Source organism: Felis catus, chromosome A1 (assembly GCF_018350175.1).
Source record: "Felis catus isolate Fca126 chromosome A1, F.catus_Fca126_mat1.0, whole genome shotgun sequence".
NCBI classification, from domain to species: Eukaryota; Metazoa; Chordata; class Mammalia; order Carnivora; family Felidae; genus Felis; species Felis catus.
In genome coordinates this window covers 119268906-119340994 of record NC_058368.1, presented here as the reverse complement: position 1 = coordinate 119340994, position 72089 = coordinate 119268906, and the positions used below count along the sequence as shown (strand labels likewise).

The 72089-nt window shown below is 39.4% G+C and overlaps 2 non-coding genes across 2 annotated transcripts; both read left to right on the top strand.

Moving 5' to 3' along the window:
• Window positions 1–12192: 12192 nt before the first annotated feature.
• LOC111556916 lies at window positions 12193–12295 on the top strand. The gene has a single exon (XR_002736621.1). It is a non-coding gene; the product is annotated as a U6 spliceosomal RNA (small nuclear RNA).
• A 29176-nt stretch (window positions 12296–41471) lies between these two features.
• Window positions 41472–41579, top strand: LOC111556769. Its single transcript, XR_002736502.1, has one exon. It is a non-coding gene; the product is annotated as a U6 spliceosomal RNA (small nuclear RNA).
• The last annotated feature ends 30510 nt before the right edge of the window (window positions 41580–72089 follow it).

Genomic DNA, 72089 nt, shown 5'->3' with positions numbered 1-72089 from the left:
AGCAAATATTTACTTCCTGCAGAAGGTAGCACTCAGGGTAGCTTGAGCTTTACAGGCTAAGTAGGGTTTCAGGAAGAGAATGGGTCTAGCGAGGCCTCACACCATAACACTGCAGAGCACAGACTTGGTCTGAATTCCAGCCCCACCGCTCCCTAGTGGTCAACAGGGAACATGATACTTCCCACGCTCAACTCCATTTTTCCTTCTATAAAATAGGGTAATAAGAATGCATCCTCACAGTGATATCCTGAGGCTTAAGTAAATATTGAATGTAAAATACCCCGCTCAGTGCCTGGAGCATAGTAATAAGAAACTGCCACTCAGAACCTAGTTTGAAAATAGCCACGGGAGTAACAGAGTGTATGCCACTATGTTATGAGGGGCAGCCGGGGTGGCGGGGGGGTGGGGCGTGGGGTTGGAAGGGAATCACAGCCTTGTAGAAAATCTTCCATTCTGCACATGGGACAAACGTGGTTGTCCCTTACAGGGACATGTTTCTCCATCTACTGGGTGCCTGAACTCCCATTCCCTCCTTTCACCCCCTGTTGGGAACCACTGTCTGTGAGGTCTCAGCTCGCATTTTACTAGTGACAAAACGAACTTCCTAATTACTTGAATCACTACTACTATAACTTGCATTTTTTTTCAAATATGTATCATTCTGCAGAGACCACTAATTTTCTCTTCATAAAATAAAATCTTTAAATAACCTATTTGTCCTTTCTCTCCCCTTAGGCTCTGCCAAAAAGAAAGGGGAACATGTACTTTTGAAATCACCTCATGTCTCCTTGATTTCCTCATTCACCAGCAGAAAATTCAATATAAGCCCAGTACAATTCACAGGGAGGAAAGAAAGTTTCCAGTACCAGTCCTAGGGGAAGAGACTTGAGGCTCATTGCTGAGCGAAAATTTAATAGCTGCCTGAGATTCTCAAGTAAAGGGGGCCTGAGCTGTTCAAACAGTTGTGTGCTTACCAAATGGGTGATTGTGTTATCCCTCCTAAAAAAGGATAAGGGAGCAGGGTTTTCACCCTTGTGTGCGACATATGGGAGACTGTTAAGACCGTACAGATCACAGACATAGAAGGATCTGCTTCTGCCTGAAGGCAAAAAATAATTTACTGCTTGGTGATAATAGAGATTGTGTGATTATGGCTGGTGGACAGAATTAGCTTTTTTTTTTTTTAACGTTTATTTATGTTTGATACAGAGAGAGACAGAGCATGAACAGGGGAGGGGCAGAGAGAGGGACAGAGAGAGGGAGACACAGAATCGGAAGCAGGCTCCAGGTTCTGAGCCGTCAGCCAGAGCCCGACGCGGGGCTCAAACTCACGGACCGCGAGATCGTGACCTGAGCTGAAGTCGGACGCTTAACCGACTGAGCCACCCAGGCGCCCTGGACAGAATTAGCTTTAAGTTTGATGGCTGTGGGTAGTGAGACATCTGTAATGTAGATAGGTCTTACATGTCACTAGAAATTATCCTAAATCCTATGGAAATATCCATATTTGTGAGCATGTAATTTCCTCCATTAAATTCAGGTAATTTCGGATTCTCAGTGATTCTTTGCATGAAAGATGTTATTTCTGAAACTGCTTTTCTCTGTCTGGCTCAGAACAGATAACTCCACTAACTGTGTAGCATAATTCATTTAACTCATCTAATGTTGCAATAACCCTTAAAGGAGCTACTCTTAAGATTCCTCTTTTACTGATGAATGCCACCTAGTTGGGAAGTGGTGCACATAGCAGTCAAACCCGGGTCTTCAATGCCTCACCTTTTCCCACCACAGTACTGCCCTCCCAACATTCACAGCATTTCAGGAAGCACAAAGGTTTTTGATGTCCAAAAGTTTCTACCATTTTCCAAAGATCCATCTAAAAACTTAAAAAGGTATATCTGTGAGTGTAATTAAAACCTGGTATTTCCACACTGAATTTTGGGTTTATGTATTTGTCATACTATTTAATCCTCAACAACCTGTGAGGTAAATGGTACTTTACTCATTCTGTAGATGGAAAACTGAGTCTGAGGAGGGCTCAGCATACCTGCCTAGGTCCCAGGGCTGGTAAGTGATAATCGGCCCTAGATTCAAACCCAGGTTCTCTCTGTCTCCACAACGTTCCTTACCATCCATACTCAGCTTCATTGTGTTCTCTGCCTTTCCTGTCCTGCCACATGGTCTTTGTGTTCTTTTGTACCTCCTGATGCAAGGTCCAAGAACAAGTAGGCAAATGCTTGATGCTACAAGCCTTTGATTCTGGACAGTCTGATGTAATCATCTTTCTGACCGTACCCTCAAGGAATAAATCACAGGAGAGCAAGCTGCGGGCTTTTCTTGTTTTGTTTTAAACAGTAATAGATGTTCGAGTTGCTATCAGTGTTTGAGGCTTCTAATCAGCCAAAATTGTCCGCTCTGTAATATAGGCTGACCTTCCAGGCTGATAAACCTGCATCATTACTGACTTCTGCAGAGGTTGGTGTTTGCGTGTTATGTGGGGGATAGAGTTCTGACAGCAGCAAGAACAGCAAATATGACCAATCATTACAGGGCAGGCTGCCTGTGAGGACGGCACAGTCATTTGTGCCCAGGCGGGGCCAAGCACATGAGTTTATATCAAGGCCAGAAGTAAATTTAGGTTTTCTCTACACACTGAGTCTCTAGATTGAGCCAGAACAGCAATTTTTGTTTCCATCAGTTAGAGGAACCATTGTCTAAGGGGTCATAGGTGCTTTATTTGCCACGTCTGTGACAGCAACTGTGCCAACAGAAGCTGATGTACGTCACTCATTTAAACGAGAGTATACAGTCCTGGTTTTATTGGGTGAGACCTGTCGTCAAACTAAAAAGTTAAAAAGCAATCAACTCTCTCTTTTTGGATGTCATGGCAAGCCAAATAGCTCCCTCAAGTTTTCCTGAATTATTTCACCTGTGAATTGACCGTTACCTAGCATGGTGTCTGATACCAGTTCATTCAAGAATATTTACGGAGCATCTACTATATGGAAAGCGCTACTTATATGGAATAAACATCATAAAAAAGATAGGCTATCTCAGGTAGCCACTGCATATTCCCTTCTTTTTTCCTGGAAGCCCCCATGAAATCTGGGCATCTTGAGATCAGGATGTCTATGATCCTTGACATCCCTAAACTCTAATAAACTTAAGCTTGGTAGCTATCTTGAGCCAAGACTCTTCAGCCGGGTGTTGATTAATACATCACAATACCCAGTATTACCTGGATCTTATTGATAAGCTTGGTCATTCTTCTTCCAAATTTCTATCTTTTCTCACCACCGTCATATTATTTGTCATATCTCTTTATTACCTTTATTATTATTTACTAAATATTTTTCTTAAATTTGACCTTACCTTTTCACATTTCAACTGACTTACTTAAAAAGGGAAAATTACATTACCTGTTACCAATGGAAAATCAGTATCAGTGACCATAAACGGAAGGTAGCCATAAAAATAAACATAAGGAGACAAAATAATATTACAATTCTAGCTGTACACTTCCGTTCCCAGCCAAGATGGAGTGATAGGGACCATGTCTACCCTCCTGCCTCGAACAACTGCAATGGACACTGAACATCAGACAATAAAGGACAGTGGTCTCTGAGAAAGGGAACAAGTGAAGTGAGCCCAACAATTGCCCCAGCTTACCGTCTAGAGTACCCAAGCAACAGTACAGGGATAGGATCCCAGGAATCTCCCTGAATGGGAGAGATGTTGCTGAGAGTGCAGGGGGAACAGGCTAGGAGTTAGAAGACACTGAGTAGAGAAGGGAGAGCTGCACTGCAAGTGTCCCAGAAATGTGCACAAGTCCCCTTGGGCCTCAGCAGGGCACTGCCCAGCAATGAATAGGAGGAATCTACGAAGATGGAGAAATAACCACCCAAATGATTAGAGGAAATAGTACTTGGGACTCTCACAGGGCCAAGTGTAGTGCGTGCTCCTGTTAGGCAGATTGGAAAACATCGTGATTCACATGTAGACAACCCAGAAGATCTTGCCTTAGAAGTGGTGAATAATTATCCTTAGAATGACTACTGCTCTGGTATTCTTTAACAAATATTTTTTAATGTTTATTCATTTATTTTTGAGAGAGAGAGAAAGAGAGAGAGTGAGAGCATGTGCAAGTGGGGGGAGGGACAGAGAAGCAGACAGAAAATCCCAAGCGGGCTCCATGTTGCCAGCGCAAAGCCCACCACACGGCTCAAAGCCATGAACCGTGAGATCATGACCTGAGCCGAAACTAGCTAGGAGTCCAGCGCTCAGCTGACTTAGCCACCCAGGTGCCACTCATTTAACAAATCTTAAAAGCAAACCCCCAAAGGATCAAACTGTTTCCACATAACTTAATTGTGACTCAGAACAGAATTCAATTTTGCTTACAGGAATACAGAAATATTCAGCTCCCAACAAGCTAGAATTCAGTGTTTGGCCATGAATCTAAAAAAATTACTAGACATGATAAGAAGCAGGAAAACATTATCTATGAGGAGGAAAAAAATCGGTCCGTTAAAACCAACTTGGAATTGGCATTGAGGTTACAATTAGCAGAGAAGGACATTAAAATAGTTACTATAACTACATTCCATATTTTTAAAAAGTTAAGTAGATACAAAGAAGATATTAAAAATACTACATCACACCATTTAAGAGAAATTAAAAGTGAGCTTTTACAAATGAAAATCACAGTGCTAAAGATGAGGACTATGCCAAAGGGATTAATGACAGGTTAGACATTGAACAAGAAAAGATCCATGGATTTAAAGGCATCACAATGGGAACAATGCAAAGTGAAACACAGTAAAGAGATTTTTTTAAAAAACAAAAAGAGCATGTGTTAGCTATGGCACAACTTTAAGCAGCCTAATATATTTGTATTTGGAGTTCATCAAGAAGAGACAAAAGAGGACAGAAAAAAATATTTGAAGAATATTGGCCAAAATTGTCCCAAATTTATTTTTTTTATTTTTATTTTTTGACGTTTATTTATTTTTGAGACAGAGAGAGACAGAGCATGAACGGGGGAGGGGCAGAGAGAGAGAAAGAGAGACAGAATCAGAAGCAGGCTCCAGGATCTGAGCCATCAGCGCAGAGCCGGGCGCGGGGCTCGAACTCACTGACCCCGAGATCGTGACCTGAGCTGAAGTCGGACGCTTAACAGACTGAGCCACCCAGGCGCCCCCAAAATTGTCCCAAATTTGATAAAAACTATAAACTCACAGATCTAAGAAAGTCAATGAAAACAACACTAGGGAACATCATAATCAAACTGCTAAGGGGTGCGTGGGTGGCTCGGTTGGTTAAGGATCCGACTCTTGGTCTGGAGATGTGCTGTGCTGATGATGCGGAGCCTGCTTGGGATCTTCTCTCTCTCTTTCTCTCTGCCCCTCCCCCACTTGTTCTCTCTCTCCCTCTCTCTTTCTCTCTTTGTCTCTCTCTCTCTTCAAATAAATTAAAAATTTTTTAATGTTTATTTATTTTTGAGAGAGGAGGAGCCATTGTCTAAGGGGTCACAGGTGTGACCATGAATTTGGTATGATAACCTAAACAAATTGAGAAAGATGGTGTTAATGGGTTGAAAAGCTTAATGTTGTTAAGAAGTTAGTTCTCAAATTTATCTGTATATTCAGTGCAGTCCAAACAACATCCCAACAGTTCTTTTGATTAAAGTTGACAAGATGATCCTAAAATTTTTATGGAAATACAAAGGACCTCTAGAATAGCCAATACAAAGCTATGGCAAATAAGACAGTGTAGTAGTGGGATAAAGATGAACATATAGATCATCAAAGTAGAACAGAGTCTAGAAATAGACCCACACATATACAAACAATGGATTTTTGACGTAAGTGCAAGGGTCATTCAAGGGAGAAAGTATAATCTTTTCAATCATGGTATTGGGTCAATTGAGTATCATATAAAAAATTCAATTCATACCTTCTAAGCAAAAATTAACTCAAAATGAATCATAGACTTAAAGATAAAATCTAAACCTATAAATCTGCCAGAAGAAAAAACAGAAGGAAATTGTTGTGACCTTGGCTTAGGCAGATATTTCTTAAGATATGAAAAGTACAACATCTAAAAGAAAAAAAATGATAAATCGAACAAATTTAATTTGTCAAAATTAGAGACTTTTGCTCTTATAGAACACTGTTAAGAGTATGAGAAGGCAAGCCACAGACTGGGAAAAAAAATTTGCAAATTGAATACCTAACAAAGTACTTATATCCAAGATAAAGAACTCTGAAATTCAATAATGAGACAACCAAAATTTTTAAATTAGCAAATGTTTTAAAAAGGCACCTCACCGAATAAGATAAACAGATGGCAAACATAGCATAATGAAATATGTTCAACATCATTATTCATTAGGGAGATGCAATTTAAAACCACAGTGTGAAATGACTATATACCTACCAGAATAGCTAAAATTGAAAAGACCTGCTCAAGAATGTTCACAGTAGCTTTATTTGCAATAACCTAAAACTGGAAACACTCAAATGACCATCAGCACATGAATGGATAAACAAATTGTGGTATATTCATATAGTAGAATACTACCCAGTTATAAAAAGGAATGGACTATTGAATCAGATCGCCATGTTGGAAGAATCTCAAAATAATTATATTAAGTGAAAGCCATGAGACTAAAATAAAGAGTACACACTGTATTATTCAATTTTTATAGAGCTTTCATAAAACGGAAACTACAGTAGCAGAAAGAAGGTCAGTTGTTACCTGGGAAGGGATAGAATTGGTGAGGTGTGGGAGGGAAGGATCACAGTGGGTCACAAGAAAAATTTTGGGGGTGTTAGAAATATTTATTAATTTGATTGTGGTAGTGGTCTCAGGGTATATACTGATATCCAATCATTTCAAATTACACCTTTAAATAGACAGTTTGCTTTATGTCAATTATACCTCAATATATGTGTTAAAAATATTCTGTTGGAATAGCACTGCTAGGAATTTACCCAAGGGAAAATGCATAGGGGCACTTGTACCCCAATGTCTATAGCAGCACTTTTAACAATAGCCAAATTATGGAAAGAGCCTAAATGTCCATCAACTGATGAATGGATAAAGAAATTGTGGTTTATATACACAATGGAATACTACGTGGCAATGAGAAAGAATGAAATATGGCCTTTTGTAGCAACGTGGATGGAACTGGAGAGTGTTATGCTAAGTGAAATAAGTCATACAAAGAAAGACAGATACCATATGTTTTCCCTCTTATGTGGATCCTGAGAAACTTAACAGAAGACCATGGGGGAGGGGAAGGAAAAAAAAAGTTAGGGAGGGTGCCAAACCATAAGAGACTCTTAAAAACTGAGAACAAACTGAGGGTTGATAGGGGGTGGGAGGGAGGGAAGGGTGGGTGATGGGTATTGAGGAGGGCACCTTTTGGGATGAGCACTGGGTGTTGTATGGAAACCAATTTGACAATAAATTTCATATTAAAAAAAATTCTGTTGCTTGGCTGAGGCTTGCTCTTCCTTCAGCAAAAGGCATATCAGCTCAGTGTGGAAAGCTGTTAAAGGCACACCAGCACAGTGGCTTTCACCTTGAAGCCCAAAGAGAGATTGGAAGACCATTTAAAAGAGAATAATGTTTGGCTTCTGTGATTTAGTGTTATTAAATGCTCTGTCCATGAACCACTTTAAACAACCTCATATTTCAGCAGGTGGGACATGTATTCAGCACATAGTTTGGGAAACAGTGAACCAAGAAAAACCTTGTAAGAATGTAGCAAATATTGTGAGGTGACTTTATGTGATAAATCTTCACTTGCAACTAGAATTCTACAGCCTTGCTTAATCTTGGAACAACATTGACTCAAGACCAACCCTGCTTAAGTGAGGAATGCAGATCACCCTTTGAGATTCCTACTAAGCCACAGAGTGACTGTGGCTTCTCAGAGTTTCTTTATAGCCCCCCAAATTCTGCTTATTTTAACAGGCCCTTGGTTTTCTGGCCTCTTTCTCCAAATAAGGCAGTAGTGAGGACTGCTTTCAATGTAAAGTCACAGTATGTGGGAAAGTGTGCAAGTACGGATTTCCAGAAGTGGTGGGTGAGTGAGATAGCCGCTCCTATCTCATATGTCCATCTTGGGGCAAGAGGAGAAAATGGGCCTTTTCACGGTGTCCTACTGAAAAGGCAAGAATATCAGGCAGTGGAGAGGGCTCCTGATGGGGAGAGTTCAAATTTTAACTAAAAAATCATAAAGGAAATGAGTGTTTGGAGCTTAGAAAGGAAAAGAGGAAAAAAGACTGGCTTCATGTGCAGACTTTTTTGCGATCGTTTGTCTCCTTGATTTTTGGATGAAAATAGCAAGATTAAGAGGCAGTCTTATGGCTGATCTAAGGATGGATTCAGGCCAAGTTTGTTCACAGCTCTTTGCTGAAAACCCAGCCTCTTCCCAGTATGGCTGCTTCCTCTAACTCATTAATGAAATATCACGGACCCCTTATTCCTTAGCATTTATTTAACCCAGCTGTGGGTCTGTGAAAATGTATGTCCCCTCTGGATGTGATCGAGCTTTCAGCTGTCATCATTGTCTCTACAATTGTCTCTTTCTCTCTTTTTATATGACCTGTTTCATTTTTACCAGCTCCAGCCTTCGGGGAGGAAGGGTTACCAGTATTTTGTATTCTAGAACACAACTTGTGTCACATTTACTAGCTAGTGGAGTCAATATGACATCAAAAGCCAATGAGCAGTCTTCCTCTCCTACCCAGAATTTGTAAGCTGAAGTAGATTTTCTTTAGAGCCTCACATCCTGAAATTAGTCTATGTCACAAGGCTACTGGGAATGTAGCAAGAACTGGGCTACTTGAGGGGCGCCTGTGTGGCTCAGTCGGTTAAGTGTCTGACCTCGGCTCAGGTCATGATCTCATGGTTTGTGAGTTCAAGCCCCACCTCAGGTTCTGTGCTGACAGCCCAGAGCCTGGAGCCTGCTTCAGATTCTGTGTCTCCTTCTCTCTCTGACCCTTCCCCACTCACACTCTGTCTCTGTCTCTCAAAAATAAATAAACATTCAAAAAATTAAAAAAAAAAGAACTGGGCCACTTGTAGTTGCTCACATGTAACTCTGCCCTTCCCAGTCCCTGTCTTTGAAACTCATCTAAGAAGTCAACTCTGAGCACACACACACACACACACACACACACACACACACACACACACACACTGCTGAACCCCTTCTCAGCGAGACCTTAGACAAGGGGTAAGTTCCTGAACTCATCTAGGGTTTAGTTTCCTCACCTGTAACACTGACATACTGTGACGTGTATCTCATGGGATTGTCATGAGGATTAAATTAGTTTATATCCAAAAGGTGATTAAATCAGTTCCTAACATATAACAAGAGTTCAGTGAATTTTTTTTTTTTTAATGTTAGGTGCTCTTCCCTTTTGCTTAATTCCCTTCTCTGTCACTCTGCTGACACATTTTCTGTGTCATTATCTTAGTCATTATCTGCTTAAGCATCTCTATCCTCCATGAGGCTATAGTTTCCTTGAGGACAGAAACTGTTGTGTCTGTTCTTTTAATCCCTACCAGTGAGCACAGTTTCTGACACACAGGCATACAATGAATGTTGAGTCAATAAATAAGTCACTGGGTGAAAAATTTAGTATTGGAACAAACTAAGTGTAGCATTTTTTTTTTTTTTTTTGCTATAGGAAAAAAAAAAAAAAAAAAGAATGAGAGAAAATCTACCAGATCATTAAGAGTGCTTAGCCCTGGACGGTGAAACATGTAACATGTATTTTCTTCATTTTGCTCTTCTATTTTTCCCTCTAATGCGAGTGTGGTTAGGGGCAGAGTGGTTACACAACATTGCATGCAAATGACTGAGCTCTGCTCTAACCAGAGAGCTTTGAGGATTATATTAGTGATGATGACATGAGCTGCATTAACAAATGAACTTGGAAATTTTGGCATCTTAACATAATGGCAATTTATTTCTTGCTCGCACGTTGAAGGTGTATACACAACTTTGTATGTACTCCATGAAGTCATTCAGGGACCCAGCCCCATGGAGGCTCCTCCATTTACACATGGTTGCAGGTCCCCCTGGTGTCCACACATTTGGCTGGCAGACTGGGGAAGAAAGGGCATGAGTAGGTTCATATGGGACATGTACCTCACGTCTGCCCACATTCCTCTGCTCCAAATTGAGCAACACTGCCCTGCCTGGCCAGAAGATTGGGAAATGTAGTCTAGCCATATGTCCTAACAGAAAGGAAGTGATTTGGTAGAGAAGCAGAGGATGAGTTAGCTTTCCACCCCTGCATTCTGTCCAGCCTAGCCCCCTGATTCAACCTCCTGACTAGGCTCCCCTCCTCTTCTCTCTCCTTTTCAACCTGTCTTCCACGTGGCTGCCAAAGTGACTTTTCTAAAATAAATATTTGACTTACCACTTGCCTTACTTAGCTCCCTATCATCAACTAAATAAAGTTCAAACCTCTGTAAGCTAAATCTCTCAACCCATACGCTCAAGAGCACAAGTAATATTTCTTTCTGCGACTGGATTTAATTTTGGTGTTAAGCTCCCATCCTGCCAGGTAGTAGATTTTTCTCCCCTTTATATAGGTTCTGAGTTCTTGGGAGTATCACAGTACAAAGCCTGGAGTGGGCCTACGATCCTCAGTGGTCACCTCAGGGGGGTTTTCTAAAAGAAACCAAAGGCATTTCTTACCCTCAGAACACTGCAGGAAACCGTCCTGAGAATCTCATTCAAATTGTCAGTGAAAGGAAGCAAACCAAACCTGGAGTACCGAAAAAGAAAACAAGCAAACAAAAGAAATAGAGTAAGAAAATGAGTCATTGGGAGTTGGCAGGGGGGCATTAAGAAAGAATTCAAGGCAGAAGCAGATACCTCTTGTGTACATATCTTTATAAAAGATTAGAAAAGCAACACAAATAAGAAGTCTAGTATATTAGCCAGCGTGTATCTTAATGCTGCTTAATGTGCTACCTCTAAGCACATTTACATCATAGACAGTTCCACTGAAACCTGTAACATTTACTGGCATGTAAAATAATTCCAACAAATAATATAGAAATATATCTGCTTTGCTAAATTATATTTAAATGTATAAAGAAAGGGGATGTGTCCAGATATAGAAATGACAAAGCATCACATCTGGAAGCGTCTTTCAGCTTGTGTATGGAGAATCTGGGGTATTTAGAAGCAGCGGCTCACCTAAGATCAGGCAGCTATTAAGTGACAAACTGGGGCCTGGATCCAGACTTCCACACCTACTCTCAGCTGGAACAATGTGGGTGGTTGAGGAAATTGGCACATTCCCCTCAGAGCTTCAGAAGGTAGAAGCCTTGAGAAGCTGCTGGGAAAATGCATGTCAAAGCATAAAGCAACAGTCAGCAGCTATAGGTTTTCTTTTACTCTGAACACTTTCTACCTTCTTCTAGACAGAATCCAGACTCATTTCTAGGGCACTAAATCTTCTCCTGGCTAATGTGGTTTCTTGCCCAAACTTACAGATCACTATGCACATTCCCCCTCCTCTGTTTACAGCCCCTTCCTTGGGTTGTCTCTGGAGAATGATCCCTCCCTAGTGCATGTAGTCTTGGTGGAGGATCCTTTGTAGGGTCTGCTCTTCCCTGGTTGAGGAGAGTCTGTATGATACAGAAGCCAATCAGAGTCCTTCTCATAGACATTCAGATCCTCATCAGAGTGACACAAATATGAAAAACATTGGAGCCAACTCATCCAGTGATAGACCTGTAGAAGACTATCCATTAGTGCCTGCTCCCAAGATAGCCAGTTCTTCCCTAGTTCCCATCCTACTGAGAACCTGGCTGTTCAGCTTTACTTCAACTTGTTGTGTCTTCTTAGATCTGTCCAATAACTTTCCTTCTTTGCCTATGTTTGTCAATTTTATTTGGGTTCTTTGCAGATAAATTGATAAAATGTACAGTGGGCAGTCCTATTGATCCCCTCCACTTAACTGACTTTTTATTAAACAAATGGGTTAACTAGTGCCTCAGCATGCGGATGACTAGTATCTAGTATGCTTTACTCTAGTGCATCCATGCACTCCATTTGAGTTCTGAACTTACCAAACACTTTCGTGTTGGTTCCCAAACCTGGTCACACACACACATTACAGTTTCATAATGTAAATAAATATTAACTAATAAGTGCTCTCTTCAGCAACACATTTACTAAAATTAGAATGATAGAAGATTCACACAGCCCGTGCATAAGGATGGCATGCAGATTTTTGAAGCGTTCCAGATTTTTCCAAAACCCACAAGATACTGGGAATACAGTAAAAGATTTATACTCTGAAAACTGTAAAATACTGAGGAAAGAAATTGAAGATGACACAAAGAAGTGGAAAAACATTCCATGCTCATGAATTAGAAGAACAAATATCAATGTCTCTATTACTCAAAGTAATCCACACATTTAATGCAACCCCTATCCAAATACAACCAGAATTTTTCACAGAGCTAGAGCAAACAATCCTAATATTTGTATGGAACCAGAAAAGACCCTGCATAGTGAAATCAACCTTGAAAAAGAAAAGCAAAGCTGGAGGCTTCAAACTTCTGGACTTCAAGTTATATTACAAAGCTGTAATAATCAAAACAGTATGCATCAAATCAGTACAAAACAGCACAATCAAAACAGCACAAAAATAGATGCATAGATCAATGGAACAGAATAGAAAACCCAGAAATGAAGCCACAACTGTATGGCCAGTTAACCGTTGACAAAGCAGGGAAGAATATCCAATGGAAAGAAAAACAGTCTCTTCAACAAATAGTGTTAGGAAAACTCTACAGCAACATGAAAAAGAATGAAGCTGGACTACTTTCTTACACCATACACAAAAATAAATGCAAAATGGATGAAAGACCTAAATGTGAGGTAGAAAACCATTAAAATTCTAGAGGAGAACACAGGTGGTAACCTCTTTGACATTGGCTATAGCAAGTTCTTGCTAGATATGTCTCCTGAGGCAAGGGAAACAACAGCAAAAATAAACTATTGGGACTACATCAAAATAAAAAGCTTCTGTGAATCAAAGGAAATAATCAACAAAACTAAAAGGCAACCTACTGAATGGGAGAAGATATTTGTAAAAGACATATCTAGTAAAGAGTTAGTATCCAATATATATAAAGAACTTATCAAACTCAGCATCCAAAAAACAAATAATCCACTTTTAAAAATTTGGCAGAAGATATGAATAGACATTTATCTAAAGAAGACATACATATGGCCAACAGACACATGAAAAGCTGCTCAACATCACTCATCATCAAGGAAATACAAATCAAAGCTATGATGAGATAGCACCTCATACCCATCAGAATGGCTAAAATCAACAACTCCGGGGGGAATGACAGGTGTTGGTGAGGATGTAGGAAAAGGAGAACACTCTTAAAGTATTGGTGGAAATGCAAACTGGTGCAGCCACTCTGGAGAACAGTATGGTGTTTCCTCAAAAAGTTGAAAATAGAACTATCCTATGATCCAGCATTTACATTACTGGGTATTTACCTAAAGGATACAAAAATACTGATTTGAAGGGATGCATGCACCCCAATGCATTATCAACAATAGCCAAATTACAAAAAGAGCCCAAAATGTCCATCGACTGATGAATGGGTAAAGATGTGATGTGTATATTTATGTGTCTGTGTGTATATGTGTGTGTGTGTGTATATATATATATATGTATATATATGTGTGTGTGTGTGATGTGTCTGATGGCAGAGAAGTCACACACACACACACACACACACACACACACACACACACACACATACATATATGTATATATATGGTTACCAGATGGGAGCTGGGTAGAGGAATGGGTGAAATGAGAGATGGGTATTTAGGAGTGCACTTGTGATGAGCACCCGCTGTTGTATGCCAGTGTTGAATCAGTTAAATTGTATACCTGAAGCTAATATTATACTGTATGCTAACTAACTGGAATTTAAATAAAAACTAAAAAATATATATATATAATATATATATATTATGTATAATATACATTTATATATGTTATATATTATATATATAAACTAGTTACAAGTGAAGGTGAAATAAAAAAAAATATATAATATATATATAAACTAATGAAAGGTGAAGGTATAAACAGTGTTTATTCTTGTGAAAAATGAGTTGACTTAGGAGTCTTGATAAAGGTAAACAACTAGAAAATGTCAATAAATTAGGTGTGGGTGAGAGACAATCAGAAAATGATACAAAATTATAAAATTCAGAAAAATTTTGTAAGTCACATACCTTCGCAAAGATTTTTAAGTTATTTTTCCCCTTCAAACAAATCAAAGCTGAAAATCATAGACAGTTCCTGATGGGTGACTGCAATCAGCAGACCCAAAACCGAAGAAAGGGTTTTGGCTTATGAAAAATTGGGAAATAAATGAACATCTATATGTGTTAAAATACTTAAGGTATGTGTCAATCATTATGATTTCTTGGTTTAACTATATTTTTTCAACATACTTAAGTGATCAAATTGAATAGGAGGTCTTTGTACACAGAAATGCAGAGGGGAAACTCATACTTCTCTTGTATCTGCTCACGTGTTAGTCCTCAGTGGTAGTGGCCTGTCTTGACTTTAGGGACCCTTCCCACAACTCTTTGCCTCTGAAAGGGGAACAGCTGCAGAGTATCTGAGGAACTAGTTCACATCTTCTTTTCACTGCTGAAACCCTGAGGCCCACAGAGGGGTAGTGACTGTGCCGAGTCATTCAATGGCTGATGGCAGACCTGAGACAGTGATCCAGATCTCCTTAATGTACATGAACCCATCCTGCAGCACAGGAATTTGGTCCAAAGGATTTTATCCATTTATTTATTCCTTTGTGCACACAGCTTTAATACAAAAAGGAGTTATTATAACAAGATGGTGTGAAATGAATTATCAGGTCACATTAGAAATATTATCCACTCAAAAAGATATGAAGCTCATTATTCAGGCATGAAGGAAATGGGAGTGAATTACTCTGAGAACCCTGAATAAATCACGGTTAACTCATTTGCAAGCCTTTTAATGGTGAATACTGGTGATGGTCCTGTGATTCCTGGTGTGCTTTCTCCTGTGTCAGATGAGACAGTTACCTGATGCAACTTTACAAATGAAGGAGGAAAGCTACATTTTATAGTCACTGGTCAGACTAGTAAGATCTTTTAATTATCCTAGAAATAAAGGTGACCTTTTCACTAAAGTAAATGCGAGCACGAAGGCTAATAGTCAATTGGGTCAAAAAAGTAGGATTGGCTGATCTACTTTTTACTGACTGCTTTTTTTTCCCCCATAGAATTGGTTGTGTTTGGGTAGAATTGACAAAATTGAATGATGGTTTCATATTTGTTGTCAAGGACTAAGAGCATTTATTATACACCTATTATAGACACCATGTTGACCTCCAGCAGGGTCAACACTTCCCTCCAATCTTTCCCTCTCTTTCTCCCCTCTTCCTCCTCCTCTTCTTGTCTTCCTTCTTTTCCTCTTCCTCCTCCTCATCCCATGAGGATAGTTGCCAAGTTAGGTGTCACTCTCTTCTCAAAGGAGGGACAGTGCTGCCCAAAACCAAGGACATGATTAGGATAGACTGCCAGAGTTGAGTTGAGAGAGTGTCTACCTCTTTGTTGAGTTTTATTTCCCAGGAGTTTCCAGCAATCTGGATCAGAAAAGTTATAAAGTCAAATACTATAGAACTGAGCAATTAACATATGAGGTGGTGGTGTGGACAAACCAGGCTCAAGGGCCCTGTGTGCATGGGGGTTTCCATAACTCATCAAAGGGGCAACCATGATGCAGCTCCAGCCTCCTGGAAGCACGTGGGCCCAGTTACCCAGATCTGCCAACTCTTTAAGAAAGCTAGAAATCTAATTATTTCATGTAAAATATCTCTTGAGTTTAAAATTAATTATAATTTTAAAACCTGTTGAAGTCAAATAAAACGTATTTTCAGGCCAGCTACAGTCTGTGGGCTACCAGTAGGTGTCCCTGACTTCCTCAGGGCTCCCTTGCTGGCAGGTGTGCTTCAGACCAGCCAACTCCACGTGGAAATGGTAAAATTTAGGAATATGGCCTTGAGATTTAGAGAAAAAGGTGAAACTTCAGCCTGGTTAGTTCTAGACTTGAGCCTATCTAGTCTCAATGAAAAGAATCTGCCTATGACCTGGCCTAGCTTAACCAAGTTTAACGTTAGGACTTGGGAGGCAAAATCTCAGCATTATAGGTACTATAGGTTTTCCAGGCTAATTTTCTTATTCTATTGATGAATTACCCCCATGGTTCTCTGGGACAGTGATGTGGCAAGATACAGTGGTTCACAATCCCATGTCCTGGCCATCTTTCTTTGTTTTAGTTGTTTCCGTGTAACTCTGTCACACTGCCCCTCCCCAAGGCTTCTCTTGTATGTATTTGGATGAGGGGAGTAGGCAGATGATAAGGTTCAGTATATCATGACTTTCTACATGATTCAAATTAACTGTATTGTCCATTTCATGTACTCTGCATAGACACCAAAAATATTGGATGACCCCACTGTAGCTCACTATTAAAGTTATTGTAATTTTATTTAATGAAAATATTTTCCCACCTCTTATATTTCAGGGATCAATAATTCCTGTAATTAAAATTCAGTAGGGCTACATTTTTATTATAGAGAAGTCAAAATATATTCCACAGCCTTTGTTTCCAAAGATTTCTTCATGTAATTAAAGAATATCATATTTTGGCATTTGGACTTCCTTATTATCTCTGTGCTTGGTTAATAAGTTTTTCATTGAAAATCATCTCAGTAAATGAAATTGTAGTGTGTTAACTGAACCAACCAAATTTTCTCATATTCATCCTTAATAGTGTGAGAAGTCAAAGGCTTTATTGTGTTATTTATCGAGCACTTATGTGGAAGGAGAAGAGATGAATTGATCCATTTCTTCTGGAAAGTACTCAACAAATCCACCATCTGGAAGAATATTTAGGCAAAATGAGCTACATTTATAAAATAAGTCCAATCAAGAACCCACTGACTTCTGGACCTGTTTCCCTTGCAGTGGAATGGGAAGGTTAGACAGGCTCTTCTCTAAAGGACTCTGAGCCCTGACATGGTGAAGAAGGCTGGACTGTGGACCCCAGTGCCTGGGTTTGAGTCCTTGCTCTACTACTCACTCCCTAAGTGACCTTGGATAAGTCTTTCCTGAGGTAATAATTTTATCATCTCTAAAATGGAAATGACAATATGCTAATTTCACCATGATGATAGGGATCAAATGAGATAACACATGTGCTTGGAATTGCACTGGTTATGTAATAACCCATGAGCAAGTGGGTCTTAGGAGGTCCTTGATTTTATATCTGTAATATGGAAGATGGGTTGGTGTTGTTGATTCCCAACAACTACTAATTTATAATTTTCCAGTGGGGAGATTTGAGTGTTCCCAGCAATGCTAAAGTATGTATTTCCATTTGGGTTAACTAGACTGACCTCCAGGATGTGCATTATAATGAGCTTTAGTCAATTACAAACACTGTAACACTTTTTGTACTTCTGTAGAGGGACACATTCCCCTAGAAAGGAAAAGTGTGAGTGAAACAGTTGGACTTTTCTCCCTGCTCCCTTCCTTCTTCTTCTCCCCCTCTCTGACCAGTTGCGTAAGTTGGGGATAAGGGCCTGGCTCTGGGGCTCAGCATTCTTTCTGTGGGAGCAGCTTCATCTCTGCAGTGGCCTGCCCAGCCAGAGGCCTGAAGCTGTCCCCCTCTGCCCTGGCTGGTTGGGAGGGTTTCATTCCGAGAGAAAAGTGTTGGTGGTCACAGATCCACATTATGTCCAACTCAACTTCGTTATTAAAACCTGGCATTTTGGTCTTTAACAATCTCATTTCTAGTGCTACATTTCTCAGTGAGATCTGACCCCAGAGGGGGAAGTGGGCTGTTGTTTACATGGCTCCCAAAGTCCTAGTAAGTATCTTGGGGTGTATTTGAATTACTTAGAAGGAAAAGGTTCAAGTTCAGTATGGCTTGTTGATACTGCAATACAATTCCCTAGCCAGGCCAGACTACAGGGATCCAATATTTTCAAGGACCTATAAACAGATTTTACTAGTTGAAAGGTGTGAGTCTTTGGAGTCCAGCTGCCCAGCTACTGCTTTCTGAGCCAAACCTCCATGGTTGAAAACTTTTTCCTTGCAGTGTGGCTGCCTCTACAGTTGCACCCTGCCTCAGCTAAAAGGTTCTCTGTTCAGCTCCAAAATCCTGAGGAACTATCCATCTTGTACTTATTTAAACATTCTAGCCCAGAAATAACTGGCAGGATGAAAGGGGGTCTTATGTCAGCTGTGCCTTGGCTGTTTTGCAAGGGCACAAGCATTTTCTATGTGTTCTTTTTCAGTGGTCCCTATACAGTGCTAACGGGGAAAAAGTTCTCTTCTTCTTGACTTCACATTAGCTATTTGAAGTTCCCAAAGTTTTCCAGCAGCTGAAATGATTGCACACCTCATGGTCAGAGTAAATATATTTTGTATCCTTCCACTCTTCCTGCTGGTCCTTGTAATGGAGCCACAATAGATTTGGAATTTTCTCATAAGGAAACTATTAAGCTATCCAGACAATAAAAACAAAACCAGCATTTGTTTCCCTGTTAGACAAATTAACGTCCAGCTTCCCTTGGCATGTAGTAACCATATATGCCTCACATATGATATATATTATATATTATAAAATATATAATAACCATATATGTCATATATGGATATATAATATGTGGATAATATATATAATAACCATATATGCCCAACATATAATATATATTATAACATATAATTTGTTAACAACCACATATGTATAATATATGCATAATATGTATGTCTGATAACCAGTGTGATGCATTTATGTGGGATAGTGCACGGGGTTGTGGGATTCAGGTTCCTTCTGATTCATGTACCTCATAGTAATGAAGATACATAGCTCAGAACTACAGCTGATGGGCTCTGCCAGCCTTCTATTGATTCCACAAATGGTTTCTTTTCCACATTGTAAGAAGAAATGATAAGCCATTTCCTCTAATCACCACAGCACTTTAGGCAGAGCTGGGACGGCTCCCATATTGATCCCCTCTCTTCAATTCCAGCCCTCACTCCAGCCCTGGGCAAGGCAAAATTTCCTTTCAAACACTTCAAAACACTCCAGCTAATTCTGATGAAGTCCAAAGAAGTGCACTTCTTCCCCTTGATTTTATTTTTCATAATACTCAGGCTCTTGCTTTTAGTTCGGGAATAGGATGATTATTAAATGTGGAGAGTCAGAAGAACACGTGTCCACCTCTGATGTTGCCATGTTTTAAAATAAGGAGACCACAATTTACTTTTTAGAGAATTGTGCACTCCTGAGAATACCCACCATGGATACAGATGAGACAAATAGGAATGCTGTCTGAGTACATAAATGTCTCATTTGAGTTGTTTTATATTCAGGTAGTATTCTAACATGGTAAAATATTTTAAAAATTATAAATCACTGCAGATGAATTGCAATGCTTAAATAGTCCCCCTCCCTCCACCCCTCACAGCTGGATTGATATTGCCTTTTAAGGGTATTTACCATATGTGCAGTTGAGCAGAATGCTGCCAGAAAAACTTTGTCAAGATGGAATTAGTGTCTAACCAAGCAGCTCCTCAAGGTGCAGAGGGGGAAAGGGAAGCCCTTATCATCTTTCAGGTGCTCTGGTTCCCAAGGGATTTAGTTACAGGACACCATGGACCTGGAGGATAAAATGTCTGGGATGTTTTTAATGGAAAACAAAACTAAACTAAACTAACATTTACAAAGCATAATTCAACAAATAGTGATGTACTCCCCACTCAGAATGAACAGATTTTGCAATAGTTACTGCAAGAGCATTTTTATTTAAAGAAATAAATATACACGTTACAGAGAAGGTTGACACCACTCTGTTCCTGTCAGCAAACATCCAATCCCAGAAAGCAAGGTTCATTGTAAATATAGATGGTGTCTAATCCACGTTTTTAAACTTTTCCTGTGAGTGTGTATGTCTACATATATCCATAAATGCTGTAGAGCATTACCATGCTTACCATTTTTAATTTAAATAAATGGTATAAAAATGTAACTTGCTTTTTCTCATGCAACAGTTTTTAAGATCTGTTCATATTGATATATGAAAATATTGCTCATTCATTTTAGCTGTTGCTCACCATTCCACTGTTATCAATATATCACAATTTATTAATCCCTATTCTCTGACAGATGAACATTTGAGTTGTTTCCAATTTTTTGTTATTAAAAACAATGCTGCAGAGAACATTCTTTGGCATGTTTCCCTTTTGCACATGTGTAAAAGTTTCACTAAGTTATAAACCCAGAAGTAAGATTGAGGGTCTTAGGCTATGGGAATTTTGAGCCATGCTTAATATCCCCAAATCACCTCCCGAGGTGACTACCCCAGTTAGCACTGCTGCCATCAGTGATGGTGAGTTCCCTTTCTCTACCATCACTTGGTATCAGCAAACTTCTTAAATTCTGCCAATTTCATGGTTATGGAATGGTTCATCTGTTTTATGGATCATTTGGTTTTAATTTTTATTCTTCTGAATGCTAATAAGGTTGAGCATCTCTCATATACTTCTTGGCCATTTGGATTTCTTCTGTGAAATCTTATATCTTATATCTTCTGCTTATTATTCCATATGGCTGATGGTCTTTTTCTTATTGATTTGCAGTAGTTCTTTACCTAGGCTGCTCACTTATCCTTTTTTTAAACACACAGTATCTAGAAGCTCCATTGTGCCCCCGACAAGTAATTAAGAGCTGGAGATAACACACACTCTGGGCCTTTTTGGAGCATGAAGGATTAAAGAATTTATAAAATAGTGATTTTAAGAGGCCTCTTGGTCTGGGCACAGGTGCTCAGGAGGATCAGTAGTTAATGGGGCAGAGGGTGGAACCTAGAAGTTTTTTGGAAAGGCTTTGGGAGACAATTCTGTCATGATTTCAAGAGTACATAGTTATGACCTAAGTAGAAGAGGTTTCTCAGAACACGATTAGAATTTTTTAATGCTGTCACCACTCCAAGCATTTCTAAGCCATTGTCTGAGAATTGCTCAAGTTTTGTAACCAGATGCTGATTATCTATTGTCAATATTTCTATTGGTAGCTTTTCCTTTAAGGAAGGAGGCTGCTCAATGGCATGGAATGATGATTACCGTAAATTCTGTTTCGCCTGAAATTTGCTGCTGCAGAGAGAGAATGCTGGATTTCCCTATGCAATGCCATCGCTGAAGTTGAACTGATTATCAGAAGTGATGCTTTATACATGTTACATCACTAGGGATTTTCTGTGCTCTTTCTACTTAAAATTATAGGTAGACAATTCAACGAAAATTAAATTTAAAAAGTATCTATTAAGGCAATTGACAGAATCCACCCACAATCCTAACTGGAGGAGGAGATGATCATCTGAGGCAAAGGTGGGAAGGAAAAGACCTAGGGAATTCATTGTTGGGAACCACTCTGCCACTATGGATGAAAAGCTTTCAAAGTGGCTCTTTTGGGGAGGTTAACAAGACTTGTGACCCCATTAAAGGAAAACCTCAGAGTGGCTGACACCACCTTAATGTGGCAGAGCTCTCCCAAGATTCTTGATGGCAATAAAGAGGCCACACACACACACACACACACACTGAGGACAAGGAGTGAAAACTGGACAAAATCATAAAAACACAGAGAGAGATAAAGGTGATTCCTGGTTCCATCTCCTCACCAAAAACAAGGAAGAAATGGTTCATAAATAAACTGGTTCTTCTGGACCTGCCCACAACCCTAAATCTTTCTCCATTCCCAGCCAGCTAGGGTAACCACTGACATAATCATGGAAACTTATACCAACTGAGCCGCTAACTTAAGCATTGCTGGAATATACCAGCATGGTCTAGGTGTATGACTAGAACCCACACAATCTGCCTGCCTGTTTTAGATCTAATATGAGGCCTAAATTCAATTCTCATGTTAAAGGACGTATTAGCAATACAGAATCTATAAGAACATTCTGAAAAATAAATATAGATACCATTGTAATCAAGAAATAGAGAAAGAGCATCCATCTGAAAAAGAAATACTGCAAGAATAAAGTTCAGATAACATCTGCTTCATGCTCACAATAAAATTCAATAAAACTTAGCCTCTGAGATAAAGACCAAATATTAGGTGAGAGGCTCAGATGGAAACGTAAAGGAATGACTTGGTGAAGAAATATGAAGAAACTAGTATTACTACAACTAAAACTTTTAACTACGTGATTGTTAATAAAGAGTAGAATCACAACTGCGGAAAACTGAACTGGTCACATAAAGGAAAAGATTGAATCATCCTCCTAGGTTGAAAAGACAGATGAAAATGAGGGAGAAACACATGAAATTGAAATAAAAGTTAGACACTGTAGAAAAATACTGTCCTGTGCTGAAGATCTGGATCTGCAGGTCAAAAGTGTTGTCATGTAGCAAGCACATTTGGTAAAATGAGATTGGCACTAATGCATATCTTGGTTATATAAATGAATTTCAAAAGTAAAGACCGTTTCCTACAAAGAGGCAGAGGCTTGGGTTCTCTGGGGGGAGAAGAATTACTTAGAAAAAAATCAACTTGCCCTCAGAGATCTTCCATACAACATTAAAAGTCAAATACTAAGAAAAACTAAAATATTTAAGAGAACATAATAAATCAAAGTAATAACAAAATACAAGTTTCTGAAGGCAAAGTTCATCAGGACAAAATGATGTATCAAAACAAAGAATAACTAAGTTATTTAACAAAAAGTTAACCGGGAAGATTAATGCCATTTCGATATAGAATGGTTCATAAAAATTCATTAAAAGGAAATGTATAATACTACAAAAATAATAATTTACAGTCATACATGTTTGTGTCAAAAGTCCCAGAATATACATAGCATAGAAGGACATCGGGGTAGTTAGAAAAATTAGTGGATTTCTGCATTTTTATGAAGGAATACAATACATATGGTTTCATTCATAACATTGATAGCCACATTTTTTAAATTTATGAATAACAACAAGGAAAACTGAAATCAAAATGTATGCCATTCATGCAAATCAATAACATGATACATCATGTCAGTAAAAGAAAGGATAGACAACGTGATCATTTTAATAGATGCAGAAAAAGCATCTGACAAAGTACAACAATGCATTCATTGTAAAAACCCTCAATAAAGTAGGTCTGGAGGAAACATATTCAACATATCAAGGCCTTGTATGAAAAACCGACAGCAAACATCATACTCAATGGGGCAAAAGTGAGAGCCTCTCCCCTAAGGTTAAGAACAAGACAAGGGTATGCACTCTTACAACTTTTATTCAACATAGTACTAGAAGTCCTAGGCATAACAATCAGACAACACAAACAAATAAAAGGCACCCAAACTGGTAAGGAAGAAGTAATACTTTCACTATTTGAAGGTGTCATGATACTGTATAAAGAAAATCTTAAAAACTCCACCAAAATTACTAGAACTAATAAATGAATTCAGTAAAGTCGCAGGATATAAAATTAATGTAAAGAAATCAGTTGCTTTTCTATACACTAATAATGAAGTGGCAGAAAGAGAAATTAAGAAAATAATCCCATTTACAATCGCAAAGATAATAAAATACCTACAAATAAAACTAACCAAAGAGGTGAAAGACCTGTATTCTGAAAACTACAAAACATTGATTAAAGAAATTGAACATGACACAAAGACATGGAAGACATTCCACACTCATGGATTGGAAGAACAAATATTGTTAAAATGCCCATACTACCCAAAGTGATCTATAGACTTGGTGCGATCCCTATCAAAATACCAACAGCAGTTTTCACAGAGCTAGAACAAACAATCCTAAAATCTGTATGGAAGCACAAAAGACCCCAAAGAGCCAGAGCAATCTTGAAAAAGAAAAACAAACTGGAGATACCACAATTCCAGACTTCAAGTTATATTACAAAGCTGTAATAATCAAAACAGTATGGTACTGGCACAAAAATAGATACATAGACCAATGGAACAGAATAGAAAATCCACAAAGAAACTCACAATTTTATGGTCAGTTGATCTTTGACAAAGGATAAAAGAATATCCAATGGGAAAAAGACAGTCTATTGAACAAATGGTTTTGGGAAAGCTGAACAGCTGCATGAAAAGAATGAAACTGGGTCACTTTCTTACACCATACACAAAAATAAATTCAAATGGACTAAAGACCTAAATGTGAGACCCAAAACATTAAAAATCCTGGAAGAGAGCACAGGCAATAATTTCTCTGACATCAGCTCTAGCAACATTTTTCTAGATAATGTCTCCTGGGACAAGAGAAATAAAAGCAAGAATTAACTGTTGGAACTACATCAAAATAAAAAGTTCCTGCACAGTGAAGAAAACCATCGACAAAACTAAAAGGCAACCTACTGAATGAGAGAAGATATTTGCAAATGATATATCCCAGAAAGGGTTAGTATCCAAAATATATAAAGAATTGATGCAACTCAGCACCAAAAAACCCTCAAATAATCCAATATAAACATGGGCGAAAGACATGAACAGACATTTATCCAAAGAAGACATCCAGATGGCCAATAGACACATCAGAAGATCATCACTCATCATCAGGGAAATGCAAATCAAAACTATAATGAGATATCACCTCACACCTGTCAGGATGCCAAAAATCAAAAACATAATAAACAACAAGTGTTGATGAGGATGTAGAGAAAAAGGAACCTTCATGCAGTGTTGGTGGGAATGCAAACTGGTACAACCAGTCTGGAAAACAGTATAGAGTTTCCTCAAAAAATCAAGAAAAGAACTACCTTATGATCTAGTAATTGCACTACTGGGTATTTACCCTAAAATACAAAAATACTACCTCAAAGGGATTCATGCACCTCTGTGTTTTAGCAGCATTACTTATGTAAGCATCCCAAGTGTCCTTCTACAGATGAATGGACAAAAAGAATATGGTATATTTATATGTATATATGTGTATATACATATATGTGTATATACACACACACATATATGTACAATGGAATATTATTCAGCCATATAAAGGAGTGAAGTCTTGCCATTTGCAATAACATGGATGGATCTAGAGAGTATAATGCTAAGCAAAATATGTGAGAGAAAGATAAATACCATGTGATTTCACTTATATGTGGAATTTAAGAAACAAAAAAAGAGCAAAAGAGAGATAGAGAGAGAGAAATCAAGAAACAGACTCTTAACTGTATACAGAACAAACTGTTGGTTACCAGAGGGGAGGTGGGTGGGGGGATGGGTGAAATAGATGATAGGGATTAAGTAGTGCACTTGTGATGAGCACCTGGTGATGTGTGGAAGTGCTAAATCACCATATTGTACACCTGGAATTAATATTACACTGTATGTTAACTACACTGGAATTAAAGTAAAAAAATTAATAGAAAATATTTGACTCAAATTATTGGAAGGAAAAATGTGGAGATAAATGATACTCCTGCCTATCTTTATCATGGGTAGTGTCATAATAGTCCCAAAGCCTGTATTACTGAGAATGTTAAGCCACACTTAGTAGTTTATGGTTAACAACATCTCCATGAGAGGATACACAGCAAATGAACAGCCATGCTAGCTACATGCCACTGGAAGTCACTAGAAAGCTATGGCTTAGATGAAGGAAAAACCTTTTGGTCTTGACAAGCAAACATAATATAAGTAGCCAAATTTTCCCAGTACTCTTTTCTGAATTGAGATGAATTTAACAAATTTACAAACTTACTTGGCTTGAACTGATGTTTCAATGAGTTTACATTCCTCCTGTAATTAACCTTTTAAACTTCTGCCTTTGACTTTTATTTATCCAGAATTTCTTTATTATTAAAAGTACCCCATTAACATCATGAGTTGAAATTTAATTGAGGTGTTAAGAGTCATACTAATTCTGGAAGGGATAATAAATGAGCACTCAAGTTAAATGAAATTTAACCATGACACTAGATTGATGAAGACTCAAGCCTCCATATCCTTGGTTCCATGTCCATTGATCTATATTCAGTACATTTTGCTACATAAGGAGCTTCTGAATGTGCCCTGTTTTGTTTTGTTTTTTAATCAGTGAGTGAACTTTGGATTATCTTCCAACTAACCAAGTTGAGGTAGAAATTGATCATTCGTAATGCGAAATACTATATGGACCGCTCCTCTCTCTCTCTCTCTCTCTCTCTCTCTCTCTCTCTCTCTCTCTCCCCATTCTCTCTCTTACACTCTCTCTCTCTCTCTATATATATTTTTTTTTCTAAAAGAGGTCTGTCTATGGTACTAGGCAAAATAATTTCATGATTATAGAAAAAATAAAATCCAAAGGAATGGGTAGAGAGTTAATTTTTGTATCTCTGCTCAATTTATAACCTTTGTTGTAAGTTTCAGATAAGATATTGCCAATAAGGAATCTAAGGATGCAGAGGTAAACTTGAGAAATATCAAAACAGTATATATTCCTTGTATGAGAATATACTTCAAACGTATTTGCTATTCAGGCTCAGAATAGAACAACAATCTACTCTGAAACTTAACAGTGTAACTTTTCTCTCCCTATATAGAACACAAGATATTTGAGAAAGTTTAAAGACTAAGAAACTAAAAAATTAAAGTCATGTTTTAAAATCTGATTTTTTAAATTTGTTTCAGTCATAAATAAGGAAGGCAAACTTGATAATAGGGTTGCTGAAAATTGTGACATATTTATTTATAAAAATACAAAAGAATGAATTTTAATTTTTAATTAATTTCTAACTTAATATTTGGCTCTTTCAGTTAATATTGGCTGCCTGAATATGCCAGTCATGTGTGACCATTACTTTTGTTCCTTATATTTTATAATTTTACATAATAGCAGCCATCACTAAACATAGAGCCTATGGAAGTTAATGAATAATTATCCTTTATATTATAAATATGAATCTGCTAATCATTAATATATTTGCTACTCGTTATCTCTTATTAGGGACATTAACCCAATTAACAAAGATCTTGAATGTAAAGTTAGGGTCTGTTTGCTTCTATTCTTTAGAGGGTGATGAGTCTGAAGAGAGGGAGTAAAGGGTTGGAGCCATGCCATTTCCTGGCACATAGTAGAAGATAAACACTACTTGAAATGCTGAGATTAGTGTTTATTGAGTGTCTACTGTGTGCCAAGCAGGGCTAGGTACTTTATATCATTGTTGTATCTAATTCCCCCCAGTCCTTGTATGTGTGTGTTAATATTCTCATTTCTCCATTTTGGAGAAATTAACATACTTTCCTGCAGCTTGGCTGCATTGTTAAAATTTGAATCCAGATTCCTCTGGCCTTAAATCATAGTTCTTTCTACCACACTTCTGATGTCTAAACATAGGTATCCCTGCAAGTTACTCACAAAGTACGTGATAGGAGTTTGAAAAATTCTAGCAACCTTAGTTCAGTAGTGAGAAGTGATACAGTGATTTACAGTTCAGTGATTTCTTTAAAGTGAAATAATTTCTAGTGAAAAATTATGCAAGTTTATATTACATTGGAGTTGGTATCAATATCATTTTGAGAAAATCTTTAACAGTATACTAGAAACTGAGTGTCTGAAGAGACTTCAAATTTTATCTAGCCTAATCATAGTTGGAAACTTATATCTTTTGCTCTGATTGGGATCTTGAATATATCAAATTGACAATTCTTGAGGCATACTCTTAGCTGAAGAAAGAGAAACTGTGGGCGGAGTGAGTTGCCAGGGAATCAATGGCAATAAGGAAGACAAATTGAGTGAGAAACTGAGAAGTAAATTCAAGCGCTTCACTTTCCATCTCCAGGCCTGAAGACCAAAAGCAATAAATATTCAACTGATGCTTGACTTGATGAAATGTGAGGTCCTTTTAGACCATGAAGTTCTGTGATGGTACCAAAGCCCTTTTCAGAGTGATGATAATAATGTTGATGAGAAAACCCAACATAAAACCCTATGAAGTTGAGAGGGTGGAAGAAGGAATGTTTAAAGACTTCACATTGGTTGTGTGTATTCAGTGGGGACATCTGTGATTTGGAAGCACATGGGGTATATTTGGATCCAACTGAATTTGGGTGACTGTGGTAGATGAAGAGCAGTCTCCCAAATATGTCTATGTCCTAATCCCCAGAGCCTGTAAATGTTACCTTATGTGGTCAAAATGACTTTGCCTGTGTGAATAAATTAAGGAGTTGAGATGAGGAGATTATCCTGGATCATCCAGGTGGGTCCAGTGTCAACACAACAGTCCTATAAGGACACTGGAGGAGTCAAAGTCAGAGGGGAAGATGATGTGAGGATGGAAGCAGAGATTCGAGTGATGTGGTCTGAGAACAGAGGAATGGGATAGTGGCTACTAGAAGCTAGAAAAGACAAACAGATTCTCCTTGCAAAGCCTCCAGAAGAATCAAGTCTTGGAGACACTTTGACATTAGCCCGGTGAAACTTATTTTGGACTTCTAACCTCTAGACCTATAAGAGAATAAATCGTCGATGTTTTAAGCCACTAAATTTGTGGTGCTTTGTGACAGCAGCAGTATAGAAAAGTAATGCAGTGACTCACTAGCCAGAACTGAAGTCACTGCCTGAGCACTTTTTCCTCAGGATAACCCTTCAAAGACAAATGAGTTTTAAAAAGACGAGTCATACCATTAACATGAAGCCTTTGTATCTGCAGAATTTATGTTATGAATAAGTAGCAGAAGTCTCTTTCTTGACACTTCCCAGTATCATGGTTGGCTCCAGGCTGTCTATGTCCTTGTTTGTCCACTTATGGGGACAGTAGGACTGGTCTTTAAACCTAAGCTCTTCCCTGAAGTCTAGACTCACATTTTGATTGCCTGCTTGGTATTTCCTCTTGGATGCCCTACCATAACCCAAGGTCAACAAACCAATCCAATCTCATTATCTTCCTAGGAAAATAAATAGTCAGTGTCCTGTGATTATTTCTGATCCTGTGGAATCTGCTTACAATAGTCATACCTCTGTCCCCTGGTACTCTTTACTTCCAGTTTGATTAATAGCATACCATCACACAGACTCAAAATGTTGTGTCACCTTTGGCAACTCCCTCTGGGCTCCTCTCTTAATTAATTACCAAGCACTGTGATATCAGTCCTCTACTTCCTACTCCCACTGTTCTGTTCAAGTTAAAGTTCCAGAAAGCTTCCTGCAAAGATAATGGTCTCCTAATGATTCTGGATTTCAGTCTCCAATGCTTGACTCTATTTTCCCAGGTAAATATTCCTAAAAGAACATCCTTTCTAGTCATGCCATTCAACTGCTTTTCTTTGTCCATTATTGAAAGTGAAAAGCCTTTCAGGCTCTCTTCCCACTGCCCATTTTATTTCCCCTTTCTCTATATTTCTCTATCCTTACTCTAACTTCTAATCTAGGATACTTTCTGTTCTCCAACAAATCTTGTTTCCCTTCCAGTGTACCCTTGCTCTGTATTTGTTCTCCATCTAGAAGATTCTCCTTTCTGGAGCCCCATTCCTGCATGCTGAAATGTTGCTTATGTAAAATAAGGTTAGAAGGTACGGTAGTTTTCAATATGTCTACAAATGTCAGTCTACAAGAGGAGAGAAGTCTATACTTCCCTTCCTCTTGAACGTAGGTTAGACATAGTGACATGCTTCTAATGAGTAGAATATGGTGGAACAGACACTGTGTGACTAGGTTATAAAAAGCATTGTGACTCCCTGTTCCACCCCTTCTGTCTGATTGCTTACTCTGGGGAAGATAGCTGCCACATTGTAAAGACATTCTGTGAAGTAAATCTATGAAGAGAGCTGCATGGCAAGCAGCTGGGGCCTCCTACCATGCCAGTGAGACATCTCAGAAATGGGCCCTCCAGCCCTAGCAGGCCCTCACATGACAGCGCCCCCACCCCCACCCCCACTACCATCTTAGCTGAAGCTTTGGGAGAGACCTTGAGCCATAACAATCCAGGTAAGTCACTTTCGAAGTCCAAACTCAGGAGCTGTAAGATAATAAATGTTTGTCATCTAAAGCCACTAAGTTTTAGGATAATTTGTTATACAGCAACATGTAATTAATACAGTAGTTAATCATCCTTTTTTTAAAAAAATTCAATAATAATTTCTTGAATGCCTTTGATGTGTTAGATTCAGACCTAGGGATTGGGGATGCAGGGGCGAACTTACAAATCTGGTCTCTGCTCTTATGCTAATTATATATAGTAGTCTGTCAGGACAAAGACGCATTAAACAAGTAATTATCCAAGTAATTATCGCGTTGCCATTATGATAAGGTCTATAAAGTAGATGGTAACTGAGATGTGATAGCATTAACAAATCTGCTCTAACAGAGTGGAGCAAACTTGTAATCAATAAGGACCTAAGAGTCCCCATGCAACAGTTCAGGACTTTAAAGAGGTCTTTGGGCAGCTGTAGAGTCCAAGTTTAGGAAGGTGGGCTCTAGATCCAACTGCTTTGATTTGAATGCAGTCTCTGGCTCTTACAAATTGCATGACCTCAGGAAACTTTCCTCCCTCTGACCTTAACTTTCTTCATATGAAGGTGGTCATAATAACAGTACTCCTGCATAGAGTTCTTGAATGGACTAAATAAGTCAATACATAGGAAATAGCGATAACTGCCTGGCACATTGTATATGCCTGACTGAAATTAGATATTGATTTTTATATTAAGTTCTTCTGTCTGGTCCATTATTGTTTTCAAAATTGATGGAATTAGCCCACCACTCTCTAAGTCCTAGCTCCATTTCTCTATCAAGGAGAATTGTGAGTCTTGCTTCATTAACCCTGAGCTGTAAGCACCCACCTTTTCAGAATATAACTTTAAGGCTATGCACCAAACTGACCTGGAATTGAGGGTTATATAGTGAGAGAAACAGAAAGGCACATACATAATCCTCGGAGAAGCTCCAGTATCACATGGGATCAGGCACAAACCAATACAATCAAACATCACAAATTCTTTGCCTCTAGACTTACATACTATTTGTGCAACTTAGACTTACAATATCAGGAGCCCCCCCCCCCCATCAATATCCAACTAAAGACTTTTTACTGTCCTACTTCCATTCTTCCATGAAATACTTAAAAAATGCTATCGTATGGTGAAATGTAATAGGATTACAGAAGGAATAGGAATACATTGCAAACACTTTGGCATATAGAAATGAAGTATGATTTTATAAGGCTAGATCCAAGGAAGATTAAATCTCAGAAGAGCCTGGATGTATTGCATGAGTCAGTGCTGCACAAATAATATGATAATAATATGATGAACTTACAGTGTGTATGTGTGGCTGTAGGACAAAGTTAGAACACACACACATACACACACACACACACACACACACACACACACGTTTATATATATAAGATAAGTAAATATATCTTGGTGTTGTGAAGACCAAGTATTTGATTTTAGTTGAGCTTAAACTTATTTTTCCATGACCCCCCCCCAATCCCTCATCTATGCCTACCCTGCAATTGAGACAAGTCTTTTTCAGAAAAGCATTAACTGAGGTATTCTGTGCTGCTAATTTGCTGATTTTTCCACACATATCGTTTGCTGGTTTCTCTTGCCATTATTTTAGTGCAAAACAGATTTTGTGTTGAACTGTAAATCCTGGCTAATACATGATCCAAAATAATTGTTCTTGATGGGAGAGGGAAATACCACTAGTTTTCTATTTGATTTCCAGATGAACATTCATGACGTATCCTACTACAGCATATGCAATGGGCTTTTCTAGCATTTTTGGCACCAGAGAGATTTGATGATAATGGTGCTAAGATCATTAGATACACCACAGTGTTAGCTGAAATGAACCACACCATAAAACTTGGCATACAAAACGAATGTATTTCATTAGGTCACTCGCTTTAAAGGGAGCTCACATTCTCTTTAAAAAATTACAGATTTCCTTTGACTAGCTCTATAAGGATGTGGTAGAACTAAAGGTTATCCAGAGTCATTCTTTCCAAATTACTGTGAATGTTCTGCATACCTCTTTATGCATGGCACACACAGAGAAGCAGTGAAAATAATTCTAAAATTATGGATCTGTCTCAATTAATTCCCACTAAAGTGTACAGACAGTATATCAGGCCATGTCAGATTTATATGAGCAAAACTTTAACCTGTGTTCCCTGAGCTAATCACAACATTTAGTGTGGATTTTTAAAATGCTTGGTCATTAGTGGCTCAGTTGGTTAAGCATCAGACTTCAGCCCAGGTCATGATCTCACAGTCTTTGAGTTTGAGCCCCATGTCGGGCTCTGTGCTGACAGCTCGGAACCTGGAGCCCACTTCAGATTCTGTGTCTCCTCCTCTTTCTGCCCCTCTCCCGCTCTCTCTCTCTTTCTCAAAAATAAATAAACATTAAAAAAATAAAATTAAATGAAATACATGGTCATGTGGAGGTTGGTGGCATGGCAAGAAGTACACTGCATGCAGGCAAAATATTACTTTGCTTCTCTGATTCACGAGATTTGTATCAAGATTTTCTCGGGGCACCTGGGTGGCTCAGTCAGTTGAGCATCTGACTCTTGAATTCAGTTTGGGTCATGATCTTATGGGTTTGTGGATTCAATCCCTGCGTTGAGCTCCATGCTGACAGTGTGGACCCTGCTTAGGATTCTCTCTCTCTTCCACTTTCTGCCCCTCCTCTGTTTGTGCCGTCTCTCTCAATAAATATTAAAAAAAAAAAAGACTTCTCCCCCAAGTTATAGAAATTCTAGTTGGCTTAAATAAGAATGGGGGGTTTATGTTAAGGACATGGAGTTGACTTAAAACTCAGATAAAGATGCAGCTAGTTCCAGAAAGAGCTAGAACCAGGAAGCTAGGTAACATTCTCTTTGCAATCTCGGCAGCAGTAGTTCCTCCCATTGACAGCAGCTGAATCCAATATGGAGTCTTTCCTACATATGGAGAAGCAGTTTTGTTGTACACCCCATGAGTACATCAGCCCCAGCCCCAAGTCTTCCCCCTCACAGTCTGACTCCAGCCCTGTCCAGTGCCTCCTCAGAGCTCAGAGGAAACTAGGCAGTTCTCCCTCTTTGGAGGCCTCAGTTTCAGCTCTGGGTGCCCCCTTCCATGCTTCTAAGTTTAGTCCTTCTCGCATCTTCCTTTTGTACCTTCAGCCCTGAGGTGATAGCTGCAGTTGCTACTTTCAAGTTTTTTCTTTTTATAGTTTTGATTATGTAGTTGACAACTTTATAACTAGTGAACAGTTCTTTATCCTGGATTATTACTGTTCAAATAATTGGTGGTTTTCTCTCTCCTAGTTGGACCCTAACCGATAGAAGTGTCTCTCATTAAACTACATGCAGCTCTACCAGCTTTAAATTTTTCTAATACTCAAATGCACTTTGGTAAATGCACAAGTATTACATGGGTATAAGAAGAGTAGTTTACCATTCATGACCAGTGCCCATACACTGAACATCACGATAAGAACTTTTGTTCTTTTATCTCATTTGTCCTCACAGTAATCCTATAAGGCATGTGATGTGAGTATGTGGGTTTACATAGGAGGTGATTGAGTTCAGGCAGAAGGCTGGTAAGTGATGGAGCCCAAATGCAAGCCTGGTTTTTCACTTTGATCCTTTCAGTCAGCTCTGATTGCGCTTACAACATGGTGTAGTGCAGTTAGGTGTTTTCATGATAGTTCCTTCAGAACTGTAAGTACAGAGACCAGGGTTTTATCTAGCTTTGTGTGTTTAATGTAGTTACTGGCATAGAAGATCCATGCTAAACGTTTGCTGGTTTGAAATTTGAAACTTGAAGAAACTGATTCAGATGATTTGAAAAGACAAGATGATCCATGAAGAAAAGTTAGGTCCCAGCGCTATTGGGGGCAGCCGATTGAAATGACGTTCAAGCAAAGGCAGGGCTGGGCACCTTCATAATATAACTGTGTGCCTAGGAGAGGAGAATTTAGTGCAAGAATTCAAGTCAGTGCTCAGAGACTAGTGGTCACTTGTCCGTGACCATAAAGCAATGGGACATTGATTAAACTAAATGTAATTTTTGTCCTAAGATGTTCACACACTTTAAAGGAGTTGGTCCATTTTTACATGGCCATACAGGAGACCTCAATGGCTCTGCTTTTATGGGGAAGTAAACCCTAATTCTTAGAAAGTAATAGTAGTTACCTCAACTATGATAATATTGGCAGGAACCCTTCTAATTAAGAATTACCCAGGGGTGCCTAAGTGGCTCAATTCGTTAAACATCTGACTTCAGCTCAGGTTATGTTTTCTCAGTTCATGAGTTCAAGCCCCACATCTGTCTCTGTGCTGACACTTCAAAGCCTGGAACCTGGTTCAGATTCTGTGTCTGTCTCTCTCTGCCCCTCCCCTGCTCATGCTCTTTCTCTTTCAAAATAAACCTTTAAAAATTAAAAAAAAAAAAAAAAAGAATTACCCAGAGGTTTCACCCAGTTTTGATGCAGAATGCCCTCTTGAGAAAATTATAGCAGTCTTTCTACAATTTGAATGACTTTACTTTTTCTACACTGGTACATTGGTATTATACTCATATATTTAAATATTTCAAATTCAAAATGCCCGAATGAACTAGAGAGTTATTTAATTTGTCCTGCTTCTCAGTGATAATTTTCTATAATTCCAGATGCACCAAAATGCTTATTGACAGACAAAGAAGAATAATTAGTTCAAAACACCTTAGAACCTTCCATATTGAAGCACTTGGGAAATTATTTGCCTTTCCTAATGTACCCATTTGTTTGTCATTAACAAATGCTCAGGCACTCAGCTGCTCACATATTTTTTGCAGCTGCTTCTAAGATGCTCTGAGAATGTTTCAAGGTTCAACTTAGTGTCAAACTGTTGAAGCTTCTAAATTCAATTTCTAGTCATAAAGGCAATAGTCTATCAAGCCTGGTGTTGTGGATTTTTTGGTGATCTTTCAAAGCAAGAAATTCACTTCTTTGCATCACAAATAGTTTACATTTTATTGTTTATTAAATTATGAATCTGTAAGAAGAATTGAATGGCCATGAGAACATAAGGTCTTTGGTCTGCATTACAATGAAAACGTTACTCTCTGGAAAAGTATGATTCAATAAACTTACAAAACTTAAACTATAGTAAAAGATCCAAATCCATGTAAACAAAAAATCTTAACTAATCTTTCTCAACAATTTGGGCCTCAGTTTACCCATGGACATAGAACAGGAAATATGAAATTATAAAACCAATTACAACTTTGATGGCTGTCTCTCCAAGTGCCAAGTGGTAAAATAATAGTCTTCTACTGAAGATTGAAAAATCTGTATGTTGAAAACTGAAAATCTTCATGTGAGAATTTATGGATAGAATTATAGAATATAGAGTTTACTGAGATCCTGCCAGCTGGCAAAATTGACTTTAGCCTACATGGCACTTTTTTTTTAAGTAATAAGAAGAAATAAGAATTTAGTTAAGATATATGATATTATAGTAGAAAATCTCAAGTACTTTATCTAATATAACTTTAGCTGTTAAGAACCACTTCTTTGAGTTTCAGTTCGTTCCAAACAACATCTGGGTTCGATATTCCTAAAGTCCACAGAAACATACAATCCACACATTATTTGGTTTCATGACTGAATATTTTGATGTTAGGCTATATTAATAAGCCCAATTCTTAAAATCATCTTAAACTGTTTTCCAAGAAAAAAAAATGACATGTGTTAGTCAGTTCTTCCTTTTTCCTGCCAACCATCTTGAACAATAGCCTGCTATAAATTAGTACAGTCTCTGACTGAAACATGGAGTTATCTGTCAACCTCCCTAAAATAGCTACTTATAGTAAGTATCCAGTACTCATTGATAAAAAAAAAATGCACATTTTGAGGAGACACTCTTGCCAGTTTCAGCCAATTAAAGAAGGAAACTATGAAATTGCCAAAGTCAAACAAGATACTTCTTTTTTTCTCCTTTGTACTTGCCTGTAGCAACTAACAAAGGGAGTTTTAAGATAACAAAAGTTAGATCCCTAAAGTCCAAATTATTAAAATAACTTTCCTGTAAGTATAATAAAGTACAGTAAAATATTGTGTGGGAGTACCTCTATTTACAAAGTAAGCAAACCAATGCTAACAAGAGCTAGAAGGAATCATTTGGGAGCCTTCCAATTCTGTGATTCATGAGTATCTTGCCAGTATTGACCACAATACCCATCTGTTCTGAAATTGTCAAAAACATGACAAACATGTCATAGAAACATGGCAAAATTAGGCAAACAAATCACTTCCTAATAAGATGCTGACTCACCAAACTTCTTGCTAAGAAAAAAACTGCAAATTGCCAAGTTCACAATTTGACAATTACTGAGTTTCCCTTTCACAAAGAGGCCAATCGGCCCTTAGGTGATGTTAAACTGCCACGTGCGTGTACCCTATCTCCAGCGTCAACTCCTCATCAGTCACACAGACACCCACACTGGCATATGCCTTCTATGCTCTTCCTCCTCACCGGGGGACAGCCTTTTATTGGATGACAAGGCAAAGTTTAGCCTGCTGCTGCTTAAATGAAATGGTTTTGGTTTCGGTTTGTTTCTCATTAGCAGCTGGCTTAAAGTATAATAAAACAATGTTTTCAGTGACAGTGCTTAAAAAACAAACAAAAAAAACCCCACAAATCTGTTAATGTACCCAGTTATCTCAGTCAAATAGCACAGAGGTCGCATATGTGAACAATTGTTATGCTTGTTGATCTTCTCTTTCTCCAAGAGTGATACTCACACCGGCCCTGTGCAAAGTTTCATATGTACCTAAAATGGAAGAAGGAAGGAAATTTAACATTTCCTGGGCACAGACGACCAACCAGGCATTGAGGGGGCGTATGCGTACACTCTCAGTTAACAAACCCTCCAGTAACCCTTAGAGACTGGAATTATTATAACATCCCTAATCTTACGAATAAGGAAAGTGAGACTCAAAAATGAAATGCCTACTCAATAGTGATAGTTAGTGGCCTGGTTGTGAGGTGTTTGTGGTTGTTGTTATTGTTTAAAACAACAACAACAACAATTCAGTCTGGTTCCTGGGTCTGCAGTCTGCTGGGAAGATACAAAATGCTACCCAAAGGAGTAAGTGGGCATTGGGCATTTTGGAGCGTCTAGCAAGTGGTAATTATTTGGATAGTTGTTGCTTTAATATTTGCATTTCTCTCTCCTTATAACTTCCAAGAGGAAGATATCGCTCGTCTTGCCCATTGCTGTATTTCCAGTGTCTACCACTTGTAGGTTTTCACGAAGTATTTGTTGACTATCTCATGCTCTCTGCCTCTCCTGCTAGCTTTTTCGGGGTCATCTTGTGAAGAGGTTTACAAAAGCACAGAATAATGACTGATCTACCCACCAATACACTTCTTAATCATTTTAATCCTGTGCCTAACCAAGGGTCATTATCTTTTAGAAGGACACTATAGCCAGCTTTTAGCTAATTGCTTTCAAATCTATTAGAGTTTTCCAAGTAGAATATTCAACAACTATTGAATCTTTACTTATATGCTAAGTACTGTAAGTGCTTCATGGGAATTGTCTTATTTAATTCTTACAGTAGATATTACCATTCTCCCCATTTTAAAGACAAAATGTGGTTTAGAGAGGTTCGGTTACTTTTCCTAGAAGGAAGAATTAGGAAGAACAAGGAGGTAAAAAAACAACAGAATGACAGCTGTTCTGAGGATAAAGGAGAGCCCAGGAGCATGGGGATGCAAACTTCTTGGACTAGTAAGCACAGCACTCTGACCTTTGCCCTGTCTCCCGTCAAGGCTGGGGAGGGGGGGTCCATGTCCATGCTCACCGGGAAGTGCTAGCAACCCTGCCCTGGGTTCCACCCAGAAATGGACAAAATAGACTGCGCAGGACTCAGACATGTGCTGTGAGGCCTGCCTAAGGAAGAAGGGTCACTGCCCGATCTACCCATATCCAGGCACCTGCACATAAACATTTTCTTTTACAGCTGTCTTTGTCCCCATGAAATAGATGTCTGGGAGGTATGTGTACGGACGCACCGGGATCCCTGGTTCAGGCTCAGGTGAATCCCTGAGCAACACCTAGATCCACTGTCAACAAAGATCACTTGTACTTATAAAATGGAAGCCATTGAGTTTTGTTTCTTTATTGCCACATAATAAATGCCCCCGAATTCAGTGATTTAACATAGCACTTGACTATTGTGTGTGATTCTGAGGGCTGACTAGGACTTGGCTCTATGGTTTTTCTGTTATTCTGGCTTTGATTCTCTCACACAGCTGTAGCCAGATAGGACCTGGGCTACAGTGTCCAAGTGGCCTCACTCACTCCCTTCTCTCCCTTTTTTCTTTTCCCCTTGAAATCAACTTCCCACATACCCTCCAGATCTCAGCAGAAGTGTTGCTTCGAGCAATACTACTGACTCCAGGAGTGGATCCCTTCCCTTATACCCTGAACGTTCCTTCAAAGCTTGCATCACACGTATGGTTTCTGGGTGGCTGTCAACCCCCACGGTCAGGATTTCAGGAAGGCAGGATCACCCCATTTTATTCATTGTTGTATCTTCAGTGTTAAATATAACACCCTACCCATGTTAAGTGTCCAATAAATATTTTAGTAAGTGAATGAGTGACCAGTTGGAATCCATCTTTTAATGTTCAGGAGTTGTCATTTCTCCTGAAACCCAAACATACTCTATTTATTTTAGGTTCTGTAAAGTGAGTCTACACCAATTGAAAAAAGAGGATGTACTACCTCAATTATTCCAGCAATTCAAATGAAGCACTCCCTTCTCCATTATTTATCAATTGAAATTGGTGTGTGAATATTATAAGATTATCTAGATAATTACTTCTATTAATTTCTGTTCATTTGATTAGATGTATAAACATAAAAATAAAAATTCTTACACTTGATAAACTTGGATTTTTTAAATCTGTATTTCTGCCCATTAGCCAATAGAGTTTTAGGGGAACAAGAAAAGCCATGGTCAAATCTACGTCTGTATGGTTGAGGCTGGAAGAAATATTTCTCAGTTCTTAAAAAAAGTAAAGTTGCCTAGTTGCTTGGCTTTGGCACTTTCAGACTTTGCCTCCACAAATACACAAGAACTGTTTAACTGAAGTGTGTTGATGCAAATACTGTAATCTGCCTTGGGGAAACCAGCACTGGTGGAGAAACCTGACTTATAAGACAGTGTTAATTTGGTGATCTCAGCCAAACTTCTCATTTTTTTTCAAGGGTTTTATTCGGAAAAAGCATGATATAAGAGATAAAGTAATGCAGATGAACAGTTCCTCAAACCACATTAGAACCCAGGTTCGTTGAGTTTCTTTGCTGGAGACATTTTGATAAGCAGACACCATCTTTAATCTTTGTTTCTATTGGCGCTCTCTTATTTTCAGTCCTTCTTGCCTCTTAAAATTAAACTGTGATTATTACTTGGACATTTTTAGAGCTTATTTATTCCAATAGGAATTTTCTTTGAGCTCTGCCTAAGAAATACAGTTCCTAATATAGCTACGTGAGCCACAAGTTCAACTTCACAAAAGTGACTATTTCTGTTTATCAGTTTCTAATCATGAAATACCCAGCCGAGAAAGACATATATAAATGAAGTGTCAGGCATCCATGACTAACAGACCCAGAGAGTTGCCTGGTTTCCCCTGCTTCTGTATGTGGTTTAATTTCAGTATCTTCATTAGTATCCCCTTTTCACTGTCTCCTTTCCTTCTCTATATTTTTTCCCCTATCTCTCCAGGATGGCTGCAATTTCTTCCTCTATCCTTTGTGGAGAGGGTAGTCTATGGTTTTGATGTTGTGTAATACTTCTGATACTTATTCGGACTGGCATCAAATGCATGATTGTGTATTGGATGTATCCTCACAGCAATTCAGGGACCTTGTCTGCTTGATCTGTGCTATATCCCCAGTGGCTAAAATAGCATCTAGGACATAATGGGCACTCAGTGCATATTGTTTCATGAAGACATGACTAGAACACAACTGACAGTTGAAATGTGAAATTGGTGGGGCACCTGGGTGACTCAGTCAGTTAAGTGTCCGACTCTTGATTTTGGCTCAGGTCATGATCTCATGGTTTGTAGGATCAAGGCCTGCATCAGGCTCGGCACTGACAGAGTGGATCCTGCTTGGAATTCTCTCTCTCTCTGTCCCTGCCCGGCTGGTGTTCTCTCTCTCCCTCTCAAAGTAAATAAACATTTAGAAAGAAAGAAATGTGAAAATTATCTCCTTTACAGCTTTGCAAATATGTTGCCAAATAATTTTGCTCCCAGAAAACATTGTGTCATAAAGCTTTTGTCAATTGTTTACGGAACAGATTGATTTCACAGGTTCTTTTGAGCCAATGACCCTTCAACAATGGACACTCAGCACCTTGTAGAGACTCTCAGAAGTCTGAATTAAGGAATAGAAAAAGGATGAATTTCAATTTAAGTTTCACTTTGAAAGGAAAAGTCTATAAGGCTGTAAGGCTGGTCTTTGAGTATCTATTTCAGTGTCTTCAATCCAGTATAATTTTTAATACAATTAGCCATAAACAAGGACAGAGAGATATTTCTCTTTTCCAGAAGTGAACCCTTGGGCCACAGCCAAGGCTGTCACCTCAGATGAAAATAATATGATTTACCACAAGAAAAGTTTCCGTCTCCTTTTATCCAGGGTTAGAAATAAGGGACCATGTGTGACAAGTTTGTTCAGAATGCTAATGATGCCATCAGATTCTAAGTCACAGGATGCAAAGTGATGGGCTAAAGACCAAATCTGGCCCACAGATGTATTTTATTTGATCCACTGTATGTTTTTCATGGAATTAGTTGCCAATATAAAAACTCAGGAGAATGCACACAGAACCCTGGTTTTCTCCCCACCACCCACCTTAAAAAAAAAAAAAAGATCTAGCAAATTGGATTTATAATCCCAAATTATAGTGACAACTAGCTGGTGTTGAAGTTCAAAGTCCCCTGACTGCCTACTTTCACATCAGAGTCTCCCACCCCTGCCTGTTTTCACTCTGATACTGAAGAGTTTCAATTAGCTGTTCCTTATCATCCTGCATGATTTTCTTTTTTACAGCCTGCCCACCTCATCTATTTATTCAATCTCTCTGGGCCCTGTGTGTAACTACTGTCTGAAACAAACATCACAGGTATTGTTAAATTTCCATCCTTGTGGCTGAGAGTAAACATGCAAGTGTTCCCATTGTGGTTCTACCTTCATTCCACATGGCGGGGGGGGGGGGGGGGGGGGCTGATCACGTTAGTTCTGCTGGAACTTCTGTTTGCATGCGGTCACTGAGGCGGTGGGGGAGGGAGGGTGGAATCAGAAAAAGGACAAGTTGTGTGCCTACTTCAGCAGCACATATGCTAACATTGGAACGATACAGAGAAGATTAGCATCACCCCTGCACAAGGAGAGAAAGGACATGTTGAGGGAAAGAATCACTTATTTCTGTGACTCTGTATAAGTAGGAGGAAGACTAATCCAAATGTGTGCAGTGTCCATCAATATAACAGCACATGTTGTATATTTACGTATACAACTAGTGCTATATATACATCTCTGTGTATAATCAGACACAAAATCACTTATGCTGTCCCCCAGGACCAAGTAAGGTTTGTTTTTTTTTTAAGTTAATTTTGGCTCTGCAATTCTTTTATTCATTTATCTAATTTTTTTCTATTTACTTAGGTTGCTTTTATTACCATTGAACTATTATCAACATAAAATTATAAATTAACAGCAAAATGTATAGAGCTTCTGCCACATTTATATCCCAAATACATTGACAATTAAATACAAACAAAGTAACACAAACAATAAAAACCAAGTGACTAACACCCATTTAACATGGTAGTTGATGTTGCTTTGCTGAAGTAAGCATCAACCAGGACACTTACTCTATGATATGGGTTCTCGTGATGAGATCATACTGTACAAGTCCCGAGTACCTTTTCTGAAATCCTTGAGGCAAGATGTAATAGGGAATTTTGAGTTTTTCTTATTTTAGAAAGGGGCATATACAATAAATGCACTAATACTTTGTAACGTGCTATGTGACTATTCATAGTAAATGGGATAATTAAAACTATAAACAGCCTTGTGTGGGTCAGGTTTCATACCTAATAAGTGTATCACAAACTTATAAAAGATGGCTGGATCATTTAGCAAGTTCTCCAGCCTCAAGAGAATTATTTAAATTCAATGATCTAATTCATGAAATAATTTAATTAGATTAGAGTAACTAGCCCATGACCCGCAGCCAGAAAGGACACCAGGATGTTTCTGCATGGCCACCAGAAGTTACAGAATAAATACTGTACTTATGATAAATGTGTCCCTTAAGTAGGTATAGACCATATACAGTGCCAAACTATAGGTTAAAATAAGTACCCAGAGATAAATGACACCAATGTCTGGACTCAAGGAACTCCTACCCAGTAGGAGAGACAGTCCTGCAAATGAACACCTGAAAATTCAGTATAGTGAGAGTAACAGTACATACATATGGAAAATGCATATTGATGCCCTAAACAGGAGGAGATTGGGGTATACCTTTTTTGGTCTGTGATACTGGTGTCTGAGTGGGTTTTGAAGGATGAATAGGAATTCACAAGACAGTGGGATGTTATTAAAATCGATCTAACCTTTTAGAGACAAATGAAATAATATTGTAGAGGGCACTTGAGGAGAAATCAATTTTCCTTTGATGTTTACCAGCTGAATCATTTATAGCCTTCTCTGAGCCGATGCCCAACCTAATGTTAATGATCTCCTGCACCAGTCATGAAGGTTGAGCACACATCAGTTTGTGGCATCTCTTTTCTCTTAGTAGGGAAGAACATGCAGTTCTTAGCCCCCGCTTTGGTCCTACTTGCTTTCTAATATTGAAAATGCTAAGTGAACCAGATTCTTATCTATTTATTAAGACATTTGCTGGGTTGTCTAAGGCATGTGGCTTCTCCACCCTTTCCCCTCCTTCCTGTAACCCCCCCAACCAGTTCCTGTCAGTGGGAACTTGAAAATGATAAACCTAAATCATTGAGGCTGTTGTAACTCTTGAACTTTTCATCGATCAGCCTCCCTCCAAAGGAATGAATTCATGGGAGTAATTCCTTCAGTGCAACGCGGAACCTCTGCTGGTAGCTGGCTGGCATACACAGAGGGCTCCCGTGCACAGCCCAGATTCATAAGGGTCCCCACTGAAGGACTGATGATTAGCATGAATTTAAATACAGATTCTCTAAGTATCTGTTCAGCATTCATTCATCAGAGAGGCAGAAAACTGCATGGAGACTGGGCAGGGAAAAAAGACCTTGGTGGCTGCACTCAGTCTCACCACTAGTATTCCAAATGATCCCCATACTTGCCCTCTCTCTACTGCAAAAGTGCGACCCCACAGAGAAATGGGACCAAATCTTTTAGAAGGCCATTCGTCAATCACCTAATGTGACTATACATGTCCCTTGGAAATCCTACGCCTCATCCCCAAGCAGCCCTTAGAATAAAATTCCAAATTTATGCAGTAGACTCCTGACTCCCGGAGAGAAACCCAGGAAAGCAGAATTGTCTTCATATTGCAGTGCCATTTGGGTGACCCTTTCAGTTGGCACCTTGCTGCCATCCCTAAGGATCAATCCTAATCTCTCCTAGAATTCCATGAAGAGAGCTTCTGAAGAAATAGAGAAACCCGCATGAACGTTTCTATTCTGAATCAAACAGGCTCTTTCCCAAACCCTTGTAAATTATTTCTGAAAAGGGAATTGTGAAGTTGATTAATCTCTTTCAGATTGGATAGAAAGATGCCTGGTGCTAGGGACAGAAAGATGAGCACATCAGCATCCTTGACTCACATTCTAGATTTATCACTGGGCATTGCGGTTTGACTGAATTCCCAATGTTAAAATGACAGGTGCATTATGGTTTTTCCCATGTTCCTTTAAGAAGCTCAGCTGAGTGATGTGTAAAGTGTCAATCCTGCCCAAACGGCATGGTTTGGGGGGCTCAAGTCATCATGAGAGGCAAGGGAAGGGCTTTTCTTGGTGATGTATTCACATTACAGCAAACACAGGGTCTGGAGAGCTGGTGTGGAATCTGTAATGTAATGCCTGTGTTTTGTCATCTCAATCAGTGTTCATCTTACTGCTCTCCTTTACAGTTTGTGGTACGGTTCCCCTTCACCACATTCACACCTGTCTGTGCAAAAGGCTTGCATAATACAGAGTGTGGTTTAAGATGTGTGAAAACTTCATCCAGATCTTGGGAGATTGCCCATTTGTCTTTGATCTCAAAACCAGTCAAGGGGAAAAACTATGTCTATTTCTAATTCTAGCCGTATGCAAGTTAGAGAGAACTACATGCTTACAAAACAAAGCTCAAGAAAAGGAAAGAAAGATGAACTTTCTTTACCGTACTTTGTCACAGATTTTTCCAGTTGAAGCATGTTTTCAATCCAGAGTGGTGTAAAAGAAGGCAGGTGTAGATATGGCTGAGGACTGTGTATGAATGAAGCCAGGCAGGAGATTCTTTGGTATGCTGGAGAGCAAGAGGGGAGGGAGAATGGAGCAGTCAAGAAGGTGAAATTTTGCCTTCGACAATGGGACTCTTCACCAGAGTCCCAGTGCAGATTTCTTGTGAAAACCAGTCAACAGGCTGAGTTCTATGCATGGCTGTCACAGAGCACAAATGCAGCAGTGTGCAAGGGCCAGCAGAGGCCAGAGAGGAGTAAGAAGGAAAAATGAGGATGCCTCAGGGACTCCTAGGAAAAGACAGGCACCACTGCAGGCCATGTCACCAGAGTCCAGGCTGAGTTTGAACATATCTGCAAGACTCAGAGGCTTCTAGGCTGCATTGGAGCTTTCCATTCAGTAGGTCAAAAAAAACATTGCAAAGTCCATGAACCCATCATCTGAGGACAGAAGAAAAAGATACATTGTAAAGCAAACCACCAAGTGATGGATTAACAGCATTATACATGGAAAATACCTCATATCATAAATCATCAGTATCCAGGGGACCCAAGTGTGAACATATCTGTAGATAGACTTCAAAGAAATCCATGAATACCCTGAAATTATGTGCAAAATGTTATCAGTGGAAGTAGCTAGCATTTATGGAATATTTACCATGTGTTATTGTGTTTAATGCTTAATACATAATTATTTCATGCTCACAACAACTCTGTAAGAAAGAAACAAACCTGAAAATCAGGGACTTTGAGCTAACCTTATGAAGGTCACACTGCCAGTGAGAAGCAGAGCAAGGTTGTGAACTCGTGTCAAAATTATTAGCCTGCAGGCTCACCTGGGTCCCAGTAATGTGCCCTCTGAAGTTTGCTTAATCTAGAGTCGATTTTGTTACCATTTCAAAAGTTTTCCTATACAGAAAAAAAAAAAGGATTAGAAAAATTGACTGATGGGCCTACTGGGTCTCAGGTCCTGTTTTCCAGGGGCCTAAACATTCCAGGCACCTTCGTGTATCATACTCCATTCCATCATTGCAAGGGGTAGAAAAAGCTCCATTTGACAGTCAGAAACATTGACTTCAGAGTGATCAAGTCACACTGCTTTTGGTAACTGGAAGTGAGTTTGCACCCTGGTCTTCTACTCCACCAACCTATTATCAGTTCCGAAGGAGCAGTGGAAGACTTTCCAAGAGGCCATGCTGGTGGACTCTTGAGGTGGAGAACAGTCATCCAGAAGGCCAGTTGATACATTGTCATGAGATCCATCAAATCAAATTGCAGTTTGAATCCTGCAAAAAAACAGGCCTCAAGAGATGTGACTCTATTGTTGGACGTAGAGACCCCTAAAACACACACAAGCACAACAAAGTCATTGGAGACTTTTGACTCTGAGCTTGTCAACTCTACTGACAGAATAGCCATCATACCTGTTAAGAACTTCAGAGTCACTGTGCCTGCCTGACCTTTATTTTACTTGGTTTTTACTATTCTTATAAATATTTGTATTTGAAAGCTATTAAATATTCAGTTTCACTTGTTTTTCAATTGTATGTTGCGAACACTCTTACAAATTACTGTTATTTATACTAGCATTTCATTACATTAAAAGAAAATCCTTAAATATACCCCAAAAAGGAATTTTAAATAAAGGTAGATACAATGAGTGCTGGTATGAAAGTATCTATGGTTTGGGCAAAACTGTCCTTTTAAGGGCAGAAATCTATTCTGTATTCCAGACATATGAAGGATCTCCAATCAGGTATTTGATTAACTTAATATATTGGTTCTCAAAGTGTGGCCCCTGGGACAGCCACATCAGCATCACCTGGCAACTTGTAAAAAAAATACAAATTTCCAGACTCCACTCCAGATCCACTAAATCAAAACCTCCAACCTACATTTTAATGAACTGTGCTGGTGACTCTGATGTACCCTAAAGCCAGATAATCACTAAGCAGTGTTTCAGTCCTGATGTTGTTATGTTATATTCCTCATTTTTATAGATCTTAAACTATAAACTCCAAGATAAGCAGTCCCATAACCTAAAACTAGAAATTTGGTCATCTAGATGTCCAACATCAAAGTGGAGATGAAATCGTTTGAAACTGGTCATGGAAGAGAATCAGGCACGTTCTGCAGGTTAAGTGGAGGACCATTGTGGTTTCTTTCTTTTTTTATTTCGTCTTCATTTTTAGTGCCTGTTGATTTTATGTTTTATTCTGTAGTATCTGGTTAAATGGGATAGAAATATTTTATTCAAGCAGTGATTTGACGTGGGATGACTTATCTATATAACCCTTTATAACATATCATCAGTCCATTAGAGAAAAAAGAACACAATCATAAGTAACAGCGACCTGCTGTTTCATTTTTCTTAAAATGTGTGTGCGTGTGTGCATGTGTGCGTGTTTGCGTGTTTGCGTGTGTGTGTGTGTGTGTGTGTATGTGTGTGTGTGTGCGCGTGCGTTGTATCTTTATCTTGAAGCATAGATGGGGGAATGACTTCATTAGTTTCTTTGGCATGCTGGAGCAATTCATCTCTGCAGTATCCTGGTTTTCTAATGTCTATGATTGGGGGATAATTATTCTTTTTACTTGTTAATCTACAGTTCTCTTGTGATCTTGAGAATGTAGCCCATTAGTCATCATTTTCTCCTATTGTACCTGCAAGAATTAGCCACATCTCCAGAGCTTCTACATTGGTATTCCTTTCTGGTAGAAGTAGAAATGCTTACAATTAGAACACAAAGTGGGCTACTACCCAGCAAAGATTGATTTATGAGAGCTTATAAATTGGTTGCTAGGCTTTCTGGATGGCATGCAATAGTAAGGTCCTTCAAGGGAAACTTAAAACACAGAGAATTGTTTTTCCCATTTATTCCAAAGCCCCTTGTACCAAGACACTGAATTGAGGCTGTGTTTGTTCATTGTAAATGTTTACATGCCCTCCCTTTGGTCTCTGAAAACCACGTGAAACCAATGTTTTTTCTTGACATTTATTCAGCAAACAGCTTATGTAGTCAAATATGTATGCACGTGTAAATTATTTAGAAGCTTAAAACTGAACAATTTTTAAGTGAATTGGTATAAGTGGTCCTTGGTTTTTAAACATCTCAACCAAATGATAAAGTTTCATCAGCATTCATGGGATCAGCTGAGCTGCTTCTTAGATTTTTAGTGGATGAACCCATCTATTAGAGGTAAGACTTAAAGTGTTTGAATTTTATTCTAGGTTCAGTCCTTTCCTTGTTATTCACACAATACTTATCATACATCCAGTCGACAAATATTTACTAAGATTCTATGATGTATGAGTCATTGTATCAAGCACAAGAGGTTTGGTAGTGACAGGACTGAGCATACCTTGAGGTCATGGCTCTTACCATCTGGTCATAAGGTAGAGATCATAATTGGCCCCAACATCCCTTTCATATTCTTCCTGGCCAAACCTTCCTCAGTCTCCTTTGCTACTGGGTGTGGAGTGTTCCTGATTTTCACCCATGAGTGCTATAGAGGGTGACCACAAATGGTGTGTATCATCCAGGTCTGGCCCTAAAGTCCTGACATGTTCCATCTCTGCACACACTTCTATGCTCTTTACATGTCTGTAACTAGTACACCAGGGAAGAACAACCCTGAAAGAGTTATTGCAAGTGATGAGAAGGTAAACTACTGGACATGATTTTGTATATGGGAGCTCTGGATCTCATGAAAGTCCCCAGAGACAAAATAATCTTTCAGTCAGCTTGGTCATTTGTTAAGAATTATTTGACCTAAATGAAGGGAGACTCTAAAAGAGATTCAGCTGGGTACAGTGGAGATAAAACTACCATATAAGGGTAAGTTTGAGATTTTATAGACTAAGAAATGTAGTTAGTTTCTTTATTTCATTTGTATTAACACAGGAAGAAAAAGCTAGAGCATGAAAGTCAATGCAAGTGTTTCTTGCAATCTTAAATCCACGTGAGAATGACTTGGTAATTGGCTATGTACATGGTGTTTGAAATCTCTGTTACTGGGTAAAATAAGTGCTGTATTAAGGAGGGTCTTGCAGAATTGCTTTGGTTTCAAATAGAAGTTGGTGATTTTGGAGTCGCTTTGGACGATGGTGTACAAAGATGGAGTGGGAACAGTCTTCCGATGTCAATGTCAGTAGAGAATTTAAACAATAGTAAAACCAACTGAAAATTGGTCTGCTTTTTATTTTTATCATGTACCTGTAATTGTAAACCATGCCAGTAATAAAATAACCTTCTTACCAGGGGAAACTGCTCACACAATCTACTACTTTTTACATAGTCTACCCCAACCCAGTTTGATGACCTAGCAGGCATCTTAAGTATTTATTAAGAACTGTTTTCAAGGGCTTTCAGGGTAACAGGAGATGTGTCGTACCAGGTAATAAAATCAGTCTTTACGAGTGCATTGCCCAGGAAAATGAACCAGAGGATATTATCTGTGGCCTGAAAAATGCAATCAGTGATTCCAGGAAAGCTTCATGCAGTAGCTTGTTAAGATTTTAAAAGGACCTGAACAATGTGATGTAATCAAGACACAGGAAAACATTCCATGCATTGCATAAATAGGGCAACAAACTCCAAAGCTGGAGAGGTGAACCAAGAGTGGGAGATGACCTCAGGTAGAGTCTAGTAAACAACAGGTCCATCATACTGGTGCAGCTGGCAAAAGACTTAGACAACGAATCTCAGAATGTTTGGTTGTGTTGGAAGTTACCAGGTCCCTATGAATATTAATACCACATGGTCAGAACAACGGTTGAAGAAACAACACCAATCATTTATGAATAGTGGTTTGGGGGAGGGAAAAAATTGGCAGAATCCCATCATAATTCATATGGAGCACATGGTGCATATAGTTGTGGGTCATAGTTACAGTTGTGGGTTTTTCAGATGATGAGTGCAGGGGCCCAGGACTCTGCACCGTGTTTGGTTTTCCAGCTGGCAGTTTTGTGAGACAATTCTGACTGTGTTGACCAGCCACCAGCAGGTCTGATACCAAGTCTCAAACAGTTTGACCTTTCCTTTTCTAGTTTAGCATTCCACAAGCTCTTGGTTTCAACCAGGCCTGTTTATATCACTATAACTCGCTCAAATAAGCTGTCATTTAGGACAGACCCCTCTCTTGTGTGTCAAGCCAGGTCAAAGCATTTCCAAAGAGGCATGTGGGCATTTGAGAGTATGACTGCTTGGTTCAGACACCCATAAGAAAGTTTTGGACATGAGATGGGATTGAGAAAGATGAGCATTTAGTATCACTTAAAATAATGGGAACTACTTCAGTATCTAATGATACCTCATTTACCATGGCATAAACCATAGCCCTCAAACCCCAATAAAAAGAAGAAAGTATTTCTACTTCTTATCCCTGAACTTTGTTCGTTAGTCCTTAGTGAGCTTTGATTTTGTGTGTGCTGCTATCATGAATAGGCTGTCATTGTATTGGCCAGTATAAACATGGGAGACCAATAATGAAAGTGAGCTTACTCGTAATGTGGTCCTTACCCTGCTACAAATACCTGTTGCAGTTCTTTAGAGTACATGTAGGAAGAAATGAGTGGTCATCCGTCACCTTCCTCCATTTGAGACACAGCATGAGAACTTCTTTGGCAGGAAGTGAAGAGAAACTTGCCTAAGAAAAACTCTGCACAAATTCCCATCCCTGCTTTGCCAAACGAACAGGCCAATGTTTGTCCAAACCTTTTGAGTTTTTCTTAAGTGTAACTTCCAGAAGCCAAGGCAAAGAGGAGAAACCACCCAGGAAGGGCACTTAGGGAAGTGATGTGGGGTAGCATTTGTTATTAAGGGGAAGCCAGGGTGGTAAATGGGCCCTACATTTGAGCCAGAATTGCAGTTCTATCAAGACCCCTCTACTAGTGGGTCCAAGGATCCCAGAATCCAAGGTTGAAGCTGTTTATTCTAAGAAATGACAAAGCCTTCACCATTCCAACTCACTAGGCAGCCAACCTTGTAAGTGGAATTTTAAACACACTTTTGGCAAGTTCCCAAAACTCTTAATTTTTAAAAAAATCCATTAAATAAAATCCTTTCAGAAGATCAGCATTTCTTTGAGCATTGCTGAAAATTTTTAATGTTCCTCTGGAGGCATAAACAATCAATGCAACCATTAATTTGAGGGCCTTTCTCTCTGGCAGTGGTGCAAATTGAAAACGAATAGTTCGAAAGACATTCGGACTAATCAGGTCAGGGGGAAAAATGAATAGTGTTTTTCAGAGCCCAGCCAGAGGCTTTTTTTGCACTAAGTTTTAATTTAAGGGGAAAAAAATGAGGAAAGAATAAAAGAAAATGTCAGTACTGCTTTTTCCAATGACACTTTGGTAAACCTAGACAATAATTAGATACTTTCATTGGATTTAAATATCTGGATATTTTATTGGATTTAAATCTCGTAGCCCCATATTCCTTTTGTTTTCCTTTGCATTACTATATACTATATTACCGTACATTGTTTTTAGTAGAAAGTCATCGGAATCTCCAGGGCTTAGGACAGACTTGTGTTAGTATTTTTCTCAATTTCTGAAGCTATATCATTGCAGTGTAGACCTCAAATTATTTTAAGTTGCTGGTTATCAATCAAATTTTATGGCTCCCAGTGAATCAAGTTATGTTTAAGGCATCTCCTCGTGTAGGGAATACTTTGAGAAAACTTCTACACTTTCTGTCACTCGGACAAAGACCTATCTTCTTCCATCCCAACTATGGCTTTCTGGGTAGTGGCCATTGGTAAACAGAAAGAGCAAAGAGGGCCCCTGTAACATTGTATGGGATATTAGCAAAAGAAGCTGCGTAAGCTCCAGTTTGGGGTCATAGAAAGTACTTTCTCAATTAGAATAGTGGGTCACTGATAAGAAACTTTAACCTGCATTCTTAAACATCATATCACATTATCCCCAGTTTTTGTATTAAGGAGATGCCTGGTGGAGTCATAACTAGTATCATTTTTTTTCAACAACAACAAAAAAAACTATCAGTGGAGGAAAGGTACAGGAACTCCTATAATTTATACACTAATGGACCATTTAAAGTTCAGACCAACAATTTAGAAACATAGACATTGATATTGATTTTGAAGACACTGAGCCACGTGGCCTTAAAGTTACCACTTATAAAATCACTCTTAGCTTCTAAGTTTGAAATATCTTCAAAGCCTAGGATTTGTGGATGCATTTAAGAGATTTATGTCTATGACTTTGCTGCTCGCAGTCATCAGGAAAGCTTATTTTCAGCCCTCCTTCAACATTTCATGGTTGCCAGGTGTGAGCTCTTATATATACCATGAGGTCAAGTCTTGGGTCCTGTTGGCTTCTTTGACCATCACAGCTTGAGAGACTGCCATATTGCATCACAAATTTCTAGTGTATCTTCCTATAGATGAGAGGCAAATCCTTGCAAGACATACATACTTCCCATTGGACATTGCTGCCTTAGAGTGGTAGCTTTGTAATTTAAGCTCGTTAGTGGTGAGGAAGAGGTTAGTTCAAAGGACTCTCAGTAATATAAGTAGCCAGAAGGATTAGCTGGGATCAAGGAGGGAGGGAGTCTGTAAGCCTTACTGTTACTCACAGAGAAGTATAGCTTTAGGATAGGCACCTGGCCTCCCAGACAGAGGCTGGACCTCATGTACAGAGTTGCCCATTCTGTTTGTTCACCTACTATTTATGTGTTCCTAGAAATTAGATTTTATTGGCTTGCCCACCACTCCATACTGGACACTCTTGTTGGGCAGACTTCATACCCTTAGATGATTTTAGGGGGAAATAACTTCTTTTAAGTGTCTACTGTGACCATCTAATTTACTATTTAAATCAGGACACTTTTGAGAGGGAATGAGGTTATTATTTATAATTAGGACCAGGACTGCCCTTGGAAAATTGAAATATCTTATCTCCTACTTATGACCTACATATGGGTACCAGGTGTCATACATCCTCTACCAATCACCTGTGCTCAGTAGCAGGCTGGTTTCACTGACAATTTATTAGTCACAAAAACTTACATAGGAAGGATCCTATTTGGGAAATTCATTATGAAGAAGGAAGCCTTGATACCAACCTAAGATCACCTGTATCCAACCAAGTACCCAACTTTACTGATTCTATATCCTGAAGATCTTTCTTACACACCTGTATCTCCCTATCACTATTACCCTCACCTTGGTCACAGCCACCATCACCCTTCCCCTAGACTAGTGCACTAGCCTCCTAGTGTTCTCCCCACTCCAGTCTTGCTCTCCTCTAATCAGTTATTTAGATGTCAGAACAATTGTCCTTCAACCAAAACCAGGTACTATTTTCGGCACTTGGGATCCAAAATTGAGCAAATCAAGGTCATGCTTCCAAGGTACTTACAGCAGCCTAGACAGATGACAAACAAACTAATAAACAATAACTTCAGACTTTGATAAGAGCCATGAAAGTGAGTGACAGAGTGAGGTAATAGGAGTAAAGGTAGCAGAGAGAAGGCTACTTAAAGTGACCAGGGAAGCCTTTCTGGGAAGGTAATGTTGGCTTAGATTTGAAGGATGAGAGCCAGAGATAGGATATCCCAAGGCAATGGGAAGAAGAACACTAAACACTTAAAAAAAAGAGACATTCTACTGTTCTCAAGAAGCAGAACAGGAGGCCTCCGTGACTGGCACAGCAATCAAGGGACAGAGTGGTTTGCAGTCAAGTTACAGAGATGGCCAGGGAACTTAATGCTTTGCTGCCCAAGGTAAGGGGTTTTTATTTCCCTTAGACTAAACATTCAAAGTCATTTAGAAGTGTATAGCAGAGGAACTGATAGATATAGTTATCTTTTTATTCACCTTGACTTTTCTTTTTTCCTTTTTTTTTTTTTTTTTTTTTGAGAGAGAGAGAACACAGGGGAGAGGGAGAGAGACAGAAAGAGTGAGAGAGACAGAGGTAATCTTAAGCAGGCTTCATGCTCAGCACAGAGCCCAGCGTGTGGTTCCATCTCATGACTCTGAGATCATGACCTGAGCTAAAATCAAGAGTCAGATGCTCAACTGACAGAGCCATTCAGGCATCCCTTGACCCTTGTTTCTATATGAAGAACAGATTGTGAGGAAAAGAGGTACCAGTTAAAAGCCTAGAGCCCTTATTCTGGTGGAAGACTGTGGAGGCTCATGGGAAAGGAGTGAAGCATTTTGATACGTTATCCTATTGGTGGCATTTATGGCCACTTAAATAAAATAAACTGTTAACAATTAAACATAAATCTTTCAGATACCTCCCATTCTCCTTTTATTATTCTCTTGGTTGCATAATTATTGCATAATTTGTTTCATTTAGTGATTGTTAAAGCTTTATCCTTTGAAAAACAGATCTTTGATTTGCGTTTTTTGTTCATGGAGCTTTGTGTACATTTTTATACTATCAAACTAGGAGGTATTTAATTTTAGAGAATAAATATTAAAATCTCCATAAATGCCTAGAATTGTCTAGAAAATGGCCAGAAAATCTATCCCTATGAGTCTAAAACTCAGCTCCTGACACTGACTTTAATTTGGAAAACCATTAGTTTTTAACCCCCCTGCTCTCTAATATTGACTTCTGTCCCAAATTATTGTAGTGGCTTTCTAGTTGCCAACAGAATAAAAAAAATTGTTAAGCTTTAGTTGTGAATAATCTAGTGCTTTAAAGTGGAGAGATTGTACTCTTCAGTCCCTATGAAGGGAAATATAATCATGCCAGATGATGGATATAGATAGGGATATCGCTGCAGAAAATGGGGATATAGATGCAAACAGCCATCTATCTATCCATCTTATCCATGTATATCCTCAAATATACAAATCCATGCCATGGGGAGGGTGGTCTATTGCTTTTAGAGTGTATTAAACAATGTAGAGCCTTGCCTACCTTCCATTCTTTACAAAGTTAAGACCTATATTCTCTGTACATTTGCTTATGCTCTCTAAGAAGCAGTGGAAAGTTGACGCTTGGCTGATTGAAGCCTAGTTTGATCCTGTTCAAGAATCAGCCTTTTGCTTATTTGCATAGCAACAGAAATACCTTTCTTGACTGTCTTGATATGTCCCTGTGTACAAGGAAGACACAGGCAACACAGATGTGTCTGGACCCACTTTCCACGAGCTGGCTGTCAGATGTCTGCAGAAGGGAATACCTTCTTGATTCAATTCTCCAAGGCTGACAATTTTTTTGTTGTTTGCCCTGCTGAATGATTTCATGTGTGTTTTTTGCTGAGTCAGAATTCTTTAGCAATGTACACGAAAGTTATTGTCTTGAATGTGTGAAATTCTTTTGGCCACGGTGACGAAATTATTTTAATTGTGTGACTAGCAGGCAATTTCTTTTAGGAAGAAAGACCTATTACCTCTTGGTCATTTAAAATAAATTATAGGTCAAATAATTATGACATGAGGGAAGCATTGCACCACCATTTAGCAAATTTCAGCTTTTTGCAAGAGTTCTGGCCTCCCTCCCCCACCATTTTTCCTGGGACTCTAAAAGAGAGTCCCAAGAGTTCCAGTCTTATTCCCTGTAGACTCCTCCCAGGGTTCTGCCCTTTTGTGGGTGCACTGTATTGATCTTACCTGCAGATCATCTCCTTGGATTGTGTTTTCACTAGACATGCCCTTTGGAAAAAAGTAGTGCCAAAAAAAAAAAAAAAAAAGTCCTGTTCTAGACCCACCCAGAATGATACAATATTAAGTGTTTTCCCTGTTCAACAGTGATACTGTTTTGAGAATTCACAGCTGGTTTGAGTTTGGTTAAGTCCGGTGTTTTCTTTCCCTTTTTGGTTTGTAATTTCCCAGAGGCCTGCTACCTTTGTGCTTAGCTTGAAGCGTAGCATTCTTCCAGAAGAGAACATTAGTGGGTAGATTTAAAGCAATTAGGTGCCCTGAATGAGAAACTCAGCTATATAGACAAAGATGACAGATCAGATTTTTATTAACTATGGAAATATTTATTTTACTAAGTTACTATAAAATAAGTTCTTACAGAGTTATTCTGTAAATTGAAAACAAGAAAAAATACGCTACTCTGTATAGGCTCTATATTTCACTTTTAGCCTCATTTCATATCTTTGTCTAAAACACTGACTTGCATGGTCTTATCCCTGCTTAAGGTGTGTGTGTGGCTGTGCTGCAAATAGGGTGACCCAAAGGGACCGGAGACTTTCTTGGGATGTGCGACCAGAGGTTAAAATTGGCAGTCCCGGACAAACTGGGACAAACTGGTCACCCTAGGGAACACCCACCTGCTTGGTGGCCTGACCCAAAATGGCGATCTCTCACAATTCTGTAGGTGACGGGGTGGTCCTCACTGGGATTTTCTGTATGGCTGCTAGGCTGACACTGATAGGTTAATATGGTGGGGGCTTAGGATTCCGGGAAGGCAGGAGTGGAAGCTGCAAGGCCTCTTGAAGCCATGCTCAGAAGTCTCATGTTGCTGCTTCTACCACATGGAGTGATGAAGAGCCAGAGCCAGCCCAAGACAAGGCTTGGGGAAACTGACTTCATCGTTTGATGAGAAAAGTTTCAGAGAATGTAGCCTTTTTAAATCTACCATGCGTATTCTGAGATTCAGTAAATTTACATAACTTCACCAAGACTGCATAGCTATGAAGTGGCAAATCTCAGGTTTATACACCCAAAAAACCCGTAAGTTGTTCATGGCTTTGGCTCACCGTGACACACTAGGGTAGAACTACATCATCTAATAATCCAGGGAGCAAGTAGACATCTTCTTGCTGTTCTGAGGTGGAGTAGAGGAGATGGGGTGCAGAAGGAAGAAGGAGATGACAGAGAAGCCTGATCGATGATGTCTAGATAACCGGCATCACAGAAATATGTCCATTTTGTTTTGATCATATAACTCATACTTGTCTGATTCTGTAAATATGTTTGGCCTCCTGCTCTCCTCCCAACCCCTATTCAATACAGCCTTATCCCCCAAAGGAAATTCTTCCGTGGACCTCACATTTATTATATTCTTGGTCTTGATATTCCTTTTATTCTCTTATGCACTGGCCTCATTTTTTCCAATATAAGCAGTTGGATCATCTTTGCCAGTTGAGAGTCTGAAAGGCAGTCGCTATAAAGTCAGTTGTTTTCAAAGTGATGGAGTCCCTGCGACCCTATCATGGGGTCTATGAAGTCAAAACAGTTTTTATGACACTAAGATATTATTTGCTTTTTTCCACTCTCATTCTCTCTTGAGTGTAAAATGGAATTTTGCAGGAGCTACATGATGTGTGATATTGCAACAGATTGTACCAAAGGCAGATAAAAGAATTCCACTCTCTTCTACTATGAATTCCAGTCTCTTCTATTAAGACAGAATTTAAAAGAGACTTGAAAAAGAAAAGTGAAAGAATGACATTGTTCTATTTTTCTTGTTTTCAGAAAATAGTTATTTTTTATTGTTTTTATGTGGGCATGTAAAGGATTTGTTATAAATTTTAAATAATACAAACATTCTTAAAGTTTCTCATTTAATTTCTGATAGGTTAAATACATATTAAAACACATACAAACTAAAGTTCTTTGGGGTCTTCAGTAATTTAAGACAGAATCCTCAGAGCAGAAAGTTTGAGAAGGATTTTCATCATCTTACCAGCTGCCACATGCTGAGCTCTTACCGTGGCCAGGCCATTTCTTGCATATTCTCTTTAAATCCTTCCAACAACCCTATCAGGATTGTCCCCCATGCATCCCCAACCCCAGAGGCACAGACTGGTGTTCAAGACCATACAGCTTGTATTCTGTGGATCTAGAATTTGAAGATAGTTCTAGCTGACTCCAAGTCACATAACCGCCTTGCATTCAATATCCTTGTCACTTTTCTGGACAGAGAGGAAGAGGATAGCAGAGGTCCAAGAGGATTTGGATGGATTATTGAAACGGTTCAGACAGCCAGAAACCATGACTTTCTAAAGCTGTCTGTCCCATGAATAGCCTAACATTCATAGTGATTTGTCTTTACAAACTGCCAAGTTCGTGAGAAAGGAATGTCTTCAAATTCAGGTGCTATTTTGACCCTAGTGGGTTTTTGTGTCCCTTATAAATCACAGACCTTGCAGACTCTATGGTGAGCTCAACAAGGATGAAATATTTGCTTGTATAATTATCATGTGGTTAGCTACAGAAATGTTCATTGCCTAAAACACGTTTTCCAGTTACTTTACAGATCAGCATGTGGGTTCTGATTGATTGAGAGTCTCTTTCGTAACAATGAAACAGTTGCTCTCACTTAATTGAGTATTTATGTGCCAGGCACTGAGAGGGAGACTTCATACCATGGTCTCTCGGAATCCTCAAAAGAATGCTCTGAGGCAGCAGTGGTTTCTTCCTCCCTGCCTGAAGGGTAAGCAGATCTGACTTGCAGAGGTACGGCTATTTGTCTGAGGTCTCCCAGGTAGGAGGTAGCGGGCGAGTCAGGGATCAAAGTTGACTCACCTTTCTCACGTTTGGGAGGAGATTTCTTTTCTTTTCTTTTTTAAGAGAGAGAGAGCACAAGTGAGGGAGGGGCAGAGAGAGAAGGAGAGAGCATCCCAAGCAGGCCTCTGCACTGCCACTGCGGAGCCTGACACAGGGCTCAGACTCACAAACCTCGAGATGTTGACCTGAGCCAAAACCAAGAGTCGGATGCTTAATCGACAGAGCCACCCAGGTGCCCCCCCACACCAGCCTCGGGTTCTTAACCAGCATGCTCTACAAGCCCCAAAAAGGCGATGTCCATTTGTCTATGGAAAGGCATTCTTCAAAATAGATTTGAAGTAGCCCAGTTAAATTAGGGAAGGGATACAATTTTACCTTCAGAGATTTTTTTTTCTTTTAAACCAAGTGATGCAGCCCATTGATGTAGTGAGAAAACAGATAGAATTCTTTAATTCTGTCCTAACCCTTCCCTAACACCCGGCAGCTAACACTGTACAGAGACATACAAAGTTCCTCATCTATATCTGGTACTACCCGGGAGTATTTTAAAATGGCAAACAATGCCAACGAGTTTGGGTTTCAATTATATCAGGCATGTCTTCCTTCTGCCCAGAGGGGCTGTCCTTGCTTTGGTTTGAAAGTGTCATGATCGCACCACCAGGGTTAGAGGAGGTGAGGGAGCTGAGGTTCTTGGGTGTCAACAACAGATGGGCATGTCCCTGGGAACACTGGAAAAAGAGACTGAAAGGACTTCCGTTAGGGCTGTGCTCCAGGTGTCCTGGGAGGGGTGAGGACAAAAACTTCTCACAATTTATATACACACACACACACACACACACACACACACACACACACACACACACATATATTCATTCATATTTATTTTCTTCTCATAATAAATGTTGACTGCTGAGCTAACCAGGTGCCTTCAGGAAGACTTGCAGTTGCAAATTCAGGCTTCAGCAGCCTTGACATCCACTTTCTGATTCCTCCTAAAGATTCCGGTTGCTGCTACTGTCTTAAAAAGCCTAGAACTGGGGCATCGGAAAGGATTTTCTCTCCTTCAGCCTCTTAGACAATTTGACTCGCATTTGTAAGTTGGGTTTGAGCTCTGATGCGGAGGAATCCCTAGACTGCTAAGACATTTCTGACCAGAGCAGCTTGCTGTTGCTTAGGAACCTGTTAGAGACAGGAAACAGACAACCTTTGTCATTCTAAATCCATGCACTTCATCATCTCCACCCTGAATTAGCTACTGAAACAAAAACAAGTGAATGTGTACAAAGCGGGGTAATGTCGGAAGAGTTCAAGAAAGGGAAGGATGTTACCTGCACCCGTCTCCATCCTGCCACCTCTGCCCTTCTTGTGATCTCCCTGCCCGGAAGGCAATTCATCAGCAAGGATGCCATGTTCGGTATTGCTGTATGGCCACAGTTTTTAAAGAAACAATGCAGGGTCCCTGGGTGGCTCAGTCGGTTCGGCTTCTGACTTCGGCTCAGGACATGATCTCACGGTCTGTGAGTTCGAGCCCTGCGTCCGGCTCTGTGCTGACAGCTCAGAGCCTGGAGCCTGCTTCTGATTCTGTGTCTCCCTCTCTTTCTGACCCTCCCCCTTTCATGCTCTGTCTCTCTCTGTCTCAAGAATAAATAAACATTAAAAAAAATTAAAGCAACAATGCCTGTAAATATCACTTGGGAGCTCTGTTATTTGAGCAACTGTACAATTTTGTGATACTTTAAAACTGCAGTCAAAAGCAGAATTTCTGCACGCTTCTGCCCTCTTGCATAAGATTGTAAGGTCAGAACTGAGTTCTCATCTCTGCCACCTTCCCGACGTCCTTGCAAAGGGTGCATAAGTAAATGTTACAAATAATTAGTAGTTATGGGGTTCTGACTATGTGTCAGATAAACACCAAGGGCTTTATCCAATTCCCTAAGGTGTAAATACTATTAATACCCCCCTATTATCCCTATTTTGTAGGATACTTATTGACCGAAAGAGCATCTTTGCAGTCCAGATTTCCTTCTTCCCTCTCCTGCTTCCTTTCTCCCTGTTGCTCTCTGTTTCCTCCAGGAGATTCAGCTGCCTGTCATCCCTTTTCCTCCAAATTTGCAGCTGACTTGGAAGAGCACAAGGAAATCATCCTTTTGTTTGTCTCTGAAGTCTTCAGTTACTTGCAGATTTGTCAGTTGACATGGATGGTTATTTTGTGCCTAACAATTCAACTGAGTTCTAAAATACGCCCTTCCTTTGTCCCAGCGTCACGTCCAATTCCATTATCCCTGAGGACATCTCAGTCTTGTTCCTTTCTGTTACTTATACTCTTGTGTGCCTGAAGTCAAGACAAAGTAACTTGCTTTGTTCACCTTCCTATAACCTTTCCTGGGCAGAGTGAGCCTGGGGAAAACCAGCCTTTTCTTTCCTTTTTTTTTTTTTTTTTTGTTGTTGTTGTTGTTGTTATGTTTTGTGGGTTTTTCTTGCAGTTGTGGATAACATTTTTAAAATTCTGTTTGCTAATTTCAAACCTGTTTGTTAGTTCTCAAGCACTGACCAGGCAAACAATTTTTGGGCCTGCACAACAGCGTTAGAGGAGGAACTTGGGGGACAGGTCAGGGTGGTAGAAGAGGAGAGGCCTGGGAGACTGGAGAGCAGGCAGTGAGGTGCACACAAAACACTGTACACTGTGTAATATTTCAAGGAATGCCTAAATCTGCACTCCATAGTCTCTTGCAATAAAAAGGAAAGTTCCATCTGCATTCACATGGCCTAGCTGATTGCCCCATGGTGCACACATGTGCAGATATCATGAGTATAATTCAAGGGGATATTTTTTTTATTATTTTTGAGAGAGAGAGAGACAGAACATGAGCGAGGGAGAGCAGAGAGAGAGGGAGACACAGAATCCAAAGCAGGCTCCAGGCTCTGAGCTGTCAGCTCAGAGCCTGACACAGGACTCAAAACCACCAACTGTGAGATCATGACCTGAGCTGAAGTTGGACACTCAACCGGCTGAGCTACCCGGGTGCCCCTCAGGGGGATCTTTAACCTTAGAAACCTCGTTTGGGAAGATGATAGAAAAGTCTCTAGGGACAGTGAGAGCCATGTGACTTGGCCAGTGATATAATCTACCAAACCTCAGTTGTCGGATCTGCAGAGAAATAGTGGGAGCCCTACTGCACAGATTGGTCCTGGAGATTAAATTAGAGCAGACATGAACAGCACTTAGTGTGTCCCTTGGTCCCCAGTATATCACAAAAAATAGGAACTGTTTCTCCCCCTGGACTTCCCTCCCATTTGACATTTCCTGCATTAGAGAATCACCTCTATGGGTGATTTTAAATGTTCATTTAAAAATGCTCCTCCCATGAGTATTTGTAAAATAATCCTTTAACACATTCTTGTGCATGAATTTACCAGCATCGGGAGATAAATGGCTAAAGTTTCCTGGGAGCAGGAAATAATAATAGTAACTGTCATTTATTTGGCACAGACTGTATTCCAGGCAGGGAGCTCCATACGCTATGGTCAGTGTCTCGTTAAATCTTCTCAACAACCCTCTGAGGTCCTCTTACAAGAGCTGAACACTTGACACAAGGTCATTGGACTTGAAGTGGTAGAATTGAAATGTGAATCCAGGACTGTCTGACCCCAGAGTCAGCACCCTTCTTACTATGCTCTATGCCCCCTAATAAGCTTTCATGGGCTAGCAGAGGTCCAGAGGATGCCAAGGCAGGCTGGGTCTCTTTAAGAGTGCCAAGGCACTGGGCACAGGGTCACTTGGCAGGGGTAGAATAAGGCATCCACCAAAAGGATGGCAGTGTGAAGTACCCAAGAGAAGTTTGAGAAACTGCTCTCAAATTGCACTCCCTCAGACATCTTTGCCTTCGCTTCCAAGTTGTGTCTGCTTGGAAGCTTCCCTGTCCCACCTGTCTCCATGCATCTAGCCTGGTCCTAGCACAGGCTAGTCTATCTACCCCTGATACTTTCTTGCCTTTCTGAAGGAGAAAGGGGAGAAGCATGCAACCATACCCTCCATTGCCCATTGTTCAATGATAACACTACTGGTATTAACCACCCTACAATTTTGGGGGGTACACTGTCAGTGCAAAGTGGGCTCCCATTGACTTCCCATGCCACAGCGTTAAAAAGGCCTAAGGCTTTACTGGGTCATCTGCATGGCTGCAGTCTAGGTGTCGACCAGGGCTGGGTTCTCCTCAGAGGTTAAACTGTAGAAGGATCCACTTCCAAAGCTCACATGGTTCTTGGCAGAATCCAGTTCCTTGCCAGCTGTCAGAATGAGGGCCTCAATTTCTGGCTGAATCCAGGGACATTTTCCCTCAGTTCACTGCCTCATGGCCCTCTTCACAGGCAGCTCACACCATAGAGTAACTTGCTTCTTCAAAGCCGGCAAGGGAGAGAGCTCCTTGTAAAACAGACATAATCAAGGGTATTTTAATGACTTATTTTCTGTAACCTTTGCCATATTTTATTGCTTAGCAGTAAGTCACAAGTTCTGTCCACGCTCACTTGGAAGGAAATACACCAAGGCGGGAACAGTATAAGATGAGAGCCAGGGGAGACCTTCTAGAGTCTGTCTGCCACCCAGGCTAACAGGATGCAAAGATTTGAGGTGAACATGGCCAGCACAAACTTAGTCGCTATATGAATAGTATTCGCGGCTAGCCTGTGTGGCATATAAAGTCAGTTTTATGCAAACATCTACAACTCCAAGAAAACAGTCAAACTTTTTTTTAATGTTTATTTATTTTTGACAGAGAGAGAGAGACAGAGCATGAGTGGGGGAGGGGCAGAGACAGAGGGAGACACAGAATCTGAAGCAGGCTCCAGGCTCCGAGCTGTCAGCACAGAGCCCGATGCAAGGCTCAAACTCACAGACCAGGAGATCATGACCTGAGCTGAAGTCAGACACTTAACCGACTGAGCCACCCAGGCACCCCAACAGTCAAGTTTTTTATAAAGCTCATGTACTCTCAACTTACAAAATCCCAAATCCACTCCTTAAAAAAGTTTTTCTTTTTTTAAATCTGAAAGATACATACCTTGCAAAAGCCATTAATTCTAACATTTAGGTTCCCAAAGGATGAAAATTTAAGTCACTTTTAATTAAGCTTCTTTTTTCTATAGAAAATTGTTCCGTGGCATTTTCCTTGACACTTCAGTGTTTGGCTATTTGGCATAACTTTAATTACAGCATTAACAACATATACCAGTTAGGTCACATCATCAAAACTTAAAAAACAAATTAAAAATATCAATTTCCTTCCTTGGCTTCCCCTTTAATTAAAACTAGGAGAGTCGCAGTGTCATGTACTTATTTTTCATAATGTTGTTTGCAGGAGCATGTTTGTTTTCCCTTTGTTGTGCTTAATGTGGTACATCTTACAGATGTTGAGAATATTTCAGGATGTCTTGAAGGGACAATGAAAGATTGTGGTTTAACAACAAAGCCTCTCGTGGCACTGAGGTCTGTTGGTAACAGTTGGATTGTTGAAGTGTAAGATCCTTGGTTAGTCTTCAAAAGGAATGTGCTCTTGGCAGGGTCGAGCTGCATATGTTTGTATGCACTTCAGTGTCCTTTATGGTTAGTTTCCCCAAAGGCTTATTGTACTTATTGCATCATTTATTTTTATTTGTAAGAGTATTTTGGAAGCTTCAGAATGGTTGTAGAGTCATTACCGTTTCTAGCTGTAAACGGTTATGACTGCCTGTGGAAATTGTGTTGAAGGCAAACAAAAGTAAATAAAAGTCCCTCTTCTGTACTTTTGCTCTTTATCTGCGTTGCCAGCCATGATGAGCTGGGAACCCAGCTCTGTGGAATTATGTGGGACCAAGCTTGTTCTGATTTAAGATATCTGTCTCCCAAGAAAGGCTGCATGGACTTGGATGTAGGTAAACCAGTTGCACGAAAAATTAAAGCTGGCATATTTATTTTGAGGGGCAGAGTGAAATTAATGACCTTATGAAATTCCTGGCATGTAAATTTATTTTTCCCATCCTTCAAACGAGGTAACCAAGCAACTCTATATCCAGTCCTGGGGAGGTTGATGCTTCTGACCTAAAAGTCTATAAAATGGGTAACCTGCCAAAGCCCCGGAAAAGCAACCCATCTTAGGAAAGTGGAATCACCTTTAGCAATATTATTAAACCTTATAAATTACCTTCCTGGGCCAAGCCAGTTAAGCAGACAGATTATTTTTCAACATGCTGATGTTTTCAATTCCAATACAAAGTAAAACATGAAATAGAGAGTTCTTCCTATTCGAAATACATAGTTTTTCGCAGCAAACAGAAACCATTGAAGGCAGATTTGTATGTGCAGCATGGGAAAGCTGTTAATGTTTCTATGCACGTTTTGTGTTGTGTTGCCATTTGTTATCTATGAAACATTGATTTAGTATAATGCATTGGAACAGGTGCTATGAGGAAAAGGAACCCTCTTCCTCAAAGATCTTCCATTCTGGATGCACTCACAACCCTGACCTTCTTAACTCTTCCAGTGGGTTTCATTGCCTTTGCAGTAAGATTCATCTCATAGAGCTCATAAGATCTAGATAATCTGGCCTCCACCTGCCAGATTCAGCCAGATAGCTGCCTTTGTTAACCATTAGTCAGGCGAAGAAACTGGGGCTCAAAGAGAATAAGTTGGCAAACCATTCCCAAGAAGCAGAGGGAGATTCAAGGCCAGAGCTCTTATTGTCTAAATCTTTCATCTTCCTTCACTACCCTCATCTGTTGCCTGCTGATACATCCAGTTGATTCAGTGAGAGAAGGAGCGGCTGTTCAAAAATGCATACTGTATGAAACCACGTCATAAAGCAGGGTCAACTGGAGAACACTAGATGCAAACTGAAAAGAGTTAAGTCCTGCTCCTGTCGACCAATAATGAGTCGTGTGATGTTGGATAAGTCACCTTACCTCATTAGCTTCATTTATAAAGTGATGAACATCAACTAACAATTTCTAGGCAGTATTTCCCAAATTTGGTCCCAATAGTCTGGGAATGCTACCAGTTACAGTCCACACTTGGAGATTTGTCATGTGCATTAACATGTTCAAGGTGCTATGAAGTCCTGCAGGAATAAACCTGTTAACAAAGCCCTTTTTTTAATTGTTTTTAATGTTTATTTATTTTTGACAGAGAGAGAGACAGAGACAGAGCATGAATGGGGCAGGGTCAGAGAGAGAGGGAGACACAGAATCTGAAGCAGGCTCCAGGTTCTGAGCTGTCAGCACAGAGCCCGAAGCGGGACTCAAACTCACCAACCATGAGATCATGACCTGAGCTGAAGTTAGATGCTTAACCAACTGAGCCACCCAGGTGCCCCCAACAAAGCACTTTTTAAACCCATTTGACCTCAGAAGACAGAGCTTATGTTCCCTAGAAAATAGTTTCGAAAATGATTTTCTAAATTCTCTTCAGGTTTTAAAATTTTATAGTTGGCATTTTTGCTCATGAAATCTTCCATACCTAGAACCCATGAGTTCTCTTTTAATTGTGACTTTCCATACACACACACCCCCAAGACTAAACACAGTGGGCAACAAATAAATGCCATTGACTGATTTATTCAGCTCTTAAGGTTAATGTATTCTTACCAGTGCTTATTTTATGTTTGGCAAAATTGAGTTGAACACAGAACAGTTCTGGTGTGGGAAGCACTGTGCTCTGCGAACTGGGTGAAAACCACCAACTCTCCCTCGAGCCAGCCAGAGAGATGCCCGATGACATTTCAGTACCATGTGGCTATGAGAGTTTCATTCCAATGCAAAAACAAAAGACAAATTCTGGCTCCACTTAGCACACTTCTGATCGAGCTGTTCTGCCTGAATTTGGTGTGTAGAAAATCAAAGCATTTGGTGTTGGGTGTCATTGATCAGTCACTCTGAGGTGACAGCCATTTTTTTCACCTCCCTCCCGTGGTTTACAAGGTATGTTGATCAGCCAGATTCTCCCAGAGAAAACCCTTTTTTTCCATCCTCAGAATGCCACTTGGTGCCTGCTTCAGCAGGAAATTACCAAATGCCACCCTCATCATTTGAAAGAGCTTATTCACAATGAAAGTGCCAAAGCATTTCCCGGGAATTAACTTGACGGTGTGACATTTCTTATTTGTGTTTGCCCAAGAAAACAAAGTAACTTTAATATTCAATATAATAAATGCACAGAAATGGGTTTTTAAAAGACATCATTGTTTTTAGTAAAATAACCTCCCCAGCACGGGTTTTCATCTGTAGAAAGCATGTGTGTCCAAGTGCTTAAATGGTAATAAAACTTTTTACAGTGTACCAAAAATCATCAAGATGCCTGACACCTTAAGAGCTGTATAACTACCTGACTCTATTAATAAAAGATATTCTGTCTTTATGTTTTAAAAAAATAAAGGTCCTGTACAGAGCATGTAATGAGAAAACAATTTTAATACTGTTGGTTTATAACTAAGAACATTGAGGAAAATATTTTGTTCTCAATTTGCTAAGTGCAAAGAAATTGTGAAAGCCTCTCCTTCTGAGCATATTCTCTAGTGTTGTGCGTAGAGCAGTTTACATAGTTGAAAGCCACAATATCGAATATGAAGAACAGAGAACTGAGTAAGGTAGAACCAGAGTGCGGATCATATCTCTGTCACTGACTAGCTATAAGGTGATTTTTTTTAAATCTTGAGTCTCGGTTTCCTTATAAACAAATGGAAGTATACCACAGGTTATTTTAAAGATAACATGAGATAAAGTCCATGAAACACTTACCCAATGCCTGCCATAAAATAAGCAACTAATAATTATTTTACAGAGACCTATTGATTAGCTCATTTGACAAGAGAACCAGAGGTAGAGTTGCCTTGATCAAGGAGTACCCTTTCCTTGTTACCTTTTTGGCCCCATTCTCCTCTTGTTTGTTTCATTAGTAGTAGTTCTGGGCCTCATTCATGCAGTCATTTCATTGGAAAGCTCTTGCCCATAAGCATCTGCAAAAGTTCCCTGTGTATCATTGGCCAAGTTGGGGCAGATGGTTCATGTAGGGTACATGGACTGTGGCACTGAACCATAGTCAAAACTGAATTTTGGATATTTGAATTCAATACATATCAGTTCAACCTAATGCTCATAACAGGCATCGTGCCAGACTGTGATGTTAAAATGGTTGAAAGCAGGGTTTTGGCAAACTTTTTCTCCAAGGATCAAATAGTCACTGTAGCTTTTTCAGGCAAGGAGCTAAAATCAAAGGTATTAGGTAAGTATTTATATACCCATATAAAACGTGGCCATTCAAAATGTAAAACTATTCTTCGTTTGTAAACCATACACAAACAGATGGTTTGGCTCATGGGCGATGGTCTGCCAACCCCTGGTGCACACAGCTCTGATCTATACCTTCATGGGACTTGAAGCTCAGCTAAAGTGTCACATGGCATGTTAACATTTTTTCAAATCCTTCCTCCCAACCTGTCTTGTCATTTGAATGAAGTTCAGCTGATCAGTAAGATTACTTGTCCAATATGACCTTTGTATTCACCCAAATCTCAGAATCACTGATCAGGGGATGTGTACCCAAGAGCAGCTTTCGATGATCTTCTGGTGATCTCTTTAAAGCCATACCACGAAAACATAGGAGCACCAGGCCAGATTCTTAAGAGCTCAGTATGGAGGGAGAACACATTAACTAAGAAATTGTCCTTTCAAATACTTAGCTTTAAAACCCATGGAAAGAGAGCTAAACAGCACTGTACATACATAACTGAGTCATCACACCTACACACATAAATGAGCTCCAGTGTATACAAAGCAGAAAACCTTTTGGCCACAGGTGTCTCCCAAGAGGTCCTGCCACTGAAACCACATTTCACAGCTTGGACCACAATGTAAACTTCTCCTAGACTCTCAGTCTTGGTTAGCAATCTGCTCCTACACAGGTAGAAGGACTGGAATATGGGAGGCAGTGTACTAGTACATCACAGGGCCCATTTAAAAGATGTGAACACTGAGGCACAGAGGAAGCAGGAATTTGCTCGCAACACAGGGCTCAACTGTGTTGTTTCCAGAAATTCTGTGGCTTCCTCTACAAACATGGAGATCAAGTCATCCACTGTGTACCTGCCCACCCCATGGTCTTTGCTTTTGTAGTTTTACTCCATGCCTTCATTTTTTTTTAATTTCCATCCAAATTAGCATATAGTGCAACAATGATTTCAGGAGTACATTCCTTAATGCCCCTTACCCCTTTAGCCCATAACCCCTCCCACACCCCCTCCAGTAACCCTCTGTTTGTTCTCCATATTTATGAGTCTCTTTTGTTTTGTCCCCCTCCCTGTTTTTATATTATTTTTGTTTCCATCCCTTATGTTCATCTGTTTTGTCTCTTAAAGTCCTCCTATGAGTGAAGTCATTAGATATTTGTCTTTCTCTGACTGACTAATTTCACTTAGCATAATACCCTCCAGTTCCATCCACGTAGTTGCAAATGGCAAGATTTCATTCTTTTGGATTGCCGAGTAATACTCCATTGTAGATATGTACCACATCTTCTTTATCCATTCATCCATCAGTGGACATTTGGGCTCTTTCCATACTTTGGCTATTGTTGATAGTGCTGCTATAAACATTGGGGTGCATGTGTCCCTTCGAAACAGCACATCTGTATCCCTTGGATAAATACCTAGTAGTGCAATTGCTGGGTCATAGGGTAGTTCTATTTTTAGTTTTTTGAGGAACCTCCATACTCTTTTCCAGAGTGGCTGTCCCAGCTTGCATTCCCACCAACAATGCAGAAGAAATCCTCTTTCTCCGAATCCTTCCAACATCTGTTGTTTCCTGAGTTATTAATGTTAGCCACTCTGACAGGTGTGAGGTGGTATCTCACTGTGATTTTAATTTGTATTTCCCTGATGATGAGTGATGTTGAGCATTTTTCATGTGTCGTTTGGCCATCTGGATGTCTTCTTTGGAAAAGTGTCTATTCATGTCTTTTGCCCATTTCTTCACTGGATTCTTTGTGTTTTGGGCGTTAAGTTTGATAAGTTCTTTATAGATTCTAATCCTTCATCTGATATGTCATTTGCAAATATCTTCTCCCATTCTGTCGGTTGCCTTTTAGTTTTGCTGATTGTTTCCTTCGCTGTGCAGAAGATTTTTATTTTTATTTTTATTTTTATTTTTATTTTTATTTTTATTTTTATTTTTATTTTTATTTTGCTTTTGTTTCCCTTGCCTCCGGAGGCATGTTGAGTAAGAAGTTGCTGTGGCCAAGGTCAAAGAGGTTTTTGCCTGCTTTCTCCTTGAGGATTTTGATGGCTTCCTCTCTTACATTTAGGTCTTTCATCCATTTTAAGTTTATTTTTGTGCATGGTGTAAGAAAGTGGTCCAGGTTCATTCTTCTGCATGTCGCTGTCCAGTTTTCCCAGCACCACTTGCTGAAGAGATTGTCTTGATTCCATTGGATATTCTTTCCTGCTTTGTCAAAGATTAGTGGGCCATACGTTTGTGGGTCCATTTCTGGATTATCTTTTCTCTTCCATTGATTTGCATGTCTGTTCTTGTGCCAGTACCATACTATCTTGATGAATACAGCTTTGTAGTATAGCTTGAAGTCTGGGATCATGATGCCTCCTGCTTTGGTTTTCTTTTTCAAGATTGCTTTGGCTATTCGGGGTCTTTTCTAGTTTCATACAAGTTGTACGGTTGTTTTTTCTAGCTCTGTGAAGAAAGCTGGTGTTATTTTGATAGGGATTGCATTGAATATGTAGATTGCTTTTGGTAGTATCAACATTTAACAAAATGTGTTCTTCCTATCTAGGAGCATGGAATCATTTTCCACTTTTTGGTGTCTTCTTCAATTTCTTTCATAAGCTTTCTATAGTTTTCAGTGTATAGATTTTTCACCTCTTTAGTTAGATTTATTCCTTAGCTATATTATGGTTTTGTTGCTAATGTAAATGGGATCAATTCCTTGATTTCTCCTTCTACTGCCTCATTGTTGGTGTATTCGAATGCAACCAATTTCTGTGTGTTGATTTTTTTTTTAATTTTTTTTTCAATGTTTATTTTTTTTATTTTTGGGACAGAGAGAGACAGAGCATGAACGGGGGAGGGGCAGAGAGAGAGGGAGACACAGAATCGGAAACAGGCTCCAGGCTCTGAGCCATCAGCCCAGAGCCTGACGCAGGGCTCGAACTCATGGACCGCGAGATCGTGACCTGACTGAAGTCGGACGCTTAACCGACTGCGCCACCCAGGTGCCCCTCTGTGTGTTGATTTTATATCCTGCAACGTTGCTGAATTCATGAATCAGTTCTAGCAGTTTTTTGGTGGAATTTTTAGGGTTTTCCATAGAGAGTATCATGTCATCTGTGAAGAGTGAAAGTTTGACCTCTTCCTGGCCTATTTGGATGCCTTTTATTTCTTTGTGTAGTCTAATTGCAGAGGCTAAGGCTTCCAATACTACATTAAGTAACAGTGGTGAGAGTGGACACCCCTGTCTTTTTCCTGACCTTAGGGGGAATGCTCTCATTTTTTCCCCATTGAGGATGATATTAGCATTGGGTCGTTTATACATGGCTTTTATGATCTCGAGGTATGATACTCTATCCCTACTTTCTTGAGGGTTTTTATCAAGAAAGGATGCTGTATTTTGTCAAATGCTTTCTCCTCATCTACTGAGAGGATCATATGATTCTTGTCCTTTCTTTTATTGATGTGTTGAATCATTCTAATTGTTTTGGAGATATTGAACCAGCCCTGCATCCCAGGTATAAATCCCACTTGGTCGTGGTGAATAATTTTTTTAATGTATTGTTGGATCCGGTTGGCTAATGTCTTGTTGAGGATTTTTGCACCCACTTTCATCAGGGAATTGGTCTAGAGTTCTCCATTTTTGTGGGGTCTCTATCTGATTTTGGAATCAAGGTAATGCTGGCTTCATAGAGTTAGTTTGGAAGTTTTCCTTCTATTACTATTTTTTGGAACATCTTCAAGAGAATGGTGTTAACTCTTCCTTAAGTGTTTGGTAGATTCCCCTGGAAAGTAATCTGGCCCTGGACTCTTGGGTTTTTTTTTTTTTTGGAGATTTTTGACTACTGATTTGATTTTTGCTGGTTATGGGTCTGTTCAAATTTTCTATTCCTTCCTGTTTCAATTTTGGTAGTGTATATGTTTCTAGCAATTTGTCCATTTCATCCGGATTGCCCATTTTATTGGCATATAATTGCTCATAATATTCTCTTACTATTTTTTTTTTATTTCTGCTGTTGGGGTTGTGATCTCTTTTATTCTTGATTTTATTTATTTGGGTCCTTTCCTTTTTCTTTTTGATCAAACCGGCTAGTGGTTTATCAATTTTTTTAATTCTTTCAAAGAACCAGTTTCTGCTTTCATTGATCTGTTCTACTGGTTTTTTGTTTTTGTTTGTTTGTTTGTTTGTTTGTTTTGGTTTCGATAGCATTAATTTTTGCTCTAATCTTTATTATTTCCTGTCTTTTTCCAATTTTGGGTTTTCTTCACTGTTCTTTTTCCAGCTCTTTAAGGCATAAGGATATGTTGTGTATCTGAGAACTTTCTTCCTTCTTTAGGAAGGCCTGGGTGCTGGTTTTTTTCCTCTTATGACTGCCTTTGCTACATCCCAGAAGCTTTGGCTTGTGGTGTTATCATTTTCACTGGCATCCATTTCGTTGGCTCTTTAACTTCTTGGTTAGCCCATTCATTCTTTAGTAGGATGTTCTTCAGTCTCCAAGTATTTGTTACCTTCCCAAATTTTTTTTTCATGTGGTTGATTGCAAGTTTCACAGCTTTGTGGTCTGAAAATATCCACGGTATGATCTCAATCTTTTTGTATTGCTGATGGCTGATTTGTGTCCCAGTATGTGGTCTATTCTGGAGAATGTTCCATGTGCATTGGAGAAAAATGTATATTCTGCTGCTTTAGGATGAAATGTTCTGAATATATCTGTTAAGTCCATCTGGTCCAGTGTGTCATTCAAAGCCATTGTTTCCTTGTTGATATTTTGATTAGATGATCTTTCCATTGCTATGAGTGGGGTGT